The following is a 61,580-nucleotide window of genomic DNA, read 5'->3' on the forward strand; positions in this document are numbered from 1 at the left end:
TGTGTGTGTGTGTGTGTTTTTTTCTTTTTTTTTCTTTTTTTTCTTTTTTTTAAAGCGATTTTAACCAGAAAAATCAAATGTATTCCCAAAATCGTGCAGCCCTATAGTTTCTCTTGATATCAGCATGTTCACAGCTTGTTGTTGTTGTTGTTGTTGTTGCTGTTGTTGTTGTTGTTGTTGTTGCTGTTGTTGCTGTTGTTGCTGCTGCTGCTGCTGCTGCTGCTGCTGCTGCTGCTGCTGCTGCTACCAGATGCCACTTATGAGTCCTTCTGACTTCAACATTCACATGAGTCTCTGTACATGAACATGGTAAAGTGAAGAATTAAACACCTTGGAAATGACAGGTATGTACGTTTCAGGAATGGCACAAAGGTGTGTGACCGTTCAAGTCGGTGTCTTTACATCAGTGTGTTAATGTGCTTTTTTTGTCATTTGTTGTGTATCTTTGGATTTTGTTGTAAATAAATCCAAACAATCAAAAAGCCATTCTTTTTTAAATCTCATTCTTTGTGCATGGTGTTGTATTACAAATTAATTAAACGTTTAATTTAGGTTCTAATACAATAGTGTATAAACTGAGAAAGTTGAGTACATTGAATTTAGCATTTTAAGGTTATGCAGAGTTACAGCAAGAGATTTCCTGCCAGTCCTGTTCTCTCTATTGTAAGTTAAATGAGTCAGATTACTGAGACTCGCACCCTTTGTCTTTGGCTCTTGAAGCCCCTGGCCCAGTAGTTGAATAGTTGGGCTGATTGGATTAGCATCAATGCATTTGAATGACACTGTTATGCTGATGAGATCAGGACTGGGGAAATTGTCTGACTCCTGTAATTCATTTGCATGCCACCTCTGTGTGAATCCCTCCCCCTTGCGATGTATATAGACTGCAATGTCTACTGCATTGGTCAGACTTGATGACTGCAGCTACGACAGCTTGTGTTCTCAATAAAGAATCCTGCTGAAGAAAGAACCAAGTCTCCTGGTCTCTGCTTTGATGAAGGAAAAGTTTCTCAGAATGATAGGGCCTGATAGCACCTAATAGGGCCATTAGGGGAGGGTCTTTGTCTTTCTCAGGTGTGAAAGCCATCAATATTAATGATGTGTTCACGCCTCCTCGCATAAAGCTTTCTTACACAAAACATGTCTTACAAATTTAAAATCGATATTGTTTTATCTGAGTTGTCAGGATGATTTTCACATAGTTTTGGAGCAAATATTCTAGGCTACGTGATACAATTTTCAAAAGTTGTGTGAAGAAATGATCAGTATGGGTTTCATGGCCTTATTTCAGTGACTTTTGTTTTTTTCACAAACCACACATAAATGTCATTATCTCAAAACTACAAACTTTTACATACATGCTGCTGATATTATTGTAGCAGAGTTTGTGCTAAATACAGTGTAATCAGACTTTAGCCATGAAAATGTCACAAGTAACAGAAATAAGAACAAATGTCAGCGCATGTCAGAACACCTCCAGGGCCCAGAAAACACCTCAGACCCCAGAGGGTTAAGACTGATAAGACTTCTTACAACCCCAAAAGGAATTTGCAGAGAATTGACACTCACTTAAGAAACCATTTTAATCCTATATATTCTATATACAACCACTTGAGAAATGTATAAACGTATCTAATTTTCCCATCTCATGATTTTCCTTTTATGTGGTTTGGCCTATGCATTCATTCAAGTCTTTTGGATTGTTTCAGACTTGCATACTATGGTTAATCAAAATCATGTGTAGCATGTTTAGTCTCTATAAACTCCAATCTTCGTCCCCCATTTGTTAATTTGCATTACATTTTGATAACTTTGACGCACTAGTATTATAAGAATCTTGAAGATTTTGTTAAACACCCAATCAAATTACATGTTCAAAGGCCTGCTTGAACAAAAGGTCGTAAAGAAATTCCCTCCAAAGGGAACAACTTCTTATTGGCCCATAACCCTCCAGTAGGTGTGACATCTTCACGCTTTAAAAATCACTGATCACAAGATCACACCTCTTAGTCTCTTAAGCCCCTTTCATACAGCGCGTTGATCTGGGAAATTGCTGTAAAATTGCTAAAGTGCCTTCTGTGTGAACGCAAACACATCCCGGGATTGATGCCAGGATCAACGCTAGTAACATTACCGGAATCAGTCCCGGAACAGAACAGTCTGTGTGAACAAAAGCCAGGACCAATACCGTAAGGGGTCAGGGCTCGAAATTAACTTTTTTTACTTGGTAGCACTGGTGCTCCTAACTTTTTGAAGTTACTCGTGTTATTTCGCGCTCGTGCAGACGCGTCGAGTATAAACCTAGCTTCAAGCGCATCATTCTGTGCTCGGGATGCGCATAAGCGCTTTGTGCCGCACTGTATTTGAGCCTTTCATATCATAGTACAGTGACGCAATGAAAGATTATTAATAGCCGTTCTTGTTCTGTCCTATCTATCATATGTTGCTACCTCATTAAACAGCTGTGCTATACATTTAAAAAATGTCTCAATTTTATAGTAGATTATATATAAAATAATTGATATTTTTGTTTTTTGTTATCTTGTTTTTCATGAATGTATTTTACAATACAAAGAGCAATGTGTAACGTTTGACCAGATTTAGTGTTACACTTATTGTCTCTTTGTTCCCCACTAAACGTTTTTTTCACAACATGTTCAGATTTTATAGTTATTGTGCACTTGTGATTTTTCTAGACTAAATTTTACTGCTGAATTATCCAGTTTATTAGCATTTGTCAGATTATGATCATATATTTTTTGTTGTTTTTCTTTATAATGAAGTTCTGTATTAATTAGATTGTGTTTAACACACAAAATAGTGATTATCAGTTCAACAGAGTTATAGAAATTCTACTTGATTTAAAAAAAAAAAAACTGCGCTGGTATTGGATCGGTATCGGCCGATACTCAGAATTTTTGGGATCGGATCGATTCTGAAAAAATGGTATCGGTGCATCCCTAATTTTAACTAATAGTCTAATTTTCTACCATATACAATTGAATACAATTAGCATCTAGCTAACAACAACTTGCTTTGCACTTTTTTTTTTTTTTTTTCTGTTTTCACCTCACTCCAGTCTAAACTAAAAGATTGTTTTGGTAATTGTTCTACACATTGTCATTTAATAACCTGAAAATACAGTAGTTTATTATTAGCATTAGGCTAACTAATGTTAACAAATAAAACTTTTGATTTAAATAATGTAGGCTACTAGTAAATGGTGAAATTAACATTAATAAAGATTAATAAATGCTGTAGAAGTGCAGTTTATTAAAAGTTAATGTTAACTAATGTAGTTAACTAGAGTTTAAGAAATGGAACCTTATTGTAAAGCGTTACCGATTTGTTGTACACCGATTCATTGTTGGACAGATCAGTTGTTTTAACCATTCATTAAATGGAATCTGTTCTAAGGAGTCATTAGTTCGCGAATCTGTGTGTTTTCTCCGCTGTTCATGTATGGGTGGAGTCTAAGCAGTCAAGTGGATAGAAGTTGCATATGCGCTGGTGAGATCTGGTTTAATTTAGGGCTGGTCCGAATACCATTTTTTTGAGCTTCGAAGCTTCGGTAGTAATGAACATCGAATATTCGAAGCTTCGGAGAGAGGGGGCTGAACATATTCTTCTCTCTAATAAAGGCAATATTCTCTGTGTCTGTCCGTTTGCATTTTGATTATTTCGAGAATTGTTCATCCAATCGACTTCACAAGGGAGTGCAGTGTCGCATTTGGTGCAATATAGATAGACACGCGAGACGCAACGCGTTCAGAATTAATAAACTTTTAATAAACTACAGAACAACGCGAGCGGGAAGCGGCACACCTCACACGGGCAGGGCATTTTTTTGTACATTTGGAGTGCTGTCAGTACAGAGAACAACAACAACGTTCACGCGTGTGAACTCGACAATCGATTACTATGGATACTAAGGCCGCCTCTCAAATGGGTTAACCCTCTGGGGTCTAAGGTGTTTTTGGGGCCCTTGGGATGTTTTGACATGCCCTGACATTTGTGCTTTTTTCAGTTATTTATAAACATGATAATGGCAAAGGTGTAAATTCACTCTATATAGCACAAACAGGGCTACCATAATATGTAAGCAACATGAATGTAGATGTTTGTATTTTTAAGAGAATAATGTTAATGCGTGGTTATTGGAAAAAATAAAAATGAAAGTTGCTGAAATAAGACCACAAAACTCATACTAAATATGTGTCCACAAGACTTTTGACTAATGGATGTTGTCGCTTTGAGTTCTGGCTTCAAAATTGTGAAAAATAGTCTTGCTTTATCGTTCACATAAAACAATACATTGATTTAAATTGTGTAAAACAGGTTTTGCTTGGAAAGCCAATATGCGAGGGGGGCGTGAACGAGGAGTGGTTTACGCCTGAGAATACAATGTTCCACCCACTCTGCATAATGAGCCATTCATTCAGGTGTGACACTGACTGAGCCACAATGCAAGGACAAAAGATATATTTAGAAGACTTATATTGACCATTTAAGATTTTGCTTACATCTATCTTGTAAATATGTTTTGCTATTTTATTAAAAAGGTTACAATTACAACAATAATTACAATTTCAACAGTGTACTCTTTCTTTGTAAAAAAAAGATTATAGGCCTACATTTTATCATATGTATTCATTAGTTTGAATATAGCCAACATTGGAACAGCTATCTTAGTTGATGACTTTATTTTTGACAAAAATAGTATTTTATATATATATAACATATGAGCAGAACAAAAGCTTATTTGATGTGGCAGTATATTCTACAGTAAATACTGTACCCAAATCTAGTCAACAAAATGTTGTCTTTCATATTTCGCCTGACTGTAACGTTGTTTTTATGAAATATTAGGGCATATAAATGTTAATTTGCAGTTTAATACGTTGCTTATACAAATAGCCTACATTTTATTTAAACATATTTCAGTCGATTTTTACTCATCTCAGTATAGCAATAGTTTGCTAAAACATCATTCATTCACACACAGAAACGCGATTTAAATTTAAACTGTCTTTTTGCGAGCTGTGGTAAACAGCATGCATCTCTGCCGTTCATTCATTCACAAACAGAAACGCGATTCACTTGAGAAGGAAAAAAAACTTACTACAGTATTCCTCAGCTCAGTCGGATCCTTGCTCCTCGAAATACCCGCCCTTCTGAGGTACATTTTCCATTATTATTATTCCTCACAGCGCTGCGAGACGGTGTAAACAAGTAATGATCTGAATAAACTTGTTTTCTCGAGCTGATATGGGGGCGTTCACAGGTTTGCGTGGATTACCTCAGTCATTTGCATTTGAATAGCGCGTGCGCTCTCCGTGGGCAGGGTCACATTAAAAATAATTAGATGAGATGAGAACGACTGACATCTCGCTCTTTTCTTATAGATTACATGAACTGAGAATATTTGTTTTTTATATAAATTACTTCATTTAAAAGAAGAGAATTCAAGCTTCATGTCTGTGTGTCTGTATGCCTGTTTGACTGAGTATTCGCTGAGTTATTGTTCATTTTCGGACGCGTTTCAGAATGGACTTCACTGACAGAGAGAAGGCAGAACTCGCTTCGTGTTTATTTTTCTTTATTTGGCAAAAAGCACAACACTTTGTTTTTATTGTGAGTATACACAAAAATAATACACATTTAACAGAATCGATTGATGTATGAAACTTGTTTGTAATATCAAAGTCAACAGAGCAAAATTAATCTCTTTTGAACTGCTAAAAAAAGGCGAGCTGGTATCGCCGGCGATACCGCCGACCCCAGGGGGTTAAACCATAGATATAACGTTATTGCCTATGTTCAAGTAAATGCGCTAGAAAATCCGCGCTCATTCAAGGATGTGCATTTATTGCATGGACGGAGAAAGCGCCGACACCTGCAGGATTTCATCTGACGGTACATAAGCATATTATAATCTGTCTGTTCCGTGAGCAGAATGAACGAGCCTTTATTGACGTTTTTAAATCTGCAAACGCCAAAAAGCAACGAAATTGTCAGACATCCATTAGTGCATGTTCACAGAGGAAAACAACTGAAATACAGTGCTGGTTGTTCTCTCGAACGATACTCGACGACAACAACGGAATCCTAAGCCGTGGGCGAAGTAATGGGTGTATTAAATTGTATGAAATAATCCTGAAAAAAAGCACAAAACACTGCAGAGATGGCAAGTTCAGCAGCTAAAATTTGCTGAGGTGAAGTGACGGCTAGTAACACAGGGTCCCCGCGGATCCTTAAAGTCTTAAAAGGTCTTAAATTTGATTTTTTTTTTATTTGAGGCCATAATTTTTTTTTTTTTTTTAAGTCTTATTTTTACTTATGAAAGGTCTTAAATTTTAGATGACACGTTGACTTAGACTTATCTAAATGCTTTCGAAATTAAAACTATCTAATTGGCGTAGGCCTACGTATTATTTTTTTAATTCTATCTTTGTGGATTTGCTTGTTCACGTGACAATTCGCGTCACTTACGGCAGCATATTAGTCTGTCTCCTGCACGCGAGAGGAGAGAGGAAAACGAGTAAATGTCAGTTCAATTGTAAGTTCAGTCTTTATGTGCTAGGAGTGTGTGATATTGTCTATGAACTATGATGATATTGTAATCATTGTTTTAACTATGTACGATGCACTGCGAGTGCGAGCTGACATCGCGTTTGCTTGCTTTCACTGCGTGATGTGTCAGTGCAGTTATAGATGTCCCCAAATGAGTTTTTGTCTTATATTTATATCATATTATGTTGTTATATTACAATATCACATGAACAAGAGTGCCGTTTTCCTGTGCACAATTGCAAATGTGATATTTATTTTATACAACAGTTAAATTAACAAAGCTAACATTGTGAGTAACTTTTTGGACACAATAGTCAATTTTCACTTTATATCGCCGACGAGAATTTCATAATGAAGCCGTAGTCCAACAGACAGCAATGTTTTTTTTTTTTTTTTTTTTACTGAAATCCGCATTTTGAACAAATCATTTTAACGATTCAATGAACAATCACTTGTTTTTCTGAATGAATCAGCGGTTTGAACAAATCCGTTGACTCCAACAACTCGCTTAAGACAGTGACTTGCGCCACCTATTGGTGGTTTTAGTTTCATATTTAAAGTATACTTTAATTAAAACGTTAAAATGATAAATCATTTCATATTTAAATATTGAATAGCTTTATGCAATTGTAAATTAAGTGTAAATATAGTAGGCTAATGCCAGTTTTGATGCCGCTTGTGTGTCATCTCTGCACTGCAAGGATGGATTTTAATTTAATTTATTTAATTTGACATTGATACTGTGTTATTCTAATATAATTTAATTTGAATGTTAGAATTTGACATAAAAGGTGATGCATACCTCTAAATACGTTTAGAAACAATGTCCATATATAGGTGAAAATGCCCCTGGAAATCAATTTAAGGTGGCAAATATTGCCCCTTAATAAAAATGTTAATTTCGGTCACTACTGTGAACTGACCACTGCATAGAATATAAAAAATATGAATATCTTCGTGAGTCTGCTGTCAACAGCAGGCCTAAACCAGCCAGGGTACCAGTACAAAAACACAATCAGTAAAATATCATCTAATTATCAACAAAACTTTGAAAATATCAAGACATATTTATGTCAATATTGCGCACCCCTAATGTACGGTATTAATTTTGATTTCTTCAGGTCTTAAAAAGGTTTTAAAAAGCCTTAAATTTGAAATTTAAAAATTAAAAAATTGTGCAGCTACCCTGTAACAGCAGACAAATGGCTAGCATTGACATCAGCGGCAATCCACCTGTCACTCAAGTGGCCACACCCTTAATTATGCAGAACTTTAAATATTAATCAATTAAACGGATGAGTTATAAAAAAATTCACCCCCCTCACAGTTGTCATGAAGGGCAAAATTAGCTGTATAGACCAAAGCCACATACAGACACCAGGCTGTAAACAAGTTTTTTTTTTTTTTTTTTTTGCTGTAAAATTTGGTATTTTAACATGGGGGAGATACAGATTTGACTCACTTTTGACACCAGCCTCAAGCGGCAAGTCAACGAATTGCAGTTTAACTCCCTTCCGTGTTGGTTTCAAGAGAGAGACGGGGAGGTTGCCGCTTGGTTTGCACATTAAAAATCAAGTACTTTTACCAGGGCTACCCTCGACTAAAGATTTTTCTAGTTGACTAGTTAATTTAATCGATTAGTTGACTAATCACATGTGTATATTAATGAGCCATATAAATCATAATAATGAGCCTTTAATTGCCTATAAATAATACATTGAAGCACACACGTAAAGATTGCCACAGGGCATCGGCAAAAGTAATGATTATGAATGTCGTGAAAAAAAACAGTAAGTAGACTGTCTAAATATTTTAATAATTTGATTTGTTTTCTGTATTTTTGGCTGCAGAGATTAAGTGGACAATGCTGACTCGTCATCTCCGCAGTAGTGGACGCGCCTATATGCATGTTTCATACGGAATATGTAATATAATACATATTACATAATCTGAGAATATTTTAATTCTATTTCCATTTGAACTGATTGACAATCGCTTGACATTTGTTTGTTTTTGACAAGCTCAAGTTCACAGAAAGCACGTCCTCTTTTCTTTTTTACAAAAGCACATTTTCTTGTTATTGTGAGTTTACACAAAAGTAGACCCTTTGCAATGTGTATTACTCTTATCTGTATGACCGAAAATGTAGTATTTTAACCCTCTGGGGTCGGCAAACGCGCCAGCATTTTGCTGGATTTTCTTCACATAGTAGCACAAACTTAAATTACTCTGTCATTGTATGTGTCCACTTTTTGATTTGTAAAAAAAAAAACACCATGATGCAAGCGCAACTGGCTTTTAAAGGGAATGGGAAATTAGATTCTGATTGGTTTATTGCACATTACACCCAAAACACACCTAGTACTCATTAAGAGAATAGGGACAACCCTTTTTTCCAGTCGTTAACCCTGGGGTCTGAGCTGTTTTCTGGGCACTGGAGGTGTTCTGACATGCTCTGACATTTGTGCTCATTTCTGTTACTTGTGACATTTTCATGGCTAAAGTCTGATTACACTGTATTCAGCACAATCTCTGCTACAATAATATATCAGCAGCATGTATGTAAAAGTTTGTAGTTTTGAGATAATGACATTTATGCGTGGTTTGTGAAAATACAAAAAAAAAATTCTCACTAAAATAAGGCCATGAAACCCATACTGATTATTTCTTCACAAGATTTTTGAAAATTGTATCACGTAGCCTAGAATATTTGCTCCAAAACTATGTGAAAATCACCCTGACTGCTCATTCAGATAAGACAATATATTGATTTAAAAATTGTACGACGTGTTTTGTGTGAGAAAGCTTTATGCGGGAGCTCATTAATATGTAAGCTTTTCACACCTGAGAAAGACAAAGACCCTCCCCTAACGGCCCTATTAGGAGCTTTCAGGCCCTGTCATTCTGAGAAACCTTGCACAAAGAATGAGGAGATTTAAAAAAGAATGGCTGTTTGATTGTTTGGATTTATTTACAACACAACATAATCCAAAGATACAAAACAAATGACAAAAAAGCACTTATTGAAAACAATGATCCAAAGACATTGTACATACCTTTCATTTCCAAGGTGTTTGATTTTCACTTTACCATGTTCATGTACAGAGACTCATGTGAATGTTGAAGTCAGCAGGACTCAGTGGCATCTGGGCCCTGAAAAAAAAAAAAGTGAACATACTGACATCAAGAGAAAGGCCTGCACGATTTGGGGAATAAATTTTAATTTTTCTGGTTAAAATTGCTTTATAAAATTCACAGAATACACACACACACACACACACACACACACACACACAAATGTTTCCAACAATATATAATATAATGAACACCAGGTTTGTTGTGCCTTGTAGGCATAGGCTATGCGCAGTGCTGCATAAAATAATAATAATAACCTATAGCAGCCTGTAAATCTTCCAAAAGATTTCAGTAACAACTAAGCTAGAGAAAAATATATTGATTATCATGTTACTTCAAATGTTTCCATTCGTTATGATGATATGAAATGAGATAATAGTAAAAACATGAAGCCGTTTGGTGATTAGAAACCATAATGTTTCATATTTTGCATTGCGATCGCGTTTGAATGTATCATATTTTGGAACGCGATCGCGCTGCAAAATATGATGCATTCAAACGCGATCGCGTTCCAAAATATGATACATTCAAACGCGATCGCACTGCAAAATATGAAACATTATGGTTACCATATACATATCTACGTTTGAGCAGATATCCACAAACACAGTAACAGTAAACACGGGTCTAAATATTATAATATTCACCATATATCTAGCAACAGTTCAACTGCAATGTGAAGTTTATGCAACAATATCAAACTAATATGTAAGAATTTCTTACCTTACATCTTTCTTGTCTTCAAATCGCGTTCTTCTTCTTCTGAGGTAAATCCAATGTAAGCTCACGGTGCACCTTTCAAACTCGACGAAAAGCAGAGACTTGTGAAGTTTTTTCGCGCTTTGTTTTTGAGGTAACGAGCGCGTTCGCGTTCCATGTGGAGATTTGCATGTGAATCTCTTTTGCGCTCGAGGGCGTGGTCAAATTAAAAATAATTAGGAAGCGTTTGAGAAGCTGGACATCTTGTTGGTTTTATACAAATTACTTAAACAGAGAATATTTGTTTTCAGTTTGAATCCGATCATTTAAAAGTACACACTTAAATGTTTATAAAGGTATATGGCTCATAAATGTGAGAAGTATTCGCTGAGTTTTGTTTCAGTTTATAGACGTGCTCGAGAAAAAAAAGTTCACCGCGATGGAGAGGCAGAACGCACACCCTGTTTATTTTCTTTATTTTACAAAAGCACAATGTTTTGATTTGATTGTAAGTGGACACATACAAAAGTAGAAATATCACACATTCTTTTTTTATATTTCTTTTTTCTGTATGACCATAAATGACGGAGTAATTTAAGTTTATTGTGCTACAATGTGAAGAAAATCCAGCAAAACGCGCAGGTGCGTTTGCTGACCTCAGAGGGTTAAACTAGCAAAAGTGGATTTGGACACGCCTTAAGTGCACTTGCGCAGTGTGCTTTAGACCATGCGGTTAGATCAGTGGTTCTCAATTCCAGTCCTCGTGACCCACTGCTCTGCACATTTTCTGTCTCCCTTATTTAACACACCTGAACCAGATCATCAGCTCATTAGGAGAGACTCCATGAACTGAACTGAGTGTGTCAGATAAGAGAGACATACAAAATGTGCAGAGCAGTGGGTCACGAGGACTGGAATTGAGAACCACTGGGTTAGATCGTTAAAATAGGGCCCAATGTGGTTGAAAACATTGAATAGTTGTGATGTATGTAAAGCACCGAGCGCGTCTTTCTCTGGCTCAGTGCCAGCCAAAGCGTGAAAGCATGCTTAAATTTAGCAGTGACACTAAACGTTCTAATTGCACCGGTGTGATCGTATGGATTAAAATCAATCGCATGGAGGGAGGACAAATTGCAACTGAGTGGGCACAAATTAGATCTGAGTGGGCAATGCCCCTTTGTGGCGCTGGCCCTGTTAACTGCATTAGAGATGTTATCAATTTCTTTCTATCATTTTTAGTAAAACTTAAAACAAACCAAAATAGACATGGTTTTCTCAGGCCACATGTAAAATTAGATGAGTTATTAAAAAGATTATTAAAATGAAAACGTATGGATGACAGTTGATGACAATGTTCAGTTTATTCCCCTTATACTGACATGGATGTTTACGGAACAGATGTCAGTCAGGTCACCTTTCTTTAATTCCTTGGGGAGAGATGAGCTTTTATCTTATTTTGTGCTGTATTACTTGGTTACTGTGTTATTTCTGTAAAAGGCAGCAATAATTAACACTTGAAAATCTAAAGACTGTTCATGTGATTATGCATTATTCTTACATAATTATCGTGATAATCATGAAACCGTGATTATTCCTCAGACTATAAATGTAAAAAAAAAAAAAATCTATAATCGTTGCATCCCTAGCAGTGAACTCCGGGTCAGCAGCGTACCAAGGACCGAAATGGGCAAAATCATGATGTCTTGTGCTTGAATATTTAAATTATTCGGCTTAAAACACATGCAAGTAATAAACTTTCTTGAAGATGCAGCCCTGGCCTGAGCGGACAAGTGATGGTTCCGTTAACTGTCCCGGATGTTGTTGCTGCCATCGGGTCGTCCTTATTGTCAATCCCTGCTATAGTGTTTTGTCACACTTGTGCACCCTATTAAGCCATCCAAATGTTTATGTTGTCATTTACAATAGTCATTTTGGAGCACCATGTGGATCAGTAAATTCTAAGAGATTGTAATTTTTTTGTGGGTAAACTATGCTTTTATAGAATATTACTTGGAAACTGTTTTCAGAAAATATTCATTGCTGTCTCATCTCTGATTTGTTGCTCACCTTCTTCACAGGTATGGTTTCGTTTATTTCAGCGAGGACGTTGATATCCAGAATATTGTTGATGTAAGGTCACTTTTACCTTTCTTCATGACTTTCTTTTCTTTCTGGGTGTTAGTGTTATGAGGGCAGGGTGATATATTGTACATTTTAATTATTTTACAGCAGCAGATCAGTTTTAAAGGGAAAAAACTCAAACTGGGACCTGCCATCATGAAAGAGCGAAATTCTCGTGAGTCCGTGTGCTTCGCTTTCTATTTGGTCTTGTGCAAAATGTCATGGAAATGTCTAGATCAAATACACATTTTAAATGGTGTCATTGGAGACATTTGTATTGCTTGTAATTTGTAATTGCTTGTTTTTAGTAATTTCAAGGATTGGTAGTGGATATAAAAATTGGGAACACATCTTTTTAAATTAATTTTGAAATCATAAATGTAATCTTATTGACTGAAAATGTCATGGTTAAAATTGGTTAAAATATTTTGGGATCTTTCTTATCCCAGGTTCAGTGTCATCTCCAATAATTGGTCCATCACAGTGGGTTAGCCCCACCCCATATGTGTATTGCAGCTGTTGTCCCCCAGGCCTGGCCCCGCCCTCACCTGTCTTCAATGGAGGGAATCAATACATGCAGGTAACACATCATGACACCCTGTGTATAAACATAATGGCCCTCATTTACGAAACAAACATATGACACAAAACTGATCTGATTTATCAATATGGACATGAGCGGTGGCTACGATCAAATCTCACTTAAGATTTCAGCTCATGTCCACAAGTTTTGGAGTTAGCGTGAACTTGCGAGCAGCATAGCAAATCTGGTGGAAAATTATTATGAGAGCATTTTGTTCGATTTAGATTATTTTCCTGACCAACAACCGACGCTTTTTAACTGATCATTAGTTAAACGACAATATTAGAATGTCAAATTGAAATTAAATTAGAAAAGAGGGGTTTCTGTGACATTAAAAATACAAATGTTTTACATGTGCAAATTGCAGAATAAACGACCCTCCACGAACAAGTTCACAGAAAATGAGACCACAGAAAGCGCATTGCATTTGTTTTCTTAACCCTCTGGAGTCTGAGCGGTTTTCTGGGCCCTTGAGATGTTCTGACATGCCCTGACATTTGTGCTTTTTTCAGTTGCTTATAAACATATTAATGGCAAAGGTGTAAATTCACTCTATAAAGCACAAACAGGGCTACCATAATATGTGAGCCACGTGTATGTACATGTTTTAATTTTTGAGAGAATAATGTTTATGCGTGGATATTGAAAAAACTAAAAACTAAAAATTCTGAAATAAGGCCACAAAACACATAGTAAATATGTGTCAATAAGACTTTTGACCAATGGATGTCCTCGCCTATAGTTTTTTCTTCAAAATTATGTGAAAATAGTCTTGCTTTATCGTTCAAATAAAATCATACATTGATTTAAATTGATGTAAAACAGGTTTTGCTTGGAAAGCCAATATGCGAGGGGGCGTGAACGAGGAGTGGTTTTCACCTGAATTACCACCCACTCTGCATAATGATGAGCCATTCACACAGGTGTGAAACTGGCTGAGCCACAAAGGACAAAAGATATTTAGAAGACTTATATTGACCATTTAAGATTTTGCTTACATCTATCTTGTACATATGTTGTGCTATTTTATTAAAAAGGTTACAATTACAACAATAATTACAATTTCAACAATATTTCAAGTGTACTCTTTCTTTATATAAAAAAAAAAAAGAAAGATTATAGGCCTACATTTTATCTATGTATTCATTACTTTGAATATAGCCAACATTGGAACAGCTAACATCTTAGTTGATGACTTTATTTTTGACAAAAATATTAGGCTATTTTATATATAGAAATTGCTAAACAAAAGCTTATTTGACGAGGCAGTATATTCTACAGTAAAAACTGTACCCAAATCTACTAAACAAAATGTTGTCTTTCATATTTCGCCTGACTGTAAAGTTGTTTTCATGAAATATTAGGGCATATAAATGTTAATTTGCATATTTCAGTCGATTTTTACTCATCTCAGTATAGCAATACAGTTTGCTAAAACATCATCATTCGTTGACGATAGGCTTATTTACTTTAAATCCAGGAAATTTGTTAATGAAAATATTATTAAAATTAAGATACAATTGATACAAAACGAAATTCGTTTTAAAGAAAGGATCTGTACTTTCTGTTTTGAGGTCTCTGTGAAAGTTTGAAAGTCTTTTAGTGTTTTTTTTTTTAGAGCTCGCGTCCATAATGGAGAACTGTCACGTAATATGTTTTTTGCCAGCTGTGGTAAACAGCGCGCATCTATGCCGTTCATTCGTCAATAAACAGATACCCGAGAAGGAAAAACTTACTAGTATTCCTCAGCTCGTATTCCTTGTATTCCTCATTATTCCTCACAGCGCTGCGAGACGGTGTAAGCAAGTAATGTTCTGAATAAACTTGTGTTTTGGTTTTCTCGAGCTGATACGGGGGCGTTCATAGGATTGCGCGGATTACCTCAGCCATTTGCGTTTGAATAGCGTGCGCTCTCCGTGGGCGGAGTCACATTACATTTGAATTAGCTCTAATTAGGTCGACTGGAATCGCTCTCTTTTAATACAGATTTCACAAGATGAGAATATTTGTTTTTTATATAAATTACTTCATTTAAAAGAAGAGATTTCAAGCTTCATAAAGACATATATCACGTGTATGTGTGAGAAGTATTCACTGAGTTATGGTTCATTTTCGGACGCGTTTCAGAATGGACTACACGGACAGAGAGAAGGCAGAACTCGCTTCGTGTTTATTTTTCTTTATTTGTCGAAAAGCACAACACTATGTTTTTATTGTGAGTATACACAAAAATAATACACATTTAACAGAATCGATTGATGTATGGAACTCCAATGGAAAATCAAAGTCAACAGAGTATTCATGAGTTTCTTTTACACTGATAAAAAAAAAGCGAGCTGGTATCGCCGGCGATACCGTCGACCTCAGGGGGTTAATTTCTTAAAAAAGTCCAACTGATCGCGCAGGTGCCGCACGCACACACAAACAACATATCAGTTTGTACCGTTGCTAACTTAACATTTCAGCAAGTTCATCAAACTAAAATGCAGTGAACCAAACATAAGTTACACTGTTCAAATTAGATGGTCCGCTGTACAATATGTGCCGGTCAGTGTGCCCACAGCCCCACCAAACACACATTTTGGATGAATCACTCATGTTCCAATATCCATGTAAAACATCATCCTTGAAAATGTGTAAAGTACTAAGCCTTGTTTACATCATAATTAACGTTATACACTAATACACCAAATGTTAGATTGTGAATATGGAAATATGTGGATTTGTGCCAAATGAGATTTTCATTCTTGTTTTGTTCTGAATAGCCTACCGATAAATTTAAAGGATTTGTTCTGGAGTGAGGGGAACTAAAATTGCCTAGGCTACATGTTTATAATGTTTGTAAATATTTTGTTTTATTTATCTGTATTTAATATTCGTATAAATTAATTTAATTGTTTGCATTTACTAGGTTAACGTGTTTTTTGTGCAAGATGAATCACTCTTTCATGAGGTTCTTGAATTACGATTGTTTTGAACCGTCACATTTATCAACGTAAGATCATTTGAATGATGGGATTGGCAGCATACAAATGTTGCGTGAACCCTGCCTACTTCATTAAGGAGGTCTTTTGTTCAGGCGGCAGCAGATAAGCTGTCTTCACAATAGTTGGTGAGACGCAATGCTATAAAGTAAATAAACAATGTCCCATCCTTTTACTCTCACTACGAGCTTATCTTACTCGTTTGCTACATAAGCTAGCTAGCCACGTTTCATACCTTGTCACCGGAGTGGAAGCTAATGTGTGTGCATCTCACACCGTGTCTACACCGGACGCGAGCGGCGCAATGCGAAAAAAGATCATGGAACCCATTACAATCAGTGATGTCTACACTGGATGCGACGCGAGCGACAAATCTCCGACAGTAAACTGATGCCTCGTTCTATTTATGACGTGCTGATATGAAGGACAAATGCTTTGCAGCAGGTGCTTTGTCGCGTCCAGTGTAGGCAGCTTTTAGCTGTTGTGACGCGAGCGACAATGGTCACGTCCGGTGTAGACATGGTGTTCGCCCATTCTACCTATAATTTTTAGTCATTTTAGATGTTTACATTTGGAAAAGCTGTGCTTCCTGCATAAACCTGCCCCTGTTGGATTGGCAGTAGCTTGCTTGCCCTACAGTTACCTCGTTTATTTTCTTAATTCAAGTTATATATTTTTTGTTCTATTTGTGTTTTAAAGTTATTTTAAGCTTACTGTTCAGTGCACTGATGTCAGACTCATTTTGGATAATAAAGTTTGTTAAATTGTTAAATACCCTGCCTCCATTACATATATCTTTGTCACATCATTATAAATGTTTGATCGCCACATTTGAGTGATCATTGCAAAAAATGTATGCATGTATTCTGTTTATGTATATACAGTATTCTATACCAGTCAAAAGTTTGGACGCACGAATGGGAAAGTGTGTCCAAACTTTTGACTGTACTGTAACAACACATAAAGAATATCGCCCGATATATCGATATCAGACTTTTCTTTTACTCTCTAATATCGGTATCGGCCCCCAAAAATCCATATCTATCGGGCTCTAATGGATTGTACTTGGGGGTGGGCGATATGGCAAATATAGTACGATTTTATTTCAGAAAAATCACGATTTTCGATGTTATCACTATTCTTTCATGTCGGTTTTTATTATTTTGCAAGTGAACTGAGCATTACAGCCAAACTAATGTCCTCATTTTAAAAACAAAGCCTTACAAGGTAACAAAATATAAAATGAAAAAGAATGGCAGACATTTAAGCCAAAGTGGCGAAGATAAAAAAATCTTTGCCATTTTCTTTATTAAAAAATAAGAACAAATATATACATAACAATATACAAATTAAATAATAATTTTCTAATTCTAAATGAACAAATATAAAAAAAAAACACTACATAGACCTCACTGTATAAATACATTAATTCTTATGAATGCTACTATTAAAGTTCTCATTCAAGAGCAGTGAGTGATTTTCTCCTTGTGTTTTGTTACATTAATTTAAAGGAATAGTGCCACCAAAAATGAAAATTGTAATTTACTCATGTTTTAAACTCGAATTAGTTTCTTTCTTCTGTTGAAACTGCGTTAACGTGATGTGAAGTACATCGCATTGTACAGCATGTTGAGACGGAGGCGCCAGAACTGCAACTGATAAAATGCTTCTTCAAAAGAGTGTCATGGAGACATTTTTATCATCCACGATCAAAAATCATGATATCGCACACCCCTAACTGTACTATTATTTAACAACATACTGCATACTGCTGACAAAATGTCTTTGTTTTATGGAGTTGTCAAAGTTTTTCGGTTTTAAAAGTTGAGTTGTAAAACACGTGAGTGCGTTCATTTATAGAGTGCGTTATATCCCTCACAGCCTCGTTTTTCAACCGCATTAAGTTCAAAATGGCGTCTAACCTAAGGTCTATAGCAGAGTTCACACCACAGCTATAATGATAATGGCACAGAGGAACAATATTGTTGATCACTTTCACAACTATATTTTGTTCCAGCTGATCAACGCAAAAAAATACTGACTTCTGAAATATTGAGGAAATCCACCCCGCTTTGAAGAGCTCAAGCATTTTAAGCGGCAGACAACACAACTGCAGCACTCGCTTATAAATGGAACAATATTGTACATTGGAGTGGACTTATGTACTTATCATTATAGTTGTCTTTTATAGTTATCTTATCTTGGTGTTAATGGGCCTTTTAACATTGTGCTTCCTAAAAATTTGGTACATTCCTTAGATTCCTAAAATACGTTTTCCCTGTGTCTTTCTTTATAGCCTTATTCTTACTCCAGTCCTCCAGGATTTATGGTCCCACCGGTGCCCATGAACTACGCACAGACCACGTATGCCTACCAGGTACATGCAAACATATGGTCACATTGCTTTCATCACTCAGACAAGCATACTTGGATATCTTGTGTAAACTCTTTACACGTTATCTTTTTCAGGTTAAAAAAAAAAAAAACTAAGAAAGTCAACCTTTGTTTTTGTGTGTATTTATTAGTATCCCCTGCCACAGTGGTGTGGAGAGCAGAGGACGAGGCTTGTCAACCAGGTCAGCTCCACTTCCATTTTTGGGGGGTTGGTAAATAAGGGATTGAGCATAAGAGGTTGAACTAGATTGTTGTAATTGTATCTCAAAAGGCCATTCCTATAAATATTTTTAAATCAAATTGATCTAAAGTGAAAGTAAAGACACTGTTACAAGATATTTCTATTTCAAATAATTGCTGTTCTTTTAAACTTTGTATTCATCAAAGAATCCTAAAAAAAGTAGCAGTTTTCACACAAATATAAAGCTGCTCAACAGTTTTCAACATTAGCTTTTTCCATCTAACATTTTTGGATGTCACATAAAAAACATAGGATGGAAACACCCGGCGCATTTTCTAAAAATGCACAAACTTTTGCGGTCAATTGAGGAGCTTCAGTTCACTTTTTCTGGGTCCATTCTAAAACTTTTTTCATTTATTAATTTTACAGATGCTTTCATCCATATCAAACAAGTAATATTGTAGTAATTTTTTTCTTGTATTTTGGAGGTGCACCGATATTTGTTGGTGAATGTATGAAACTTAATTTGAATTGATGCGGTAATGTAATTGCTTAGGATATAACCGAACAGAGATATTAGCCACATTGCTTTGCCCTGTAAATTAAATTGAGAAGAGTGTGCGTAAGCTAGTCTGAAGCCGCTGCCTCTTGCGTTTTAATAATAGTTGAAAAGCTGTCAGTGCAGTGTATCAATAAGCACTGGCAAGCTAAATCAAAACATAGTATCAAAATTGGGTTGCGTTTGAGAGAAAGTCTAGTGAATCTACAATGTGTAAATTCCTAACTTATCTTGCTTTTCATTAATCGAACCGTATTAAATAAGACAACTTATAAATGTAGATGAAGGATAAGCAGTGCAATGTTGTGATAAGAAAATGCTTCTATACATGTATGCAATGCGTTTTGAAAGTTTTAAGCTTTAAGACATTAATACCATACAGTGCACTAGCCAGTAGTTAATAAAGATTATATTTAATTGTTGTGCTGTGGTTAGCCTTTAGATGGCAGTGCTGACTGGGTATAAAAACTGCAAACACCTGCAGGGAAATAAAGTGGGCCAACATTGAAAGGCTCATTAATATAAGAGTGAATGTGTGACTTTGTCTTTCAGAACTATGTGGATTGTGGAGTCCAGACTTTGCTAACCCTTCTGTAGCTAAACCTTCACTCCTTTTTTTTTGGTAAGTTTTTGTGCACCTAATATGAAGATACAGGTTTTCTTGAGTCACTTTTAACGAGTCACTGTTTCTTTTTCTTAGGGTAGACTCCCATAGAAGCAGAGGAGAACAACTTAATGGAGAATCAAGCAGTGCACTTCATTGTCTGTGTTTTCAAACAGTTGCAGATAGGGTCATCCTGGGTGTGATGTGGAGGTGTATTTTGAGGGGACAACATTGATATGATCATACTGTCTAAAAGGCCTCACATCCACTTACTGAAACATTTGACAAGCTTTGTTCGCTTTAGCCTATTCCACCCATTTATTTGTATTGTCTGTTTTTCTTTTTTCTTCATGGCCAACTAACTTTAAAGACACTTTTAAGCTCACAAATACATATTTATATTTTATTTATGTTTGCTTATTTTAAAATTTGACTCACTGTTGGTGATGCACCGTATGCATTTAGGTAGCTGTTCTGACATGTTCTGTGTTATTTTAAACCAATGTTCATTTGTTTACTGATTCAAGCTGGCGAGTGTTCACTGTTAAAATTTTGTTTTGGGGTTTTCATATTCAGGGCACAAGAACATTTTCACATTTGGTTATTGAGCACCAGGGAACAGTGGCTCCCCTTCCCCTTTTTTTACTCTACTAATCTACTTTCATTCATCAGTAGTTATCACTGTACTTCCATTAATTTTTTTCCTTGATGCTGGTTTTCTTTCTTGTTAGTGCGGTTAAAAGGTGTAAATAAAATCATTGCATTAATTCAGAAATTACAATAAAATTTTATTCTCAGCCCTGTAAGTCACAGCAGGTCACGGGACAGTTGACTTGTTTTAAATTTAAGCGATAACGGAATATTGATATCACTGTGTGAACACAGTCAGGCTGCCTTTTTCTATTTTTCCAGCACTATTTCGCACCAGTTCCCTTTGTTCATTTGAGTTTTGTTTTTTAAAGTTTGCAAAGATTTATGGGTATTTTTGAACACAAAGCACTCTCATTTTATACCTATTGTTACAACACTTGTTTTTTTTATGGGGGGCTGATTTAATAGCTGTAGCAGATTCATCACATTTTTTAAAGCGAACTCTAACTGACTTGTGTTGACATTTCAGTTTTATTTCCTCAGTTCCCATGGCCTCATGGGAGTTGTGGTTTCTATTGTGCTATAGTCTGATAGCTGCTTCTAATCATTGTGCTCTGGGTTTGCCATGTATATACGTTTTGGATTTTGATGTTGGCATTGTATGGTTTTGCTGTTTTTGTTAATAAAAAAAAAATACAATTGAATTAACTTATTTTTGCCTCACGTTTATTAAAGTGTATTGCTGTTACTGAATCATTATTTTATATATAGCAATACACTCACCTAAAGGATTATTAGGAACACCTGTTCAATTTCTCATTAATGCAATTATCTAATCAACCAATCACATGGCAGTTGCTTCAATGCATTTAGGGGTGTGGTCCTGGTCAAGACAATCTCCTGAACTCCAAACTGAATGTCAGAATGGGAAAGAAAGGTGATTTAAGCAATTTTGAGCGTGGCATGGTTGTTGGTGCCAGATGGGCCGGTCTGAGTATTTCACAATCTGCTCAGTTACTGGGATTTTCACGCACAACCATTTCTAGGGTTTACAAAGAATGGTGTGAAAAGGGAAAAACATCCAGTATGCGGCAGTCCTGTGGGCGAAAATGCCTTGTTGATGCTAGAGGTCAGAGGAGAATGGGCTGACTGATTCAAGCTGATAGAAGAGCAACTTTGACTGAAATAACCACTCGTTACAACCCGAGGTTGGCAGCAAAGCATTTGTGAAGCCACAACACGCACAACCTTGAGGCGGATGGGCTACAACAGCAGAAGACCCCACCGGGTACCACTCATCTCCACTACAAATAGGAAAAAGAGGCTACAATTTGCACAAGCTCACCAAAATTGGACAGTTGAAGACTGGAAAAATGTTGCCTGGTCTGATGAGTCTCGATTTCTGTTGAGACATTCAGATGGTAGAGTCAGAATTTGGCGTAAACAGAATGAGAACATGGATCCATCATGCCTTGTTACCACTGTGCAGGCTGGTGGTGGTGGTGTAATGGTGTGGGAGATGTTTTCTTGGCACACTTTAGGCCCCTTAGTGCCAATTGGGCATCGTTTAAATGCCACGGCCTACCTGAGCATTGTTTCTGACCATGTCCATCCCTTTATGACCACCATGTACCCATCCTCTGATGGCTACTTCCAGCAGGATAATGCACCATGTCACAAAGCTCGAATCATTTCAAATTGGTTTGTTGAACATGACAATGAGTTCACTGTACTAAAATGGCCCCCACAGTCACCAGATCTCAACCCAATAGAGCATCTTTGGGATGTGGTGGAACGGGAGCTTCGTGCCCTGGATGTGCATCCCACAAATCTCCATCAACTGCAAGATGCTATCCTATCAATATGGGCCAACATTTCTAAAGAATGCTTTCAGCACCTTGTTGAATCAATGCCATGTAGAATTAAGGCAGTTCTGAAGGCGAAAGGGGGTCAAACACAGTATTAGTATGGTGTTCCTAATAATCCTTTAGGTGAGTGTATATAGCAAAAAAAACATGCACAGATTCATCTGGGACTCTAGTTCGACCTGGCAAGTTCTTGATCATTGACATGTACTTGCTTTAATACTCTTCAACTAAAATAAAACAAACTCACGTTTCTGGTTGTAGAATAAGTTTAATTCTGTCATGGAATTAAACTGTCTGAATCATAATGAGCAATGTTATGCTAATTGTCTTGAACATTAATCTGCATGTAGCCTATACTGTAGTAATCTACAATATATGATCAATTCAAAAAACGTATTGTTTTATTAGGATTATTTTGCCATACAACGGAAGATATATAAACTAAAACTTGAAATATAAAGTGGATTATTGGTGGCGCTATAGAGCCATTTTAATTTGGGGTTTTAGGGTTGTATTTAATGAATGAGGAAGCAGATCCAGAGATTCCTTGGATAACACTGAACTTTGGAATCAACATTTTTTTTCTCTCTTTTGGTGTGGTTCTAGTGGATACTGTTTTATTTGTTTTTTTCCTCCCCGTTTGACTGTACGATGTTGAAGGTGAAACGAGAGACAAAAGGAGAGCTATTTGGAAACAGTGGAGGGCATCATTCCCCTTTCATTCTCAGAGAGGGGAGGAGGAGGAGACGTTAGTTAAGCACACTGTATTGAGTGAAGGAGCGGCAGGAATGAACTGAGCTCATCATCTGCTCACCTGCTTCCATTCACGCGCGCGACGGCATGAGAGTTGACAAACCGACAGAAAGCTAAAAGAAACGGGAGAGAAGCGAAAGATAGCCTAATTAAGGGAGAAAGAAACGGCAGAGGAGACACAAATCGAGAGAGGCATTATCAAAGAACAGCAGCAGGTATGTTCACTCTTTTAATGACTGTGTAGTTTCTTTCTCTCACTGAACCCTAATCTAACTCTGTTAACTTTCTGATTCTACCCGTAAGTCACTGGTTTCTTCTCTGCTGATTCATCCCTCGCTTCTTTCTTCCCATGCTCTCGCTATACTTACATGCAAACTTCAATGCTTTTATTTGAGCTTGTATGTGAGTCACTTTAAAGTTCGAGCTCAATTCTATTTTGAATACTGTGTGCATCTGCAAGAGAACAGCAAAAATATCAAAGACTTACACTTCCATTCAATTCAAACTATATATATATATATATATATATATATATATATATATATATATATATATATATATATATATATAAAACATTTCCATTTGCATGAATGGTTTTGTATAATTCTATATATAACTACTATATAACATTATATGTAGTGTTTGGTGTTTTGTCACAAAACCTAAAGCAGTTTTTAAAAGGATAATATTGTACATTTTATTTTCATTTTTAATGTGGCCTACTTACTTAGTCACATTCTTTGCTCATATAATAGTCAGAATTTAGTTTATTGTGACAATTTTCCCTATGATCTTTACAATTAAATGGACAGTTTTCTGTGACTATGACTAACATTTTAATTGTAAATAGACCACGGAGGAAAAATGTTTTTTGAACTGTTGTGAACTTTTTCGCTCCTTTGTCTTTAAGACTTTATAATTGAAATGCAGTCTTTGCATGTGAAAAGAAAATGGTGCTGCAATATACAGGGTGGGTCATTTATATGGATACAGCGTAATAACATGGGAATGGTTGGTGATATTAAAGTCCTGTTTGTGGCACATTAGTATATATTAGTACACACCACCCATCTTGAGGAGTTTGCCCCCTCACATATACTAATGTGCCACAAACAGGACTTTAATATCACCAACCATTCCCATGTTATTACGGTGTATCCATATAAATGGCCCACCCTGTACAGTAGTTTTCCTCAGCCCCTATACTTAAATAGCCTTTTAGAAAGAGTAGCTACATTGAGTTCATAATACAATCTGCACTAAAATGTGCCACTCAAACTCGGACTGAAATGATCTAAATTAAACTTCTGGATCTTTCCTAATATTAGTATATGCAGAGCCGCAGGTGCTACAAACAGCAGGAATTTATTAAATAGTGCTTCACCAATGTTAATATTTCTTAATGCAAAATTATGAAATGCACATTCATTGGTGCTTTATACTGAAATATATCTTTGTATTGTATGTACTAAGAATATGTGAGAATTCAGATTCAACCTCAAGTATAAGTGAAAAAGAAAACTGCTTATAACAGGCACATATTGTTCATTCACACATGATGGTATCACGTGAGATGACTGACTGCCAGAAGAAGATGACCTTCGGTTAGTATTTCTCACACACTCACAGTGGGGCTCCGAGGCTGATATGAGTGACAGCCTAAGCAGTCAAACTCAGAGAGAGAGAGAGAGAAATATAGCAAGGGTGAGAGATTGGAAGCGAGAGGAATGAAGTAAGAGATGATTACGAACCTGTGAAATGTGAGGGGAATGTGCTATCATCAACTTTCATATTCAGTCATGCCAGCCTGCTTCTGCGATAGCAACCTACAAAGCCCTACAAACATCTTGCACACAAACTTTCTCACATACATTACTCCCTGATGATTGCATGTCACAACCGAATACAGAAACAGATTTAAACAGTTTTAAATGATAAATGTTTTATGGTACCATTATGGTACAGTGATGTATCAAATGGTAATATGTGGTACTTTGCTACAGTGAGTCTGAGACCACTAGTGAAAATGTCTCTGATGTAATAAAATATTTTTCATTACAATTTATATTCTACCATCAATCTTTTTTAGTGTTTTTTTTTAAATAAAATTATATATATTATATTTATGAAAAAAAAAAAAAAAAAAATATATATATATAGTGATCTAAAAATAGTGCAGATTTCAAGTCATAACATTTCTTTTTTTTTTTAAATGATGAATTCTAAAATGTTTATTTACAGGTATAAATTATATTCAGAATCCCAGTTTTCAATGTGGTCTCAGGCTTTTGGACACCACTGCATATACCATGGTACTTAATTATTACCATAGTATTTTGATGAATTACTATCTTGCTATATGTACAAAAAACAAGATTCCTTGTCAAACTATAGTACTTTTGTACTATGTACTTTTTTTCTGTTGACATATCGCATCAATGTGATAGTCAAATTTCTGTTATTTTCACATAGTTTTTACACTATTTTATTATACTCTATTGTTCAGATATAAAGGATTGTATTAAGATCCTTTGTCAGAGCAAGACATTAAGAGAGTAAATCAGGCTTTTCTTTATTGCATCATATTGACAATCTCCCGTCTCCGTTGGATACCAGAGGCCCCCCCACCCCACCCCACCACCACAATTCGATGTGTGCTCTCAACTTATTATCCTTCCCTATCATCTTGCCTAAATTTAGCTCTTCATCTTTCTTTTTCCTTTTTCTTCCGCTCCCCTCCTCACGCTTATCACAGTGAGAGATTATTGTGTGTGTGAATATCTTCGTGTGTGTTCTGCAGGAAATGTGTAGTGTGGGAAGTGTGCTGTGTGGTTGTGATGTAGAGTATGAAACTGTATGCACCTTTGTGCTGAAGAGAATCACCAAGTCTGGTTGTATCCTCATATCCTGTATATGAACATAATGTGCATTTAATGTATTTAAGACTAATATATAATTTAATGTAATGTATTTAATATAATAAACTAATATTATAATACTAATATAAAAACCCTAATACTGAGATATAAACTCACAATTGCAAGAAACAAGTCAGAATTGTGAGTTTATATCTTATAACTGACTTTATTGACTTTATTTCTCACAATTGGGAGTTTAACTGACTTATTTTCTCTGAATTGTGAGATGAAGGGCCCTATCATACACCCGGTGCAATGGGGCCCCAGGCGCGACGCAAGTCGCAAGCCCAGGCGCAAGTGTTTTTGGCTAGTTTCAGCCCGACGCAGTTATCATTTTCACGTCCTGCGCCACGTTGTTTAAATAGCAAATGCTTTTGCGCCCATATGTTCGCCCATGGCTGTGCTGGTCTGAAAACAAGGTGTGTGCAGACGCATTGTTGGCGTGTTGCTATTTTGAGGCAACTGAAATAGACTGCGCCATTGACCAACAAAAAACTGGTCTAAAGTCAATGGCATTTATTATTTTATCAGTATTTTTTTTATTTAAAGGGCGCATTAGTAATATGCGCCTATAGGCGGGTACACAACCCGTGTACACTCACAGGGACGCACGCGCAGCAGCACACCAACATGCCAAATATTACAAATAAAAGGATTACAATGTAAAAGATTATTATTGTGTACATAAAGATATGGTGGGATCCGGCTTGTCCCGTAGATGGTCTGCTTGCACACTTTAACCTCACGCACGAGCTGATCCGTTTCCTCGCTAGAGAAGCATTCAGTCTTTTCGCTTGAAAATTCCGCAATGTAAATGGCGAATCCGCCATGGCGCGAGCGCAACTGGCTTTTAAAGGGAATGGGAGATGAGACTCTGATTGGTTTATTGTACATTATGCCCAAAACACACCCATTACTCATTAAGAGAATAGGGACAACCCTTTTAGACCATGCACCGCGCGCGCTGACCATTTTTTCCCATCGTTAAACTAGCAAAAGTGGATTCGGACACGCCCTAAGTGCACTTGCGCAGTGCACTTTAGACCATGTGCTTAAATCGTTAAAAAAGGGTCAATAAACTCATGACTACGTTATAAGTTTAAGTCTAAGTTATAAACTTCAAATTGTGAAAAAGTCAGAATTTTGATATAAACTAACAATTGTAAGAAATAGTCAGATTTGTGAGACATGAACTCGCAATTAAAAAGGTACTTGCAACTTTTTATCTTACAATTCAAGAACGTCAGAATTGCAAAATATAAACTCGCAATTGTGAGTTTTAAAGTTTGAACTGCGAGATATAAACGTCACAAAAGTCACAATTGCCGTTTTAATTTTTATTCCATGCCAGAAACAAGTTTCCATATAATGGTACCGATATATCCCAAATGGAAAGGGCTAAGTATCATGCTCACATTGCTGTGCTGTCATTTTTGTGCTCGATGAGGGAGCAACTATCCCCTCACTGAGGCTTATGTGCTCATAGCAGCATTTGTGTTTATGTCAAAGCTTGCGTTTGCTGCTCCCTTGATGGTATTGCAAATTCAGCTGAGATTAAGAATCTGTGGTTTCTTTTTCTGCTCTAATAGTCTAGCTCTCCAAATGTTGTCTCAGTAACTGTGAGCAAACTGATGATCTGTCGGTCTGTTGCCGAGCGATTAGCATCAGTAATGATGTGATTGTCAGGCTAGTGAAGGGAAATGAGTGGAACCGGATGCTTGACTGCCAGTATTAACTTCACTCAGCACAGGTGTGAAGGTCTGTGTATCTCCCATGAATTAGTCATTTATATTCCAGCTGTCGGATTCATAATAAAAGCAAATTGTCTCAGTAAATCTTTGTGATTCACTCCTACTTGCAATTTAAACCTATAATGTTTGAGGTAACGACTCGGACCATTATGTTAGCACCTTCCTGTGTATATTCTCTGTTTAAATATAAATTACTCATTCATTTCTTCTGAATGACTAATTTTGAAAGTAGCATATTGTTTCAAATCATTTCAGTTGTTCACTTGAAGTCTGTAGTCCACCATTTTGTGGAATAAAAGATAAAACAGAGATTAAACAGATTACAGAAGTATTTGACTTGAGCAGATAACCAGCCACAATCACACCTGAGGCGATCAAAAAATCTATTCTAAAAGAACAAAGGAAATTCAAAGTGAGAGAGCTCCTAAAATTACAAAGAACCACTTAGAGATGCTCTGTAAATATAACACTCTACATCAGAGCAGAGATACCAGCTTACGTTTTCCACCTTATTATGTTTTTCATTGATTTCTGGAACCTCCCATATACTATTTTGGTAACATAGCCGGGACCCGCTAGGGGTCCTCAAAAAATTTCTAAGGGGGCCTCGAGATGACTTAAAATTCTGTAAAATAAACCAATATTAGCATTAAAATATGTTCAAACAACTAAAAATCTAAATTTTTCTTAGTATTTGGTTATTTATTTATTTTATTTAAGAATTTAATACTTTTTATTCTGCAATGATGCATTCAATTTATCAAACGTGACAGTAGCATTTATGATGTTACAAAAGATTTCTATTTCAAACAATGCTGTCCTTTTGAAGTTCATGTTTTCAACAATAATATTAAGCAGCACAACTGTTTTCCACATTAATAATAATAAGGAATGTTTCTTGAGCAGCAGATCAGCATAGTGACAATATTTCACAATACTACTGTTTTTGATCAAATAAATGTTGCCTTGGTGAACATAAGAACATGAATAAAATATTCATTCATTCACACTGTATATTTGTTTTTATACTTATTGTTGTGTCATTATTTTACGGATCTCAATCTCTTTATCTCATTTCTGTTGCCATAGTATTTGGACATAGTACCATAATAAGTAATACCATGGTCTTTTGGACATTACAACAATGGTAATGCCATCATATTCTTACAAATACCACAGTATTTGTATCAGTACCACTGAATACAATAATCATACAGTACAGTACTATGGTATCAAAATACCATGGTATTCTGATTCTGTTGTTGTACCATGGTAAGGCACAGTACTGTTTTTAAGTGTCTATCCTGGTCTACTCGTATACACATCTCTCAAATGATCACCCTGTTCCTGATCCCCAAAACCATTCATCCATTGCTCCCCATCCCATCATCATTGCGCAGTTAATGCTTGTTGTCACGGCCACTGGGCTTGTCCGGTTCCTCTCGGTTTCACCTGTTCTGGCTCATCAAACGCTGACCTGGAAATGTTGGCAGCTAACTACCCGTACCTGATGGTGTGTGTTAGCGCTGGAGGCCGGGGCCCACGTGGCATGCCTTTGCTGTCACATCAAGTTAGCGCGTTCTGGATGTGACACTTATTAGCATTAGCCACACGCTAATTCATCGGCCACACATTCCACTGTTTGATTGGTTGTGTAGTCACAGATCAAATATGAAGCGTTATCTGATTGCTGCTTCTAGTAGCCAAGGAGACAGTGTGTGTGTTTTGAAGGGGGCATTGTGCTTGATACAGCGAACGCGTGTTTGTGTTAAAGGTTGATGCTTGAAGGTTGATTAGCTTTCCAATTAGACTTCATGTTATGTTACCGTGTGACGAATCTTTGCTTGTGCACGCGTGCGTGTATCTGAATGTTTGTGGTTATGTTTAAAGACATGCCGATATGCCCTCTCCCCTGTTTTGCACGTGCTCAGTTCCTATTTCAGTGTCAATCTGACTTAATTAGCATGACAATTAGGGACTGCTGCCAAGGCAATCAGTTAAATCAATAAAGTAGTTATGAATACATGAATATTTCAGACAAATTATCCATATTCATCTATCTCATTTTCTCTCTCTGTCTTTGTTTTTCTCCACGTGCGCAGACATGGGCTGTAAGTTGCCGAAACCCCGAGGGTCAGATGAAGCTCCGGGAAAGATTTTATCCACCCTCAGAAGAGCACAAGTGGAGACCCACTCAGGAGTGGCCTACACATACCACTTCCTGGACTTCCTGTTAGGAAAGGAAGGTACACATGCTCATTTCTTGCAGATACAAACACTATCACTGTTAGTGTTCCACAATTCGCATACTCTCTGTCCTAAATAGTATTCGAAATGAGAATTAGTGTGTCCCAAATCGTAGTGTGATGAAATCAGTATTCCAACGATTCCTGGATGGTCTACTTTTTCCGGTTAGAATCCGGAGTGCAGATCCGTGGACACTCTTACGGCTAATATAACCCACAACACATTGCACTTTGGACGAGGATTCAATTAGAACTACAAACACGGATTAAAAAAACTACAAACATGGCGGATGTGTACATCTGACAGTTAAGTAGAGAGGTTTAGATAAAGGGGTTTGAGTGATTAATTATCAGTTTCTAATAGGGGTGCCACAATATATCGCAATACAAAAATGTATCTTGGATAGTGACTATATTTTATTTTAGTTTCAGTAGTTAAACTACTATATATAATGTTGAATAAAATGTATAATATTGCAATGGGGGAATATTTGTGGGTCCTGATAATGCTAAATGTCTTATGTTACCAGTAAAAAGTGGCCTACATTATTTTAAATATATCTAGTCAATGAGCATATTTAAATATGTCTAGTCAATAGAGTGCAAGCATATTCGTCTAAAATAATTCTGTATTTTCAGCTTCAGAATCATGAAATTTTTTATTCTGGTGTCTCTATTGTCCTGTTCATTGGGTTACCAGCACCAAGTCCAAGCCTATTCATTTCCACCCCAATGTAATACCAAATTTAGCACTTTAATTAACAGTACATTTTCTGTTAACCTTTTATCATATGTCAAGTCACGTCAAGTCAAGTCATCTTCATTTATATAGCGCTTTTAACAATGTAGATTGTTCCAAAGCGGCTTTACAGTGATAATAGGAAATTAAAGTAACAGAGATTGTTTTGGCTTTATAGCAGCTCTAGAATAAAGTTATTGTCCAGCTAAAGTTAGTTTTGATTGATTCACTTCCGTCGCAACGATCATTAGTTATTAACTTAGGGGCCACTAACATGACACCGTTTTAACAGAAAACTCTTAAGTTCTCTCTGCACGAACTTTAAAAACGTGAACCTGTGAGAACGCTGATGGCGTGCACATGCGTATTACGAGTTCAGTCTATAGGTATGTGCGTTTGAATATATGTGCGCAGGCATGTAGTCCTTTCCTACAAACCAACCCTCAACAAACTTCTTGTCTGGCCTTAAAATTTATAATACCGAATTTTTATCGCGAACCGGAATTATCCTGACAAAGCTTTATCTGTAGAGAGGTAAAGGGAGGGGAAGGAGGCCTTCACAGGGGAGAGACCAGTTGACACTTCAGGACTGCATTGTCGTCGCGTCCAGGCGCAGGTCCTTCATCAGATCTGGATATGGCCTGGATCCGGCGGACTGCGGTAAATCTCGGGATAAACAGAGAGACTAATATTAGCGTAGACGCCATCCTTCTAATGATGTAATGAGTACATCAGGATTCATGGGAAGTGTTCCCGATTCCGGCTGACCTAATCTATGCAGCCTAACATTGAATTATAGAAGTCTATAATGTGTTATGTGTATGCTAGGTCAAAGAAATGTGTTTTTAGTCTAGATTTGAACTGACAGAGTGTGTCTGCTTCCCGGACAATGGTAGGAATACTGTTCCAAAGTTTTGGTGCTAAATAGGAAAAGGATCTACCGCCAGCAATTTTTTTGATATTTTGATATTCGATATTCAATTTTGATATTCTAGGTATTATCAACTGGCCGGAATTTTGAGATTGCAATAGACGTGAAGGACTATAATGTGTTAAGAGCTCGCTCAAGTACTGCGGAGCTAAACCATTTAGTGCTTTGTAAGTAATCAGCAATATTTGAAAATTTGTACGATGTTTAATAGGGAGCCAATGCAGTGTTGACAGAACCGGGCTAATATGGTCATACTTCCTGGTTCTGGTAAGAACTCAAGCTACTGCGTTTTGGACCAGCTGTAGTTTGTTTATTAAGCATGAAGGGCAACCACCCATAATCTAGCCTTGAGGTCATGAACGCATGAACTAATTGTTCCGCATTTGTCATTGAGAGCATATGACATAATTTATATATATTTTTAAGATGGAAAAATGCGGTTTTACAGATACTAGACACGTGACTTTCAAATTAAAGATTGGTATTAAAGGTTATTACGTGAGGAAGTTTTTTGTCCAATAATTAGAATCTCTGTTTTTTCAGAATTAAGTAGTAGGAAATTGCTAGTCATCCAATTTTTTATATCAGCTATGCATATGTCTTGGGAGTATCGCAATAATATCGCATTGTGAGTTCAGTATCGTGATATGTATTGAATCGTGACATGAGGATATCGTTACACCCCTAGTATCTAACCTTACGAAAATGTATTTATTCTATGTTATCCACATTATATTTCATCTGCAACAGCATTGTGAACTTTTCTAATGATACGTTTGGTCATTAACTTTTAAATGCATAATTATGCAAATTGCAAACACATGAGGAGAGTTCTCCACATGAAAGATCCACGACTGGCAGATCAATGTGCTACTATATTTCTCTCTGAAACGGTAGGAAATTAAATTAAATTGAATGTGGAGAATTTTAACTGACAAGATGATTGACAGGGCACTTTAAACTGTGACAGGATGCTAACTAAACGACAGAGTGGCCCATTAAAGACGTAATTATGACGTAGTATGTCCCAAAGCTTGCCTACTCTTCTGCTACACACTCAAAAGTATGTACTTTTTCTTCACAAAAACAGTACATACTTTTAGGGCATAGTATAAGTAGGTGAATTGGGATGCAGAATTTAACTTTTGAAAAGTCCTTTTAGTAAGTGGTATTCTTGTTCATACATAAATTAATGGAATTTTCCTGTTATATGTTAGGGGGTTCACTTTTGATTTTGGAATAAACTGCACATGGGTTCAATTCAACTCGCCTTCAGTGGACTTCTCTGACACCTTGTTTCCCTTTTTTTTTTTTGAAAGACTCTTATGTTGAATTTAATTCTTTGTTCCCATTGTTCCAGTGTTTCACTTAATTTGCTTCGTTCCTTGGTGCGTCCCAATTCGCTTACTTAATCACTATTCTATGACATTTTTAAGTATGAATAGTGTGTTCGCACTGAAAAAATCCAAAAAGAAAAAGTGCACTTTAAAGGGGTCCTATAATGCCCTTTTAACAAGATGTAAAATAAGTATCTGATGTCCCAACATCATGTGAAGTTTTAGCTCAAAATACCCCACAGATATTTTTGTTTAAAATAAAGTAAATTTAAAATTGTCACTTTTTGAGGGTGAGCAAAAACGTGCCTTTTTCGTGTGTGTCCCTTTAAATGCAAATGAGCTGCTGCTCCTGGCACAGAGGTCGGAGCTACAACAGCTCGTGTGTTAGTCATGATAATCTATAAATCGCGTTCCCGGGGGGCGGGGTTTATGTAAATTTTAGGGTTAGTGATGTCACTAACCCGTGAAGAAGGTCATTGTAGTCCCTACCAGCTGTTTGTCGTAGTCCTTTAAAAGCGATTTCTGTAAAAGAAAACATCTCCCTTTGCTTTGAACTTTTGAGCGTTGTAACTTTGCAGATGTTGTTTATGCTCAAACAGAAACATTACACACTAACTAAAGTTAAAAAAAGTGAAATCATAATCAACCACCCCTTTAAATGCCCAGATTCTGCACTAAATTAAAGGAAAAAACAAGGTGTGGAATGTTGGACACTTCATGCACTTGACTGCAACTAGCGGAGGGTCAGACTCCAATGTTGAATGACAAAATAACCTTACAAAAGTCATACACTACACAGAAAATTACGTAGTGACTAAGTACATAGAGTATAAGTGCATAGTGTATAGTGCATAGCGTCATAGTGTCATAGTGTCACAACTCGCTTTTGTTTCCACGGCTGCCTTGTTTGTTGCCATAGTTACCCTTTTGTAGCCATAGTAATTAATTGCCCTCACCTGTTCCTCAGTTGCCCCTTGTTATCCTGCATATATACCCCTGTGTTTCAGTAGTCTGTTGTTGGTCATTGTCTTTGCTTGTCTGTAAAGCTGTTGCTGTCTCGCTCCCTGTCTGATTCTTGTTCCCGTTCCTTGTTTGGATTTTGTTCCTGCTCCGTGTCTGGATTATCTTTGTTGGAGCTTTTGAATAAATGTATGCCTTTGTGGTTGTGGTTGATGGAAGTGATGATGAATTTCTGGAATATTTATTATTTACGATTGCAGTAGACCTATATGAAACTCAAATGACACCATTTTGTGGGAAAGGTATTGGGAACAGTGTTTTTGTTGTTGTTACTACTGTAAAACTAAAACAAAAACTCATCAATATAAATATTAGATGGAAAAGTGAAAACAGAAAACCAAAATAAGAAAAGTTGCATTGGCAGCTAGCTGAAATAAGTTGAAGTACAACAATTATTAAAACTAAAATAAAAATATTAAAATAAAGTTAAAAAAGGTTAAATTACTTAATAATTCATGCATCAGAGGATTAAAATACAGAGTGACATGCAGTATAAAAAGGATTGCTGTGTTTCAAAATTCAGAGCAACATATATATTGATATAGATATATATAAATTGATACACAAATGCACAAAACCCACCTTCAGATGATAAAGTGTAAAGCTTCAAACTGGGAAGAGAAAAAAAGGAGAGAGAGAGAGAGAGAGAGAGAGAGAGAGAGAGAGAGAGAGAGAGAGAGAGAGAGAGAGAGAGAGAGAAAAAACTGTGTATTTTCTTTGAGGGCTTATGTTTCTAAATATACTAATGCTGCTTTTGTTAGTGTGCTTCGAGAGAGGCAATAATGGATCCCGCTGAATTCAGAGAAAGTGGATATGAGACAGGATGAGAGAATATAAGACACAGATTGAAGCAGAAAAACAGACCAGCTCATCTTAATGACTTAAAAGCATAGGAGTATATGGGCCATTACTGAGCATAATTACAAGGATATGACCGAATGTATAATTGTGTATGGATGGGGGTCAGGGACCCCTCAACAATACTAAAACCTGAATTTACCTACAGGTACATTGTGGGCACCAGTCAAAGGTCCCCATGAAGAAAACATGCTAATAAACAAAGTAATGCACTAAGGAAAAATACTAAATTTCCTATATGTAAATGTAGGGTGTAGAAAATACCTGAGCTCAGTAACAATAAAAGTAAAATAAATTATTTTCCATGGTAAGACTGGACTGTATTTGGTATCATTAACATTATTCTTTATTTAGGAATAAATGTCTGGTAAATGAATACTTGTACAGTAAAAAAAAAAAAAAAAAAAAGTGTAAGTAGAAATTAAAACTGATATTTTGCAGTTAAAGGTACACTATGTACCTAACTTTTTTGTTCAAAATGAACACAGTTTAAATAATGAGCAAATACATCATCATTCCTTCTTCCAAAATGTGTTTTTGTCTTACCCTGATTCACTATGGTAAGCTTATTATGTATTGGATCAATTTCCCGCCTAAAGTATTGCAGCCACGGATCAAAAAATAATAAGCGTGAATCAAAAATTTAAAAACACATGTCAAAATATATTGCACAAACTGAAAAAAATAATGCAAAATGATCATAATAGCAAACAACGTGGTCACGGATCAAAATATAATAAGCGTGAATCAAGAAATAACAAGCATGAATAAAAACGTTAAACGCATTAAAGGTTATTTTGCACAAAACTTAAACTTATGGTCATGCTTTCTTAAAAATTATGTTTTCCTTGGTTTTATTTCTCCGTACTTTGTGCTCTCTTGCATTTTCTGCTCATATTTTACTCTTTTGTACACTTGTGCTGTTTTTCTCTTCGCTCATCTTTCTATGTTCTGCGCTTGCTTTCCCAAATGTTGGAGTTCCAGTTTCATGTAAATTAGGGCGGGCTTAAGTGTCACCATTGGTCCACTAGTCTAGATTGACAGCTACTCCTCTAGCCAATCGATCGAAGAGGGGAGTTGACGTCACACCAATGCGACTCGTGGCTACTGATGCTTACTTATACAGGGGAAGACGACAGTTTAATTTAACTTTACAAAGACTTTCAAGCAGTAAAGCTATCTGAACTCTGGAAATAAATAATTAAATTAATCTTTTTTGAGATACATGAGAATGTTAATGTGCACACTGGTAATTGGTGTTAAACAATATTACTTGGCTCATGATGTCAATATGCTAAGGCTGCTGTAAGTGAAACATCCTGCAGTTATGAAACGCTACAATTCTTGGCAAAAACTAAGTTAAAAACGGCCATTGTCTGAAGACTTTAGGACTTTGACCTGTCACCGCTACGCATTGCCTACCTTTTTTATTAACCTCGCCAAATTTGACAAAAGATTATTGAAAATGATTGTGTTACAGAGAAGATATACAGAAACCAGTTGGATTTAATATACAGTGATTTATTACATACTTATTGTATTTACATAGCTACATAATTGCATAGTACTTTAGGATTAATGTTTTAAATATAGCTTCAAATTTGAATACAGCAACATCTCCATCAGGGATAGGTAACGTTGTTTCTGGAGTGCCGCTGTCCTGCAGAGTTTAGCGTCAACTCCGATAAAAACCTCACCCGTCTGTAGTATTAATTATCTTAAAGCTGGTTCAGGTGTTTGATTAGGGTTGGAGGAGCTAAACTCTACACCCAGGACCGACATTGCCCATCCTTGTTATTGATTAAATATGAAAGTAAAACGGCCAGTAGGTGGTGGCAAGTTACTGTTTTTACTAGCGAGTTATTCGTTCAAACTTCTCGTTCAAATCGGCAATTCTTTGATGAAACACTGTAGCTTTACTGCTTGAAAGTCTTTGTAAAGTTAAATTAAACTGTCGTCTTCCCCTGTATAAGTAAGCATCAGTAGCCACGAGTCGCATTGGTGTGATGTCAACTCCCCTCTTCGATTGATTGGCTAGAGGAGTAGCTGTCAATCTAGACTAGTGGACCATTGGTGACACTTAAGCCCGCCCTAATTTACATGAAACTGGAACTGCAACATTTGCGAAAGCAAGCGCAGAACATAGAAAGAAGAGCAAAGAGAAAAACAGCACAAGTGTACAAAAGAGTAAAATATGAGCAGAAAATGCAAGAGAGCAGAGTAATAAACGAAAAAAAAAAAATGAAAAGTACAGAGTAATAAAACCAAGGAAAACATAATTTTTAAGAAAGCATGACCATAAGTTTAAGTTTTGTGCAAAATAACTTTTAATGCGTTTAAAGTTTTTATTCCTGATTGTTATTTCTTGATTCACGCTTATTATATTTTGATCCATAACCACGTTGTTTGCTATTCTGATCATTTTGCATTGTTTTTTTTCAGTTTGTGCAATATATTTTTACATGTGTTTTTAAATTTTTGATTCACGCTTATTATTTTTTGATCTGTCGCTGCAATACTTTAGGCAGGAAATTGATCCCATACTTATGTGTATGTATTTTAGACCAAACAGTTTTCGATGCAAATTGCATGTATACATCACTCGCCTATGTGTGACTCGTCATATCCATAAATAGAGAAAAGTTGCTCCAGCTACTGTAGCTATTGTATACTGTGTATACTATACTTGGTGTAGCACGTCATTCACACGGGGCGTAGGCGTCAACGCTTGACGGAAGGCGTGTCTGAAGCTTGGTGCTGACGCAACCGTTTTTTTTTTTCGGTGCTGCATGACTGCAGTTGGCTAACATCTGCGCTAGGGTATTTGCATAGACGATCTGATTGGCTGACGCCTGCGTTGGCGTTTGAAAAGTTAAAAAGTTTTCAACTTCTGCCACGAGCAACGCCAGTGTGAATTCAACACAGTGAAGAATTCAGTTCGGCAACGCATGACGTCACTCTTTCAAAGTAAATAAGAAGCGTTAACGCAGACTCCCCGTGTGAATGTAGTGCACCATAGTGGTGTGCAGCGTAGGAGTGGCATAGGTTAGTTGTTACAACAACCGAGAAAGTGATATGGAGCCTCTAAATCTCGAACCTCCGGAGATTCACACATTTACAAAAAAAAACGCAGAACAGATGCTCGTAATAAAACAAGAATCAGCATCGGCTTGGCTTTTCGGAGATTGCGAGAACTGAGAGATTTGAAATGTTGTAAAAGTGATGCAGAGATGGCTTTTTATGAGTCAACAGATGTTTTATTGAACAGATTAATTGCCATGATTTATAGCTCTCTTACAGAGTTCATTGTAATGCATTATCTATTGTGAAGGGTCATATTCATCCGCACAGTCATGCAGAGCCGAAGCATTACCAAAATGCAATTTTTTTAACCTCTAGAGGGCCAAACGCTTCATAGTGAAATTTTAACCAATACTTTTATAAAAAAAAATATATATGGGATTGGAATACTTAATTTTGACTGAAATCTGATGAGATTGCGCCGTCCAGCAGGATATCAGAGGACTTTATATTTCTGTAATATAGTGTGTTTGCCTTGTTTCTAATCCAATTATTTTGTACATTGAAAAATACTATTTTCTATTATTGGAATCTTTAAGGTAATAAAGACTAAAAAAGGTATTGTTAGTTTATCTCATCTAGCAGTTTTACTACTTAAAGTTAACGCATGAAACATTACCCAAACAAATGTGTGTGTGTGCAGGTTTGTGTCTGAGATTGTGACCTTGATCAAATATTTATTTCTAAAAAATTTGAATGTGTGAGAACTGGGACAGCGACAATCGTTCAGGTTCTGGACACACACACACACACACACTCACTCCAGGCTTTCTGTTTTAGCTGCTTATCGGTAGACAGACAGGCAGGTCATTTATATGTAAAATTCACTGATGCCTACAGAGACACAGAGACAAAAAAAAAGAGTTTCACTGCAAACTGCTGTGACAGCACGAGTGTGAGGCAGAGATGTTAGAATATGTTTGTTTGTTTGTTTTGGGGCATCAATATTGAAAGCAATGTTAAGTGACTTAATGAATGTGAATGATTGACAGGGATGAAATAACAGAGAGGGAAAAAAAGAAGAGAGAGAGAGAGAGAGAGAGAAAATGCTAGGCATCGTTTTAAGGATTATCTGATCTTGAAGATGTGAGGGGTCAGTACTAAAATCCAGGATTTATCTGTTTGTATGTGCATAAGAGAGAAAATCAGTTGTCTTAGTGACACTGAACTGTATTTATAGCCAAAATCTGTTTTTAATTTAAATTGGTTTCTATAAATAATTCAATTCTGCTCTCTGTCGGATTATTATAAAATAAAATAAGACCCCTCCAGGACCCGACATCACAGTCATAAGCAGCAAGAATTCCTCATATTTATGAATCATATAAACACTTACTTTAATATTTATGACATATCAATATTTAGAGAGCAGTCCTGATAGGTCAGCACAGCCGAAGAAGGGACGGCTATATAATAGATTTGCAACTAACACGTTTAGTTCAAAAAATCATCTAGAGGATTGGTTCAGTGAAATCAAATTACTTTGGCATTTACAATACAATGAACCACTTTGTTTAAATAATAAATGAAAAAAAAGTTAAAGTCCTGGATGCTCATGGTCAATATCAGGGATGCACGGATATTATTTCTGGCCAATAAGCTGAAAATTATATACATGTTATATTCAATATAACAGCTATGATGCCCCACGTGCTTGCTTGTGTTCTGTTAATTTGAGCCATAAAACAGAGCAGATCAGTGTGTTTGGATTTTAGTTAATCACACTTAATCACACTCACACAAACTCTAACAACTTCATTACAAACGCACATAGTACATTCAAATCTGAAGTCTCTGCTATCAAAGTCTACAATCGAAGTCTCTGCTTCTCATTTTAAGAGCTTGTACATGGATTTAGACTGAGGAATATTGCATTCTTGAGGTGGACTATGTTGCTGAGAAGGACTGTTTACTGGAGTGTTTAACCCCCAACTGGGTAATTCTGTTTTATAAAGGTGGAATTTCCCCGTAGTAAATATAGGGACAGATTATCATATATTTGGCCTTTCAGGAGGAGTCAAATCTTCTGTGTGTGTGTGTAGGTCCTACACAAAGAAAAGCATTTTCTCATTCTCTCACGCATAGCTGAAGCATAGAGTGTCCTTTGCCACAGGCCTTTCGCGTGATGTGCTAGTTAATATAGTTCATGCTCTGGACCGGAGTGGAGTTAATAGACATCATAAAGTCTAAGACACTTCCGCTGTTTCAGCACTACCTGATGATTGCAAACAGATTTTGTTATTTGGTGAAGTTTATACTGATAATTGAACTGGATACTGAAGTTATGCTGTAAATGTAACTGTTTGGTGTTAATTTTGTTTTTAAATGTGATCCTTCTCTCGTCATATTTGAGAGAGTGACAAATTTTGTTTTGGTTCAGAAAAAAAGTTTGGGGGGGGGGGGGTTGGGGGGGGTTACTACTTTAATTTAGCAATGATGATGAAAAGTGACAGTAAAGCACATTTATAATGTTACAAAATATTTCTATTTCAATCAAATGCTGTTCTTTTAAACTTTCTATTCATCAAAATCTCCTGAAAAGAATGTATCACCGTTTCAATAAAAATATTATCAAATAAATGCAGCCCTGTTGAGCACAAGAGACTTCTTTGTCTCTTCATTTCAAAATCTTCATTTTTTTTAACATGTACAAGGTTTACAAATTTAAATTATAAGCAAATCTATTCCAAACCTCCCAGCTAACAGTGTTCTAAGAACGTTTTGCTAATATTCACATTAATTTATGAAAACATTATTTCTGAATGTTCCCTGAATGTTCAAAACGACCAGTTTTAAAAATGTTTTTTCTTGGTTATGTGAACATTAAAGGAACATTCCATTGTATCATTTTGCAAACATTATGGGAATGTTACATTTGAATGTTATCTGAACATTTTAAAATGTAGTAACATTTAAAAAATGTTAGACAAATGTTCAACTAAACATTTTGGACAAAAAAAGTTTCATGAATGATGTACAAATCATTTGAGAAGATGATTTGAGAACATCATTAAAGACCAGATAACTTTGAATGAACCTTCTATTAACATTACTGGAGTTACATTTGTTCATAACTTTGAGAGAACCTTCCAAGAACTGGGCTGAGCTACTGACATGGTTGAATTGAAATTTTCGACCAGACATAAATAACATAATTTCCTTAACATGACCTGCATCCTAACAGTGAAATTCACACTGCGTCACAGAAATCACACATATGCACTCATTTGCTGTGAACCGTGCTGTTATTTCCTCTTTGGAAACACTAATAAACCCCCCTCAGAGTGAGAGCGTGTTCAGACCGTCACAGTTTTGTTTAAACAAGCTCGTCACACCTCTGAAAGATGATTGCAGCTCACTGCGGCCCTGAATAATGAGCGCTGGAAATTAACTTTAATTACTGATCACAGAAACAATTTGCTTGTAAAACCATTTCACCAGAATACTTTCAAACTATTTCTACAGCATTTCAGTTAGTGTGTCAGAAAATGAGCTTCTTAAGGTTTTTTTTTTTTTTTTTTTTTTTTTTTTTTTTTGCCAGAGATGACTGTGAATGAAATGGTTTGCACCTATCTTCTAATATTTGTCTTTCGTCATTCCTCCTCCCTGTTTCCACATGGGTATGTGGTGGGGGTGAATATATTAGTTCATGCAGATATAGTGTTATGAGAATGTCAGTTCAGTTTTGGTACATTGACATATGTGAAGGACTAGGGCTAGTTGTCACATTTATTACTCTGGTAAATATCTAGTGATTTATTTTTTCATCCATTAGACATTCCTAAAGAGTTCAACAGTTTGTATTTGGTAAGGTTTTTTATGGTACATTTATTTGATCAAAATAAAGTAAAAACAGTATTATTGTGAAATATTATTAGAATTTAAAATAACTGTTTTCAGCTTTGATATATGTTTAAAATTGTATTTATTCCTGTGATGGCAATGCTGAATTTTTAGCAGTCATTACTCCAATATTCAGTGTCACATGATCCTTCAGAAATCATTCTAACATGCTGATACAGTTTTTTTTTTTTTTGTTCAGGATTCTTTGATGAATAGAAAGCATAGAAACACAATTTATTTAAAATTTTAAAAATTTGTAACAATGTCAAAGTCTTTACTATCTTTACTATTAATTTCTCAAAAAAATCTTTCTGAAATCTTACTGATTGATATCATTTGTTTTATTATTGTGTGTGAGTGTGTGTGTACGTACGTACGTGTGCGTGCGTGTGTGTGTGTGCGCATCAGTAAGGTTTTTTCAAAATATTTATATATTTTCTGGGTATTTTTTATTATTAGAAGTAAGTTGTCATGGTGGTAAGTTCATTTCAATGATAGTTGAACGATAGATAACATGTTTATTTATTTATTTTCTTTCTCTGCTCATTTCTCTCTGTGTGCCTGTCTGACTCTCTCTCTCTCTCTCTTCAGAGGTGTCAGTGTCCTCATTGCTGTGTCTGTCGTCAGTCAGAGAGCTTCCAGTGCAGGTGTGTGAGTTGTATCAGAAGGGATTCGTACTGGCTGCTGTCCATCCCTTTGTTCACTCCTGCGGCCCTGCTAGTGCTAACCTACAGAAGCAGTTACACAGAGCCGTGCTCATCAGACAAACACACAGGTATACACACAAACCTTGACTATATTCGGCATATGCTTATTGTACAGAACGTCTCGGTTACGTATGTAACCCTCGTTCTCTGAGGAGGGAACGGAGACGTTACATCTGTAAATGGAAAAAATGTGGGTTTCGCTTAGAAGCCTATCACCTTTGAGTTCTACAAAACGAGCCAATAGCAAGGAAAATGCCATGGGTCTGCGGAATTTGCATAGTACAACTCCGCCCCACCGCATGGGTATAAAAGGAGGGACGCTGGCAATCTCTCATTATGTTTTCCGCTGAGGAGCCAAGACTAGACTCCAGGCCGTTCCAGCGGTTGTGGCAGAGGGACGTAACCCTTCCGTTCAGTCACTACGAGTTACATCAGTGAATGACGAAATAGGGGTCCCAATTCAATCACGCCACAGCGGCTGTCTTCCAGTGCCCTGCGCAAGTTTGAGCTCCCTGTCGTGAGACTAGCACGGACGAAGGGCTAGGCTTAACGCAGGAATACCAAGGTACACTGGGTGGCATATCCCAGGTGGAATATGTAACACAGCGCCTACCCATAGGGAGAACTTAGTATACACATATGACCCGTGTGCGGGTTGCATATGGAAAACTCAGAGCTATCCAACCCGCAGGGTGGAATGTTTCAACCTCGAGATGGCAAGAGGGGTCTTGCCGAGGGAAAACGCGTCAACAGTGCAGGAGGAACTCAGGGTCTAAGGAGAACTCTGAGTGAAATAGTGCACCTATCCAGTCCGTGGAGTGGAATGGCGCAGCAAGCGATGACACAGAGCAGGTCCTACTTACTGGCTAGTGGAAGCGAGTACATGAGAGGACACTGGCTCTACCCGGAGATTATAGAATCTCGCGAAAGTGTTGGGTGTTGCCCAGCCTGCAGCTCTACAGATGTCTGTTAGCGAGGCCCCATGCTCTAAAGCCCAGGAGGATGTCACACTCCAGGTGGAGTGTGCATTCACCTCTAGGGGGCATGGACGACCCTGCGTCTGGTAAGCCAAGACAATGGCGTCCACTATCCAGTGAGACAACCTTTACTTGGAGAGAGCCTTTCCCTTCAGCTTCCCACCAAAACAGACAAAGAGCTGGTCTGAGATCCTGAAACACTGCGTTCTGTCTGCGTAAGCACGGATGGCGCATACTGGACAGAGCAGTGCCAAGGCTGGGACTGCCTCCTCCGAGGGCAGCGCTTGCAGGTTTACCACCTGATCCCTGAAAGGAGTGGTGGGAACCTTGGGTACGTATCCAGGCCAGGGTCTCAAGATCACGTGAGAGTTAGCCAGGCCGAATTCTACGCACTCTTTGTCAACCGAAAATGCCTGCAGGTCCCCTACCCTCTTGATGGAGGCAAAAGCAACCAGGAGCACTGTCTTCATAGACAGGAACTTAAGCTCCACTGATCGCAATGGCTCAAAGGGAGCTCTCTGCAGGGCTGATAAGACCACTGCGAGGTCCCAAGAGGGTATAATAGGAGAGCGAGGAGGATTTAGTCTCCTCGCCCCCCCTCAGGAACCTGACGACCAGGTCATGCTGTTCCACCGTTTTCGACTCCACAAGGTCATGGTGCACAGACATGGTGGCCACATAAACCTTCAGGGTGGAGGAGACAGCCTTTGTTCCAACCCTTCTTGGAGGAAGGAGAGCATGGACCCGATTGGGCATTTTCTGGAGTCTTCTCAGCGAGAAGAACACCAGGTGACGAAGAGGTCACACTTCAACGCATAGGCATGTGGACAGGGCCCTAGCGGAAGTGATGGTAGCCACCACCTGAGGTGGTATGGTACTCAAACCTGCCGAGACCCACACATGCAGGTTCCACAGATCGGGACATGGGTGCCAGAGGGTGCCCAGTCTCTGAGAAAGGAGGTCCTTTGGCCAGGGAGGGACTGTCGTGAGGAGCACCAGTTCGGAGAACCAAGTCCGGGTGGGCCAATGAGGCGCAACCAAAAGGACCTGCTCCTCGTCCTCCATGATCTTGCACAGGACCTGTGCAAGAAGGCTCACTGGGGGAAACGCATACTTGCGGAGGCCCCGCGGCCAGCTGTGCGCTAGTGTATCCGTGCCGAGGGTCCCCTCGATCAGGGAATAAAACAAGCGGCAATGGGAAGAGTCTAGGGAGGCAAACAGGTCTATCTGTGCATTGCCGAACGGTTCCCAAATCAGCTGAACCATCTGGGGATGGAGTCTCCATTCCCCAGGAAGTGGCCAAAACCCTGAGAGCTCGTCGACTGCACGGTTCAGCTCTTCCAGGATGTGAATGGCTCGAAGCAACCTCAGATGCTTCTGACTCCATAGGAAGAGATGGCGGGCGAGTTGCAACATATGGCGGGAACGTAGACCACCTTGTCGGTTGATGTACGCTACTGTCACCGTGTTGTCTGAACGGACTAGTACGTGTTGGTTCTTGAGCAACGCCCGGAAGCGGTGCAGAGCCAAGCGTACTGCCAGCAACTGGAGGCAATTGACATGCCAAAGGTCCTGTCCAGGAGCCCGCGGCAGCATGTCCATTGCACATGGCACCCCAGCCCGTGGTGGAGGCATCTGTTAAGACAACAACATGCCTGGAAACTCGTTCTAAGGACACTCCGGCCCGTAGAAAGGAGAGGTTCGACCACGGGGTGAAGGTCTGACGGCAGGCCCGAGTAACTGGTACTCGGAGCGTGCCCTGTTGCCATGCCCATCTCGGGACTCGATCGCAAAGCCAGTGCTGAATCGGTCTCATATGAAGCAGTCCGAGTGGTGTGGCTGCCGCTGCGGATGCCATATGCCACAGGAGCCTCTGAAATAACTTCAGTGGAACCGCACTCTTGCCCTCGAATTGACTCGGGCAATTCAGCAGTGACTTCGCGCGCTCGCTCATAAGCTGCGAGGACATGGCGACCGAGTCGATTTCCATACAGAGAAAAGAGGAGGAGGAGAGTTTGCTCTTTTCCCAGTTGACCCAAAGGCCCAGACGGGCCAGGTGCCGGAGCCAGTGGCATATTCACAGGTCCCTATGTTTGCAAAACCTGGTCTTGAGAGAGAGCTAGAATTAGCCAGTCGTCGAGATAGTTCAGGATGTGATCCCCGTGCTGCCTCGGCGACTTTCGTGAGGACGCGAGGGTACAGGGCTAACCCGAATGGGAGAACCGTGTACTGGTATGCCTGCGCCTTGAAAGCAAACCATAGAAACGGTCTGTGTCGAGGAAGAATGGAGACATGAAAGTACGCGTCCTTCAGGTTGATCGCTGCAAACCAATCCAGAGGACGAAAACATTCAAAAATGCGTTTGGCTGTAAACATCTTGAATGGAAGCCTGTGAAGGGTTTGGTTCAAGACGCGCAGGTCCAGGATTGGCCATAACCCACCGGTTTTCTTGGGTACAATGAAGTAGGGGCAGCCAGCACAGATTGGGAAGCTCTAGCCAGGCTCCCAAAAACTGAACCAGTGGGGTCAATGCGAACCACAGATGTACCCACGATGGGGCAGCGAGGTGGAATGACCGGCCCGGACGTGGGAGGCGGAGCGCCCCGGTGTGAGGCACGGTCATATGCCACGTCCTGAAAGAGGAGACCAGGGAAGGACGAGCGTTCCGCGGGGGCCTGCTCTGACAGGGGTCTGGCGACAGGGGGACGAGGGTGGTGAGGCAGAGCGTCGCACACTGCCATCTGCGGCCTCTGGGGGCTCAGAGATGGGGGTGTCAGTTCTTCCTTTAACCACATTAAAGTGCTGCCAGCCGAGAGGGGGAAGGAGTGGCCCTGCTACCATCTCCCATGAAGAACTGCAGCCCATCTCTGAGCAGTCTGCATCAGGAGTGCCACTTCGCCTGGTGTTTGGTAGGCAGCGGGGCTGGTGTGGACTGAGGCGCCTTCCTGCGGCCACCTCCACAGCGCGGCCCGGGTGAAGGCTGCTGTTGGGGCCAGGCGGGAGGGGAGTTTAGGAACCGGGTCTGCTCAGCATCTCGCATATCACCCAGGTTTAGCCAAAGGTGCCTCTCCTGGACCACAGCTATGGACATTACCTGATCCAGGGAGCTCTTCCATGAGCCCCGGATCAGCTCTACCCTCGTGCATGTCCCTGAGCATCCGGGCCTGGTAGACCTGCAGGATAGCCATGGCATGTAGCGAGGCGGCAGCCTGCCCCGCAGCTCTATAAGATTTTGCCACCAGGGTATATGAAAACTTACAGGCTTTGGAGGGTTGCTTTGGATCACCACGCCAGGTAGAAGCGACCCCAGTGTACCCTTTAGCCGCGGCCCCATCGAGGGAAGAGAAGGCAAAGGAGGCCGCCGAACGATCACGGGAAGACAATGGAGACTTCCAGGACCTCGTGACCTCCTCATGACGCCCATCAGATGGCAAAACGAACCGACCGCACCCAGAAGTGCACGGACGAGACATCTTGAAAAAGACGTGCCACGCGCAAGCTCTTTTGTGAGAGGAAAAAAGCTCAGCAGCGTGCTGAAGCGCCCAGGGAGAAGCACACGCACTGTTGGCAGATCACTGCACAGACCAGCAGCAGGCAATGTGATCTCGCTGGAACACGCCGTTGCACCAACACTCTGGAGAGCCGCTCGTCTCGTAGTCGAAGAACTCCGATACAGGCTTGCAGAGGAGTGAACAGAAACTCTTGGCTCCGAAGCAAAAACATAATGCGAGATTGCCAGCGTCCCTCCTTTTATACCCACGCGGTGGGGCGGAGTTGCGCTGTGCAAATTCCACAGACCCATGGCATTTTCCTTGCCATTGGCTCATTTTGTAGAACTCGAAGGTGATAGGCTTCTAAGCGAAACCCCCAATTTGTCATTCACTGACGTAACTCGTAGTGACTGAACGAAAGGGAAACAGTGTTCTGTACACATCAATCAACATTTCAAATAGTAATATTTTTGCATTATATACAACTATGTTGCATTCTTAAATCATATAAAGTGGTGCTGTGATCATCTTAGAAATAGAGAGTTACTTTACATTTTAGTTTGTGTGAAAATGTCAGGTCAGTAAAAGGTTTTAAAAAGTGACTTTAAAAAAAACAAAAATTGTGACTACCATACCATACGTGAGTAAAAAAGGTTTTTAAAAGAAATCAATATTTTACCTCAACAAGGATGCATTAAATCGATTAGAAGTGACAGTAAAGACATTAAATACTGTTACAAAATATTTATTTTCCAAAAAAATATTTATAAAGTTAATGATGAATAACTTATATAGTATATATAATATGTTCAACTAGAAAACAGATCTTTGAAAATGTAATATATTTTTCTGATTATTTCCTGTTTTTTTTTTTTTTAATCAAATATGTGCAGCCTTGGTGAGCATAGGAATCATTTTCAATTTTTTTAGAAACATTGACCCAAACTTTTAAACAGTAAGTTCAAAATGTGCCGCATGTAAACATAATAAAACAAAACATAAATGTCCATGGCCTGGTCCTCTCTCCTCCCTCAATGTCATTACTCCTCCTTTTTTTCCTTCTGGAACTCCTCTGTGGGACTCAAGACCAATCATTAGCACTCGTGCCACCAGCCCCGCTCCGTTCCCATGGCTCTTGGCCCCACCCTGCTTGCCACAAGGGATTTTCTTTCTTTGGAATAAGGTTCATAGATGAATCAAGACTGAGTAATAGGGCCTATTTTGATTTCATGTGCATTTAAATTATAGATGTTCAAAAGTCGCTTTATGGTGCTTTTTTGTTACAGTGGTTCCGACAGTGGTCTGCTGAACTGGGTGGAGCCTCATCTCACAACAGACGTGTGTTACCTCGGTCACCAGGACCCTGACCCAGAAGTCATACAGGGCTATGTGAAAAAGGTTTGACCTTATTTTAAAGTTAATTTGTTTTCATTCAAACAGAGAGCAGCAGGTCAATTTGTTTTTCATTCACTTTAGTGGCACACTTAGTGTCATCACTCAATTAAAGATGGCATCAAAAACCCACTTACTTCAGACTCTCTCTATCATGGTCTTACAATATGGCTGTAAAACAGAAAACAAAAGCTGACAGGCTGCTGCAAAGACACAGACACCCCGTATTCATCTGCCATTCCATTAGTCGTCACCCCCTCGCCTTTTCAGTAATTGCATTTATCTGGAGATAAGCAGTGTTTGACTGAGTGTGTGTGTGTGTGTGGGGAAGTGTTTGCGCCGTGTGACATTTACTGATGATTTAGACATATGCGTGTGTGGCGTGACAGTATGATGATTGGAAAATATGGTTTTCATTAGCATTTCCTGTCACAGCTCCACAGAGCTTATTTTAAAAGCATCTAGAGGAAAATGCACCACCTTCCTCTTCCAAAGACACTGTAAAATTATTCATATTACATTGGAATCCATTTACATTCATTGTCAACTTTGATTGTACACTTTGAATAGAACAGGTGTCATGATGAATGTCTTAATGTTTTCAATTAGTCCTGGTTGTTTTTGGGGATGCAGGTGCAGGATTTGGCTGATCAGGGTGATCTGTTTGTGGGGTTTTTGCCCCAGCCCGGTGGGGGTCCATATTTCCTTGGTCACTGGGAACCAGAAGAGCTTTCCTCCTTGCACTCCAGTCCCTGTTCTGTGCATCACACCAGCAGACCTCCAACCCTCAGCCCTGTGAGCGAGCAGAGCCAACAGGATCGAGGCAACGGGGATCATCGAAACCAGTATCGTACAACCTTTAATCCAGATTTTGAGAACCAGAGCCAACACGATGAAGACTTTATGAACCACAGCCTTCAAATACAAAGCACTGAGAGCAGCCAGGGCTGGAATAATCAGAATCCTTTCACCGAGAACCATCAGTGTCCAGAGTATCAATACCTAAATGTTGAATGTGAATGTACACAAGCTGATGATTTAAAGAATCGAGTGTCATCGCATGAGTTTATATTAAGCTCTTGTGCATCAGAGCCACATCAAACCCAAAATACTAGAATGCAGTCGGTCCTGTCCAGCTGTGGTTTGGCAGAAAAACACAAAAGAGAGCACAGAGAGCAGGTCAAAAGCCAAGACAAACCCAGCAAGTGCACTGGAACCACCCAGATGTTGAATCGTAAGTATGCAGCCTGTAGAAATACAGAAAATGGGCTGGTGGAAAAACAAACAAGAAAACATGTTTTCTTTTAGATTATATCAAGTCTTATCAAGATAATTATATCAAATAAGATGAGCAATTTATAATTCCCAGGTCTGATTTAATCACAGTTCTTTAATAGTGAAGAAAACTTGAATTTGATTTGTCTCAGTTCACTTCCACTGTGTTGGTCCAATTCATAATTATTTTCAAAATATGCTGATGACTCAAATCTAACTGTAGAGACGATTTACATATAGTAGAAGTACATATTACATATAGTATAGTAGAATCTATTGACAAAATACATCACATGGAATCATTCATTCAACCAATTTGTTCAAACACTGATTGATTCAGGAATTAAACAAGTGACTTGCTGCATATATAGTAGGCCTATATAGTATGCGAAAAACGGAATGCGCAAACGGAGTACTATGTCAGAATACATAGTATTCGAAAACAGTAGGCAAAAAGAGATTCTGAAGTGTGCATTCAATAGGCACTTTGCTATCCCATGAGAGAGGAGTTGTGAATGGTGATGAAGCGACGCTACTGATGCCATAGGCTACATGACATTGACAACATGGCGGATGTAGTAGCCTACGTCCGAATTTCATTCATACCACACACATTCATACTATACGACTATACAGAAATTTTTTTTAACAGTCGACGCACTGATTTATTCAGGAAAGTGATTGCTGTGTATTGCGCAACGGTAATTCTTCTGTGGCTTTGTTTGGAATTATTTTTGTTTGCTGAGCAAAAGTAGACCAAGTAACAGGGAATATTGTGTTTAAAATTTAAGTTACTCACTATTAACTTTAAAACAACAGCTGCTGTATAAAATCAATAGCACTCTCAGACGCACAGTTTATCAGCGGCTTCGTTTTGCAGATATTCTGAAAAACACTTGCTCATGTAGCAGTTGCTTATCTATAAGTTTGTTTATAATTATCTGGCTTTTTAAGTCTGAATCAATATGTAGCAACAGTCTAAGTATTTGTTTCTGTATGTGTAGGTGTGCAGGTGTTCGCGCTGTACAACCATACGATAGTTCTGTCGGGATCGCCAAAATACTTTTCTCTGAGGGTTCCAATGCAGGTGCACAGGGAGGCGGGGCTTGTTAGCTCGGTTGACTCTCATTGGCTGGATCACATGACGCAGCACTTCAGAAGTGGCGCACAGCTCATCGACGGCTACTTTCATCTGGGAGATGACGCAGGTACTAGAGATGTAGTGATAATTTACAAATGGTAGTAAATTTTGCTGAATAAAAAAACATATTCTACTAATGTATTACATTTATTCATTTAACGAGTTTTAATGAATTAATGATACAATTATTAGAAAAAAACAAATGTGACAAAATGCATAACATCTAATAAAATAAAAAACAATAAAACAAAACTAAAATAACTACTTTTATAATTATTTTAGAAATCAGCTATAATCAGCGGTGACTATAAAACAAATTTGATCAACAATTCATATAAAGTCCCTTTCAAGGAAAGTCTGTTCACTTGGCGAGTGGAGCAGATATGACATCACTTTGTAGGCCAAAATGCGGAAACGAGTCTGCACTTCCGGTTCTATCGTCCCAGAGTCAATGTTTTTTTTTTTAATGGGTTTTTGGTTAAATGGCTTAAATTAGGTCCGTGATGAACAAAAGCTCAAGACACTTTGACATTTTGTTCTACAACATAACATACATCAATATCACCCCACCCCATTTTTTAAGCTGTTACGTGTCTTGTAAAAGGTGGTTGCTAACAAGTGGCTAAATGGGACTTGTTCACCAAAAGACTGTCTGGGACATTAAACATCCTCACGCTGAACAGATAAACTCAGTCTGCTTTTACAGCATCGTTATGCTTATAATTGTGCTCTTAGAAACTATTCTAAGTCAAACTTTCTGGGAAAAAAATTTTTTTAGATAAAAACTGAAAGAGTTGTCGGAAGCTTAGTGATGGTGACGTTGAATTTGAGGGACCGTGGTGTAGTTCGTTTATAGCCTACCTTTAGCTTTTTACTTCTGGCGACTGCATTTAGGCTTCAAAATTCATCAAAGTTTTGTTCATCTGTGATAATTATCTTGATGGACAAAACGTCTAAGTATCATAAACTTTTGTTGATCACAGAGCTTGTTTTTAGCGATAATCCAAAAACCTATGGGAAAATCCTATTGGGTTTTTGTCGATGGAACCAGTGTGACGCTAACTGCCGATTGGCCTACAAAGTGACGTCATACCTGCACCACTCTATTTGCAACGCCTCCGGGCACTTATTTCAGGCATACAAGACTAAGTCCTATCTATTTGAATAGGGAAATCCTGAAATCCCAAACACTATTTGCCATACTTACATTTAAATAACATATTTCATAACAGCAACAAAATCTGAGATAAACTATCCCATAAATTACTGCTCAAATAGCATTAAATAGGCTGTAGTAACCGGAGATTCCTAAGGGCAGCTGCAGTGACATGAAGACTTTACTAACTGGCGATTGGCCCTTTATTTTTGAAGGCGGGACTTATTCTGCCATATTGCAAGCTGCACTTTCTCCCATTCATAGTAATATGAGTGCTACGTCCTGGTATATCTTGAATTCATATAAACCTTTTCCAATCCTTTTTTCTTTATCTTCAGCATCTTCTTCCACTGTGGAAAGTGTTTTTATCTTCCAAAGTCCTTCAGGTGATGTTGGGCCAACCACAGTGTACGATGCTATTGTAGTTGAGCAATGGACTGTGATTGATGTAAGTCTACTCTGTTACTTACATGAACAATTCTATTATTTGTAGTGAAACTTACACATTTCGTCTTACCAACTAACTTTTAAATGAGTGCAAACATATGTGCTCATTCACACAATTTGTCTCAATAGGGAATGAGTGAAATGTTTTCACACATTATGTTGACTGTTTTGCAGGGTGTCGCAGTGAAGACAGACTACATCCCTCTGCTCCAGTCTCTGGCTCCATACGGCTGGAGACTAATGTGTGTGCTGCCCACCCCCATCGTCAAAATGAAAAGGTCCCAAAGTCATGCTAAACCTTTAATCAAGACCATTATGTTCAATGATACAGTTTAGGGGCTAAACATTACCTGAAAAAGAAGTCTTCTCTTAGTTTTTATTCTTCATTTAAACAGCTCTTACAGACATCTGATTTGTTATTTTTGTCTTAGTGATGGAAGTTTGGCCACAAAACAGATCCTCTTCCTCCAGAGACCCACGCTGCCTCGCAAGAGGAGAGACTTGACGGTGTGTATGCATGGCACAAGGTTTATTTCTGCCACAAAAGAAAGGATTCTGCTAAAATTAGATTAGAGTTGTCTAAGAGAACTGTGTGAAATTGTAATAGCGTTGTCAGTTGACATTAAAATCCTCAAAAGTAGCTCAGTGTCTGACAGTTTGTGTGTATGTTTTCCAGAAACTGCACCTCAGAGGTCAAAACAAAAGGAACTTGAATAGTAAGAGGACATCAGAGAGGGAGATATCACCGCTGGCAACGATTGAGAGAGAAATGGAAAGAATGGAGAGAGAAAACACAAGTCTGATGAGACAATGTGAGATTATCCAAAAGGAAAATGGGCAGACATTGCCAGAAAGCCCAGAGAGGAGAGATCAAGCGGAAAGGACGGTGGAATTCCACACGCAGAGAATCGACATCCCGAACATCAGCCCAGGAAAAAAGGACGGCATTACAAACGGCGATCAGGAATTAAAGCGCACAATTACGTGTGTTAAATTGGAGGAAGTGCGAGTGGCGGTAACAGAGAGAGCTTTATTCTCTGGAGTGTGCTGACTATTCATTTATGCATATTTAACCATTACAATATGCTCATGTTTATTCAGGCAGAACACACTATAGTCGGGCCCTTGTCTGGGCAAATACATCTGCTGATGGAGTAACTGTCCTGGTAAGATTGCTAAGAGGGGTTTGAATCTCGTAATTATTTAGGTTTTTAGGGTAAATTGCTGTAGCAAATGTATGAAAACGTCCTTTCAAGGAGCTCTGAATATGCTAAACGCTGACCAATGTGTTGAGACTTGTACCCGTGTGAATCTGTGATGTTAGCTCGTTTTATTACATACAATATTAGCATACGCAATATGTCATACACTAGCTCAAATCCGTAAAATGAAAAAGATTTATTTATTTAAGACAGTCGCAGTAAGGATGGCAGTAACTGATGTCTTACTTTGTAAAGTAACAGTTATAGTGAATGTCCGTGAGACAGTTAATGGTGTAAATAAAAGCTCTCAATGATGGGCTTAAGATGCAAATTAAAGACGCATCATTTACAGCAGATTTAGTTCAAACCCTTATCAAACTCACCGAACTGCAATCTTCTTGTAACTCTAGTAACTAGAACTTGAGCTGGTTCAGGCGTGTTTGAGTAGAGTTGGAGCTAAACTCTGCAGGGCAGTGGCCCTCCAGGGCCAGATTTGAGGAACCCTGATTTACAGCAAAAGCTTGCAGTTTTCAATGTCGCTTTTCATTGTGACTTTACATATTTAAACAATTGCTTGCTACTAGAGAAAAATAATTTGTTTCGAACATGACGATTATTGACATTATATTTTAAGAGTTTAATTTTGCCTGGTTATAATGCAAAAAAAAAATCAACATTGCAGCTGTAGTCCCCCTTTTTACAGTAAAATTAGATAAACTACAACCAGGCAAAAAAAATGGCATGACTTGCTCTTAAAAAGCACAATATATGATACAGTTCTTGTCTGATTTTTATGTTATTGAAACAATTTCAACAAACAAATTTCGGTCTTTAAGTAAAATTTAAATAGATGAGAGCTGTACTTGCAAAGCTGGAAATAGCTGCTCATGGGTGTTATGGATATGGCTTATTTTGTTTGAAGATTATGAGGGCACGTGAATTAAAAAAAATGATGTGCACGGATACATTTATAATAAATACTGCAATGACTTTAAAGGGACTTCTACCATGTTTAGCACCTTTCAGCAAATTAGGACTATATTAAATATAGTTAAAAATATGTTTTATGTTTTCTTCTTTCCAGATCATTTCTACGTCCCTGTGAAGAATGTTTGAAATGAATAAATATGTGTTCTAAAATGCAAACATAATTATTCAGACCTAAAAAAACAAAAACAGTGCAATCTGAGTGTGCAATCTTTTAACATGCCTTCAAAACAGGACTCCTGACGTTAACCAGCAAATGAACTATGATGTAGATCATTACAGTGCTTGTCATGGTCAATTTGTTGAGTCCATCTTTAAAATGAGGTAAAATTGTTCAAATGCAGACATAGTGTCTGTCTGTTGTGCGTTTCAACAGATATCAAAGTTATTACAGGTCCATTGCCATTAAAGTCTGTTTCTATAATGACACCGATGCAAATGCATCCATCACTGTGTCCTCTGCTTTGGGTGGAGGTTTAAAGCTACCACCATTTCTCAAAAAGGATTCTGTCCTCCGGTAGGCCGATTCTCTGCAGGTCTGAACTCACTTTCTCTATCATAGGAGGAGGGCCACAAAGATAACACAATGTGCGCTCCGAGTCTACATAGCGCTGAAGCTCCTCTTCTGATATCCTTCCACCTGCCGAGACACAAGAATATCTCATGTGACGCATAAAACTTTAGGAAACAGATAGCAAAAATAACAACTGTAGATATTTCTACTCACTTATGGTGTAAGGCTGAAGTTCCTGCTCTATGTCAGAGCTCTGCTGGGTAACATGGAGATCGCAGGAGAATCTATCTGGTCGCTCATGACAAATGTCAATAATGGTGTTCTAAATGGAGCAGATATCTAAAAATCAGTTGGCAGCTTTAATCTCCCCTCAGTGACAAGTCAAGGGTGCATATACTTGCCTTGAAGAGCAGCTCTTTGGTGTTCTTGGCGCTGTAGCACAGGTGTGTGTGTCCTGGTGTGTACCTGTGACCATCAGCGTGTCTGAGCAGATCCGCTGCATGCAGCAGGATGGAGTACAGAGGGTTAATGCCCACACCACCAGCTACCAGCAACAGGTCCACCACAGGGTCCGAAGGTTGAGGGTCAAAGTAGAAATTACCTCCCACCCTCACTGCTACCTGAGAGCCCACAGAGCACTGAAACGGAGGAGGACAAATCGGAATTTACAAAAAAAAAGGGGAGAGAATATATTTTTTTGGAGAAAATCTATAAAATAAAGGCATTCATCAGCATTTATGGAATATAGCTCTCTAAAGTTCTGATTATTTTAATTATTTCAAATGCATTTTCTTTCTCTATGGTAGAATAATCGTATAAAAAAAAACAATCCATATTGTACATGCACAAGAAATGTAATGCATTAATGCAACCAGTAATGCAATGCATTTCCATGTGAAACAGGATATTCAGTGAAAATATACTGATTAAAAACTAACTTTTTTAATCCAGCAGAGGGATGACATTTGACCTGATGTATGACATACAGGACATTTTAGACTTCTAATTCATAACAGGCATTTTGTCTGCGCATCCGCACTCTTCAATTCTCACCTAAGCTTATGCTACTGTATGTGCTACGTCAGGTCAGAGGTCACCCTTCCACTGGAACTCGACTCCCTTGTGAACACACGTACGGCTGTTGCCGGAAACCAGTGATTATATTTTTAAAAGTTTTAAATATGGATTTGTCTTCAAAAACCAAACACTCCGCTTCAGAAGGCTTTATTAATCCACTGGAGTAGTATGGATTATTTTATGATGGATGGATGCGCTTTTTTGGAACTTCAAAAACTCAGGCACTATTCAATGCCATTACATCTTCTACGGCTGAAAGAAGAAACATATGGATGGCTTGAGGGTGAGTAAATTATGGGATAATTTTTATTTTTGGGTGAACTATTTCTTTAACAAACATTTCAATAAAATCAGGGAATAGTACATTCCAAATAAAAACAGATTAAAAATCTGAATAATGATACTAATTCTATTACAGTTCAAAAGTGTGGGGTTGGTAAGATTTTTTTTTAAACAAATTAATATTTTTATTCAGCAAGGATGAATTATTTTTTTTACAAAAGTAACAGTACATATCTATCTATAAATTACAGGAACGTCCGTCTGTCTGTGTGTCTGTTATTTGCATATCTCTCGAACCATTAGTCCGATGGATTTCAAACTTGACAGGTGTCTTGCTACGGGCATGAGTAAGTTTGACGTAGTTTGGATTAGAAATGCAAAAGATATCGTTAAATATATCGGTAAAAGAAGCACTTAGAAGGTTGTGGTTTAAAAATAAACATTCTGACATAAACACTCTGTCAGCTAAACATAAAGTCAGCTACACTGTTTATTTCTGAATATTATATTTTATTCATGGCCATCATTTGTAGTAGCCTATTCACAAACTGTTTGCTCAAGCTTAGCGTTTTTTCGGAGTTCACCATGTAGCCTGCTCCCTGAATCGTTGCGCTTATTCATTTGTGGATGTCAACTGAATCTGTAAGTCAGCTACACTGTTTACTTCTGAATATTATATCTATCTATAAATTACAGGAACGTCTTTCTGTCTGTGTGTGTGTGTGTGTGTGTGTGTCTATTATTCGCATATCTCTCGAACCGTTAGTCCGATGGATTTCAAGTGTCTTTAGGTGTCTTGCTATGGGCACGAGTAAGTGCAGTGCCAAGTTTGGCGTTGTTTGGATTAGAAATGCAAAAGATATCGGTAAATATATCGGTAAAAGAAGCACACATTGGCTTTTGCCGCTCTAGCCACTGGCCACTCCCCCTCTCACACTGACACTGAGTGAGCACAGCCCAGGACCAGAGACAGAGAGGGTCGAAGAAAGCAGCGGAGCTTAAGTAGCGTTTTCTCGGAGTTCACTGTGTAGCCTGCTCCCTGAATCGACGTCGTGCTTATTCATTTGTGGATGTTAACTTAATCTCAGCTACACTGTTTATTTCTTAATATTATATTTTATTCTGGTGCGCTTAACGTTGTCGCTACTGTGTAATAGTAGCCTATGCTATTCACCAACTAAACATATCCTATTCAATGCATTCACAGTCTCTTTTTCACGGCCATCATTTGTAGTAGCCTATTCACAAACTGTTTGCTCAAGCGTAGCGTTTTCTCGGAGTTCACTGTGTAGCCTGCTCCCTCAATCGTGTAGTTCAATTTTCCACATTTATTGTATGTCATTATGTCAGTATCAGTATTTGCTTTCTACCATGCACAAATAAAAAAAGTCACTGAACTTTTGCTGTGCAATTGTAACAATGAGCACTCAAACACACCGAACCAACAATTACTAAAAACACACACGAAAACTGATTTTGCACGGGCACTTTGCACTAGTATTTTATTTGACACTGAAGACTGGAGTAATGACCGCTGAAAATTCAGCTTTGATCACAGGAATAAATTAGATTTTAAAATATATTAAAAGAGAAAATTGTAATAATATTTCACAATATTACTCTATATTTGATCAGATAAATGCAGCCTGGGTGAGCATAAGAGGCTTCTTTCAAAAGCAAACAAACAAAAATCTTTCCAACCCCAAACTTTTGAAAGGTAGTGTATATTTTGTTTCATTCACTCACTTTTGTGTGAATCCATTGTGCTGGAGGATGGCGTGCGTTTTTGACGGCCAGTTCGATAACTCCCTCTCTCTGCAGAAGGCCAGGACTCGAGCAAATGGAAAAGCCGCCCACTGTTTCCACACCTGGGATGAAGAAATCCACCCTGTGAAAAAGGGAGCAATTCAAAATGATTAATATAATATAATATAATATAATATAATATAATATAATATAATATAATATAATATAATATAATATAATATAATATACTGACACACTACTGAAAACTAACAACACAACTACATAAACTACTTTTAGAAAGTTAAGAGAAAGTATTCTTCCCACACAGTATCTCTGTAAAGCTGCTTTGAAACAATGTGTTGTAAAAAGCGCTATATAAATAAATGTGACTTGTCTTGACACAGTAACATTCTAGGACAACAAAACCCTAGTGTTCAAAATTACTTAAATCAATAATACTTAATAAAAAAAAAACTGAAACAACATATGCTTTAAGAGTCACCATATGTGTATGCAGAGCATGAATAAGTGATAAGCACATATGTCAGGCGTACACACACACACCTACTCGCGCTGCTCTCCCTGACTCGTGTTCTTTAGCAGGAACACATCATCATATGGTCTGGAGGAGTTTATGTGCATATATCTGCATAAATCAACACCTGACTTTTTCACCTCACTCAGGGTCCCTCAAAACTCAGACACACACAACAAGAGCAGAAAGTGAGAGAGAAAGTGCGAGGAGAGGTTGATGTACGAATAGATTTTTTTCATTTATTTTCTCACACTGAAATAAGTGAGAATTTTAAGTGAGAGGAAAGCACCATCTCCTGGCCATTTTGAAAAATTCCATGTCTTCTTATCCATTAGTCACTTTCAAATGAAAATAAAGTAACATTTAGGAACAGTATTAGCTCCAGACTGTCTAGATTAATGTTTCCCAACTTTTATTGTCTCATATACCCCCACAGCCCCATCACATTAATACAAGATATCATTTAGTATAGCGTTCTTACCACTGTCCAGCACGGAAGCTGAAGTCAGGATGTGGAACCTCCAGTCTCAGTCGCTTTACTGCTTCAGATTCGTTCATAACCTCACTAACACGTGCAGAGAAAAGCTCCTGGATGCACACAGAACAGCAAATCATGTCTTTACAGAGAATTTACAATAAAATCCCCATATTTCAGCCTCTCAGGATTTTAAATGTAATGCTTTATTCAATTTGGATGTACAAATGAGAGCCATTATACATTTTTATCACTCAAAACTATACACACACTCAATGATTTAAGTGTGATAATATATAACATGACAATATAATCTGCATAATATGTTAATGAAATAACACTATACTATCCAGTATGCTACATATCTACAAATTAAAGTAGTACGATAAAAGTAGAAATAAATAATAAATAAATGATTATGTCGTCTTGAATTCTCATGGCAAAAATCAAATGACAGTGGTTGACCTACAACACAGAATAAGTGTCTGAACTTTCACCTACTTGGCTACATCATTTGTTAACCATTTATATGTTCAGAGGAATCAGAGGTCAACAGGCCATCCAATATAGATAAAGAAATCTAATAAGACTCACCATGTCTCTATGAACGTTAGAGGTTCTCTCTAGATGGTCAGTCTGTCTTCTGGATGACATTTTTCTGAAACAAATTTTGTAAAGTTTAGGTTGAACACAAAGGATAGTGTCTAAACGCTGGCTGTGTCTCAAAATCCAGTGCGCTCCTTACATAACTAACGTTAAACAGTATTTTTGCTGCATGCCAACTAGGTAGCCAGCTCAAGAGGTTTTAAAACACAAAGCCTCTAGAAACAGCCCCAGATTCTGGATACTCACCGCGTGACTGTGTCTTTACATGAACACAAAACAGCTGGTCTGAACAGTTTTGATCCAACAGCGAAACTTCTGGCCACCGTTCTTACAAAACACGGGACACTCATGATTGATCAGATAGACGGTCTGATCCCGGTCAAACACCTGATAACGTCATCAAATACAAAGCACGTTAGTTGTATTTACTGAACAATAACCAACGACATTGAAATCTGAAATGAGAGTTTCTTCTCAACAGCTGACATTCACACACGTGAGCAGCAAGCAATTTATCTCTAATGATAATAAAATAATCCGTTTTCTGTTCAATTTATCTTTAAATTAATTATAAGAAATGATAAAAATTAAGCGGACAAAGCATAACGAGCATATATGCTCAAGAGGAAGAATATTTTGTGTCAAAATAATTCACCTCTGTCACACCGGTGACGTTCCTTCTTCGTCTGTGTTTAAGGATAGTGAACACAGTCTATAGCGCCACCCAGTGATCTTCCTTCACTTCGGTAGTGATGGGCGATTTCGAAACATGAAGCTTCATGAAGCTTCGAAACCTAAAGGAATTGGTTCGAATCAGTGGTTCGGAGCGTGTCTCAAACTGCCAAAGTCACGTGATTTCAGTAAACGAGGCGTCGTTACGTCATGGTTCACAGCAGAGCCATTCAACGGTTCACACATACACATACATTTTTCTGGAACATTTTTTGACAGTATTCACTGGAAGAAAGCATGGTTATTCCCTGGAAAATACTGTATGTCAAATCTTTGTGCTGCATTTAGAAATGTATTAACTAAAAGAAATTTCTTAAGACTGTGCCTAAATTTGATGTATTTATCGCAGTGATTTCCCTTATTGTAAAATATCTTAAACTCATTCATTACAATAAGAACAACAAGTTTAATAAGAATTATCATTTTTTTCTACTGGTTGAGATGTTATTGTTATTTGTCTGTATTTTTTTTCTTTTCATTTTTATGTTAACATATTCAATGCATGCAGTGCTGTTTCCTTTCTTGCGAAATAAAAATAAATAAATAAATAAATAAAATTCAATGGTTTTCATTCGGATTCCCTGAGATCGCCCCCCAGCGGCGAACCATTGAACAAGTGTCTACGGGTTTTACCCTTTTACAGTCTGTGGTTTTACCTAAGCTCTGATCAGTTTTATACATTTGTACAAGTTTAAATTAGACATTAGTATAATTAAAAGGAATAATAGTAGTTAATAGTCTCTTATTGGCCTGTGAGCAATCCATGGAATGATGGAACAAACCAAACAAGCCCTAGAAATTTATAAAAGAACACATATTACACAGAACACTTGGTTTTTAATCTGATAGATAAAAATCAAATCATTGGAATGTTTGTTAAAGGAATAGTTCACCCAAAAATAGAAATTATCCCACAATTTACTCACCCTCAAGCCATCCTAGGTGTATATGTTTCTTCTTTCAGCCGAAGAAGATCTGAGTTATATTAAATAATATCCTGGCTCTTCTCAACTATGTAATGGCATTGAATAGTGCCTGAGTTTTTGAAGTTCCAAAAAAGCGCATCCAT

At 38.0% G+C, this 61,580-nt stretch overlaps 3 protein-coding genes across 3 annotated transcripts in view; 2 read left to right on the forward strand and 1 right to left on the reverse strand.

Moving 5' to 3' along the window:
* The window catches only part of dazl (deleted in azoospermia-like), a 64,115-nt gene extending 43,010 nt beyond the window's left edge, over positions 1-21,105 (forward strand). The window contains exons 4-10 of the mRNA XM_084131904.1: positions 12,486-12,537; positions 12,637-12,703; positions 12,978-13,108; positions 18,392-18,472; positions 18,621-18,671; positions 19,782-19,851; positions 19,930-21,105. Of these exons, the coding sequence (XP_083988030.1) occupies positions 12,486-12,537; positions 12,637-12,703; positions 12,978-13,108; positions 18,392-18,472; positions 18,621-18,671; positions 19,782-19,826 (427 nt within the window). The 3' untranslated portion in view covers positions 19,827-19,851; positions 19,930-21,105. The remainder of the gene's footprint in view (positions 1-12,485; positions 12,538-12,636; positions 12,704-12,977; positions 13,109-18,391; positions 18,473-18,620; positions 18,672-19,781; positions 19,852-19,929) is intronic.
* A 2,007-nt stretch (positions 21,106-23,112) lies between these two features.
* On the forward strand, positions 23,113-53,406 carry rftn1a (raftlin, lipid raft linker 1a; the record flags this gene model as incomplete). The annotated part of the gene is made up of 10 exons (XM_084130201.1): positions 23,113-23,260; positions 29,817-29,960; positions 42,361-42,544; positions 48,231-48,342; positions 48,970-49,570; positions 50,616-50,819; positions 52,247-52,356; positions 52,530-52,633; positions 52,787-52,862; positions 53,032-53,406. Exons 2-10 carry the CDS (start codon positions 29,819-29,821, stop codon positions 53,404-53,406), a joined length of 1,908 nt encoding a protein of 635 aa, XP_083986327.1. The 5' UTR covers positions 23,113-23,260; positions 29,817-29,818.
* Positions 52,648-60,486, reverse strand: oxnad1 (oxidoreductase NAD-binding domain containing 1). The gene is made up of 8 exons (XM_084130202.1): positions 60,435-60,486; positions 60,026-60,166; positions 59,768-59,831; positions 59,180-59,286; positions 58,164-58,305; positions 55,460-55,696; positions 55,272-55,380; positions 52,648-55,184 (listed from the first exon to the last, which is right to left on the reverse strand). Exons 2-8 carry the CDS (start codon positions 60,127-60,129, stop codon positions 55,027-55,029), a joined length of 921 nt encoding a protein of 306 aa, XP_083986328.1. The 5' UTR covers positions 60,130-60,166; positions 60,435-60,486; the 3' UTR covers positions 52,648-55,026.
* Between the last annotated feature and the right edge of the window lie 1,094 nt (positions 60,487-61,580).

Source organism: Abramis brama (genome assembly GCF_963993115.1).
Source record: "Abramis brama genome assembly, chromosome: 12".
NCBI classification, from domain to species: domain Eukaryota; kingdom Metazoa; phylum Chordata; class Actinopteri; order Cypriniformes; family Leuciscidae; genus Abramis; species Abramis brama.

Bases quoted from the DNA above. Each gene is read 5' to 3' on its own strand.
- oxnad1 (XM_084130202.1), bottom strand. From the start codon at position 60,129: ATGAGTGTCCCGTGTTTTGTAAGAACGGTGGCCAGAAGTTTCGCTGTT. The intron at 59,832-60,025 runs GTGAGTATCCAG...AATTTGTTTCAG, and splicing joins TGTAAAGACACAGTCACGCG to AAAAATGTCATCCAGAAGAC. The intron at 58,306-59,179 runs GTAAGAACGCTA...CCTTTTTCACAG, and splicing joins AGCTTCCGTGCTGGACAGTG to GGTGGATTTCTTCATCCCAG.